This window comes from Podarcis melisellensis (genome assembly GCF_964234715.1).
Source record: "Podarcis melisellensis genome assembly, chromosome: 14".
Classification (NCBI taxonomy): Eukaryota; Metazoa; Chordata; class Lepidosauria; order Squamata; family Lacertidae; genus Podarcis; species Podarcis melisellensis.
This window is the reverse complement of record NC_138546.1, coordinates 18,328,874-18,389,821: the sequence shown is the minus strand read 5'-3', so window position 1 is coordinate 18,389,821 and position 60,948 is coordinate 18,328,874. Positions and strand designations below refer to the sequence as shown.

The window sequence follows — 60,948 nt, the reverse complement described above, 5'->3', positions numbered from 1 at the left end:
TGCAAAATTCAGAGAAGTGCGAAGGAGGGCCGTAGTTTTGGTTTGCGTATCATTACAGAAAGTGTGGATTAGGTAGATTCGTATTCGAACACAAACTGAATCAAATCTCTCCCTCACCCCTACTCCACATTGCCCACTTCGGTTGGCAGGGTTGCGTAAGGAAAGGAAGGAACTGGTATGTAAGGGGGTGGTTTGCGGGAGGTTCAGGGAAGGAGATGCCTCCATCTCCTCTGGGCGGAAGCAGAAGACACAGCTGAAAAATCCCTGTGCATCAGTAAATGGAACGTGGATGGAAATACAAAGCCACGCCAGCTTTACACTGGAACAGACAAGCCGAGCCCGGGGTCAAGGCTGCTGCCCACAGCCCTGCCCAAGACGAAGCAAAATCCAGAGTCTACCTTACCACAAGACGGAAGCAAGCGAGCATGCAAAAGCTGCGGGTTTGTTCCGAAGAGAGGAAGAAGAGAAGAAGGAGAAAAAACCCTTCATCATTAGCAAAATAATAAGAATAATAATATTTTTTTAAAAAACCCAGAGGGAGGCAGATGGCTGTCTGCCAAGCATGGCATGACCTCAGGGTCAGCCAGGATTGTTCAGATGACTGTTTGTTAAATCCATTTCCTGGGAAACATTTGCTCCTTGGTTTGCTCTCTTCATGTGAAGATGACTTACAGTCAACACACCAGCTTTTGCCTGTGGGAGCACCCATCCACCCCCGTCTCCCAAGAGTCACGGGGACAAGGCTTTCTTTCACAGCGTTGATCGGTTTGCTTATTCTATCATTTTCTTCCCTCCCTTGTCTCCTCCTATAAACACTTCATTGCAGCGTCCCATTCTTGGAATCCAGAGGTGGAACCCAACACGCATCCGCAATCGCTCCATTATTCATCCTTAACCGACTTTCCTCTATCTCTTTTCTTCAGCTTTCCACCTCTACCTCGAACGACGCCGACTGTTTCAACTGAAGGCTCGGCCATCCAGAATCCATACCCGGGAAGGCCATCAAGGGGGTCTCTCTCCCCTTATTCTTGCATTACAACCCACCCAAGACCGGGCAGGGGGACACACAGGCGAACCTCTACCCACCAGCACTTGGCCGGAAACCACTTTTGATCCAGCACTGAGCGGCAGCAGCTTTTGCCACCAACTTGCCAATCTGCCACAGCGGTTTCTTGTTTCTTTCCATATACCACTTTGTTTGTTTTTCATTTGTGTTTTTTTTTTTGTTTTTTTGTTTTTTTTTAAGCATCGTTATTTTTTTTCAAAAATTAAGATTTCAGGACAGATCACTACAAGGAAGACGGGAGGTGATGGAGGCATGGGGATTTTACAAACTTGAGGAGGGATTTCTTCCAAGTTGCCACTGCCACGGCTTCATGGGACGTGGACGCACATGCAAAGTGCGCTGGTCATTCATACGCACGATCTAACTCTTGGCTTATGATTTGCCACACGTTGCGTTGATCTCTCTCTCTCAGTGTACATGTGAGTGCATGTGTGGTTTTATAAGTCACAGCATCTCTCCCGGAAAAGAAAATATATATATAGATATATTAAATGAATAAATAAAACCATGACTCTGATTGGTTGGTCAGTGCTGGGTTGGGATTGGAGGACCTGGCTCCAGACGATGGTCAGATTCTTCCAGGGAGCGGCTTACTCGATCACCATGCAACGGGGCAAGTGTTGGGAAAAATATTTGAAAAGCTCTGGAGTGGCCCCTGGACAATTTGTCAACTCGAGTTCTTCTAAGTCTTGAAGCTGGACGAGGCCCGAGAGCCCAGTTGTGGTCAGGAGAGGACAACCTGGAAAGACCAAAATCAGAGAGCACTCCATGAAGAAGAAACAACTCATTCAGATGACCACAACTTACAGCAAGCAAGGCTAACAATGGTCACATTTAAATACCACTTTTAACAGCCCCCTGCAAAGTGGGATTAATTGTGAAACCACTCTGGGAACTGTAGTTCCGGGAGGGGAACAGGGGCCTCCTAACACCCCTCAGCAGCTCCCAAAAATCTTTGGGGGAAGCCAGGCCCGTTCAAAGTAGAGTCATAGTGCTTTACATGTGTGGTGTTAATGTGGCCTCAGAAGTCATCCCCACTGAATTCAGCTGAAGCTATTCTAGGGACACGTGAATTCGTTAGTTTTGGTTTCTCTCAGTTTCTCATTTCTCTAGCCTCAAGTTCAATTCTCCACATTTCCACACTAGTTCAAGATTCTTTTAAAAAGGTTAGCATGAAACTGCATCAGTATTTTAGTGCAATTTTATCCTAATATACACATTTTATGCAATTTGGCCGGTTACACATTTTTGTATGCCATTTCCTTGAACACAGTGCATTTTTATAATATCATTTTCACAAATATAAATGTTTTAATAAACATTTTACCTCAGTTGTATGCATTTTTGTGCACATTATTGTCATTCCCATGAGGAAATGCAGCCCTTAGGCTAGGCTTCCTCAACCTCGCCCCTCCAGATGTTTTTGGCCTACAACTCCCATGATCCCTAGCTAGCAGGACCAGTGGTCAGGGACGCTGGGAATTGTAGTCTCAAAAATATCTGGAGGGCAGAGGTTGAGGAAGCCTGCCTTAGGCAGAAAAGGGTTTCCTGCCTCTGAAGTAAAATGACCAAAGAAACGAGTATTATCAATTCCCTTTTGCCACTTTCAGCTCTCTGGGGAGAGGGTGAGGTAGTGTGTAATCCCTAGCCAAAGTTTCCCTTATTTTCCTTTTGCCCTGCCCCCACCCCACACAAAAGAATGTGGTGACAGTGTTTGTATGAATGAGTTTCTCAGCAAAGTGGTGGGTTCAAATGGATTCATGACATGCATCAGAAAATCTCCCCTTAGTTTGGCTCTCACCAGCAACAGACAAGAGGCGTAAACTTCTCATTCCCAGCAGATGCTTCAGGCCAAAATCTTGAACCTGAAACAGGAGAGAAGGACGGAGGATTTGTGAGCCTGAATTGCTATTACTTGAGAAGCAAGTGGATTAAGTCTGTTAACTATGCTCGTTTTTAAAACCCGAAGTCTTGCTAATATGGGGGTATTCTATTGGCACAGGTGCCAACTGTGAAATAACCATAGCTGTCAACTTTTCCCTTTTCTTGCAAGGAATCCTATTTGGAGTAAGGGAATTTCCCTTAAAAAAAGGGAAATGTTGACAGCTATGGAAATGACCTTTCTAAAGAACTCTGGGGCAACCTTTGGCCTTTCAGATGTTGCTGAACTACAGCTCCTATCAGCCCTGGACACTGGCCATGCATGCTGGGGATTATGGGAGTTGTAGTTCAGTAACAACTGGAGAGCTGAAGGTTCCCTACACCTGGTCTAGGCAGACATAATGGTGGCCTTGAAAGGTCTGAATGGCTGTTAGGCGGAAGATGGAGCAGACCGGTTCTCTGTTACTGCAGATGACAACATTAGGAGAAACTTCCTGATGGCTAGAGCTGTTCAGCAATGGAACACTCTGCTTCAGGAAGCAGGGGGCTCTCGTTGACTTGAGATCTAGCAGCAGAGGCCTACCCAAAGATACCGCAGTTGCATCCTGTATTGTAGATCTTACACTGAGAAAGAAATTGGACCAGATGACCAACTCTATGTCTGTCCGTATTTTCATCAACGAAATATTGGAGCGGTGGAGGCCGGTCCATTTGGGAAAATAGGGCACTGTCCCACCAGCCTCAGTCTGCCCTCAGCCAGCCCCCACCTGTCTGCCTTCATACCTACAGCCCATCCAAGATGTGGCACTAGCTGTCAACTTCCTCCTCCTTAAGTCTCGGTGGTTGCCCTTGTAGAACTCAGCAGGGAAAAGGATGGAGTCAAAACTAGAATGAGTTGGCTGTGCCTGTCATTGGCTCTGGCTAGTCCCAATGGGCACCAGCCATCACTGTTGTCAGTCCTTCAAGTAGAGGATTCACCTCCTCAAAGGTGAGGCTACAGGACAACCTGAAGCTCCAGAATATTGTCATTTGCCCACTGATCTGGCAGCTGCCACCACTTGCCAGCTGTTGGGGGAGAGAGCAGGAAGCAGGGATTGCTTAAAGGGAGACCCCCAGAATCTTTCCCACCTCCCCCACCTCTTTATAGCCTCTGCCAACAGATTGAAAGAACCAGGCTGCTCTTTCCACATTACCAGAGGATTGTTGGGGACTGCCCAAGAGATTTTGCCCCTTGAAGACAAGGTGGCATTCCACCCTGCTTTCCATACACAGAAACTGGCTAGAGCTGCTATTGAATTGTACTTCAAGCCTAACAAAGAAAGTCATGTCAGGGGGAGAGCTGCCCCTGCTGCCCCTCAACATTTGCCGCCAGAGGCACTCGCATCCGTCTATTCGTAGGGCCGGCCCTATCTATTACCTACCTGGCAGCACCAACGGAGGTATAAGTTCCTAAGAGATGACATGGTGGACAAGTAACTGAGCCCGGTATCTGTGATCCGCACACACCTGCAAGAGAGTTAGGAAAATCGCAACTGTGAGGAGGAAAGCATGAGCAATAGGAGGAAGGGGAAAGGGGGAACTTCTCAACTGCCCAGTCCCTTTTTATTATTGATATAAAATAGCAGTATAATTGATGTTTTTAAATGCCTTTTTTATGCCGAGATGAGCAATTTATGGATTCCATATTTTGAGAGCTGGAATATTAGAAAATGTACCATAATACAAATAAAATAAAATAAATAAATAATTCTATATAATCGATATCTATCTTTTGAAGAGTTGTTTCTCTGTTTGCTCCGTGTCTGGACAGCTCTTAATATATCCTAACCCAATTTTGCAGGATGGATTCTTCAATCAAGGAGCAGGTTTCGTCTGTGTTTGGATAAAGTTGGAAGCCATTTGGAATCAAGATGGCGGGCCACACCTTTCAAAACTGTACTGATCTTAACAACTGATTTCAAAACTGAATCAATATTTCCCCCCTTAGAATTCCCTAGCAAAGCCAAATATGAGGCTGCCAGTGTGATATAATTCAATAGCTTTTATTTATATGATATATGATGCTGTTGATGAATATAATACCTATATGTACTAAGTACTGTATGTGCTGAAATACTGTATGCACCATATTTTTTAATATTAGTAATACTAGATACAATTTTTAAAAAGCTGGAGCAGCAGGCATTGGGGGGGGGGGAGAAAGCAGGGGACCTTTTGATGGTACAGTTTCTAAAAGCATCAGGTTGTATCAAATGTTAGTTCTACTCAGAGTTATGTCCATTCATTGCAATGAGTGTACTCTGAGTAAAACTTAGTTGGCTACACTCCAGCCTTTCCAAATGTGTTGCCATGAAAACCTGGGCAATGTGCATTTTAAAACAAATTGACACCACATTTTTAATGAAACACCAATAAAATGAACAGCAGCAGTTGTCAGAGGACCAAACTAGACTAGGCATTAAATGCATGTATGCATTGCTATGCATTTTGTACTGGAAGGAAGGAACCTGGGAGATGGGGCAGGCGAGGGTGTTTCTCGGTGACATCAGAGCGGACAGCCAATCAGTGCTGTGAAGCTTTCAGAACTGTGTCGGCCAATCCTCTTCATAAGAGCTCCATTCTGGAGAGGCACAAGTGCATTTTGAGCTGACTACTTAGAAGGCATCTCCACATTCAGAACAGCTTCCAGATGAGGACTTAAATTTGGAGACAGGTCTTGGAGAAATTGCACATGGGTTATTGGCAAAAGGCTTTTTAAAAATCAGATTTTCTTCTAAAAAGGTAAATCCAGATTAACTTGGTGGCGAGGGCATACAAAAGTTGGCATTTTGATGCCAATGATGCCATGTGGACACTGGAATGATTAAGGAGCACCCATCACCCCAAAACAGGTCTCTTTCAGGTGTCTTTTTTATTGTGCATTCATGATTATTTGTGCTCATGATGTTTGTGGGATGGTCACAAGTGATCCTACATTCAAGACTGTTTGCAGCCGTAGAACCTTTGGGGCAGCCATACTGCTTCATTTCCAGGTAGGACATATCCTGCAACTTCCTTGTTGGCTTTGCTCTGCTTCCATAGTCAAAGGCATTGTGCTCCTGAATACCAGTTTTCGGAAGCTCCAAAAGAGGAGGGTGCTCTTGTCCTGCTCACAAGTTCCCACAGGCATCTGGTAGGCCACTGGGGGAACAGGATGTTGGACTTGGACCACTGGTCTCATCTAGCATTTGTGTGGTGTAGTGGTTAAGAGCAGTAGACTCATAATCTGGTGAACCGGGTTCGCTTCCCCGCTCCTCCACATGCAGCTGCTGGGTGACCTTGGGCCAGTCACACTTCTTTGAAGTCTCTCAGCCTCACTCACCTCACAGGTGTTTGTTGTGGGGGAGTAAGGGAAAGGAGAATGTTAGCCGCTTTGAGACCCCTTAGGGTAGTGATAAAGCGGGATATCAAATCCAAACTCTTCTTCTTCTCTTCTTATGTTCATGGGATCATTGGACTCTGCCTTACTCCAAGTCAGACAACTGGTCCATCTAGCTCAGTGTTGTCTATACTAACTGGCAAAGACTCTCCAGGATTCCAGACAGGGTTGTTTCCTATCTGGAGATGCCACAATGTTCTGGAATGGGTGGGGAGCTGTTGCCTCACTTTTGTTGCACTTCTGTACAGGAATAATGTGGTGGCATTGGAGAAGCACCGCAGAACAGCTAAGCAAGCAGAATAAACTCACCACAAACACCCTATGATTGTGTCAAGCACATGTTGCGGAATACACACGCTACAGTCTGGAGAGACTCACAGATTCTCTGCATGTGCTAGGATAACTCACAAGGGGGCAGCATTGAATTAGAGAAGCTTCATTGACTGTGTAGTCCATAGACTGAAGGGAGGGCCTTTCCAGATGCCCAGAGATCAGAAGCTACACACACAACTGGTACCTGAAGTTATGGGTGGGGAGGCAGCTGAGACAATTAGTGCCTTGGCATTACTGGAGCCAGCCTGGTGCAGTTGTTAGGATGCCAGGCCAGGACACAGAAGAAGAGGGTTCAAATTAGCCCTGAAGCTCATTGGTGGGCTTTGGGCCAGTCAGCATCTCTCAGCCTCACCTACCTCACAGGGTGGTTGTGAGGATAAAACAAGAAGTATATAGTCCACCATGAGCTTATTGGAGGAAAGGTGGGCTAGAAACATAATCTCATATAAAGATGTTGCACCAGCAGGGTCATCTACAGCAGCAAGTGGAAATGAGCCACAGGTGTTTGGAGATCAAGGCGAGAACATTGTTCCTTGAGGCACTGCAGTTCCCTGGAAACCCCTTGGTCTCATGGTGACCAAGCTGCATTGCAGGCAGATAGACAGCTGCCTCATTGTATCGATCAGGCCACTGGTCCACCTAGCTCAGTACTTGTCTACAATGACTGGCAGTGCCTCTCTAGGGTTTCAGGCAAGAGGGCATTCCCAGCCCTACCTGGAGATGTTGGGAATTGAATCTGAGACCTTGTGCATGCTAAGCAGGTGCTCTACCCCTGAGCTATGGGCCACCCCTGGTCCCCACCTTGCCTGCTCTGACTCTGCCCTATCAGCAAGTGTCTCTGCTGCAATCAGCTTCCCCTGAGCCTTGAGTTACGAGGGGAGAAACTGCTGCACAGACGTCTCTCCTTGTTTTGCCCCTCTGGAAATAGGCCCAGCCCATTTTAAACCGCACCATTAGTTTCTAACCCTTTCAGCGGTTCTCAACCTGTGGGTCCCTAGATGTTGTTGGACTACAACTCCCATCATCCCTGAGTTCTGGCCTTGCTAGCTAGGGATGATGGGAGTTGTAGTCCAACAACATCTGGGGACCCACAGGTTGAGAACCGCTGCAGATTGTTGTGTGTCTGTGCTAGAACCAAGCCCTAGGGTTGTAGGGAGCGATTGAGCTCAGTATCGTCTACACCAGGGGTTGTCAACCTGTTACCTACCGCCCACTAGTGGGCGTTTCAGGATTCTAGGTGGGCGGTAGAAGCTGAATCCTCCTTCCATCAAACACTGGTGGGCAGTAAGGAAATTTTACCATCAAGAAAGATGCATTAGTGGGCAGTAGGTATAAAAGGTATAAGAAGGTTGACTACCCCTGGTCTACACTAACCAGCAGCAGATCTCCAGGCTTTTCAGACAGGGGAAATATTCCTACCTGGAGGTGATGAGTATCAAACCTAAGACCTTCTGCATGCCAAGCAGGTGCTCTGCCACTAATCTATATGGCCTGGTTCCTGAGCTCAGCCGAGGCCTGGCAAGATATTTCTCCACTGCTGCGTAGCCATTTCTCGGCATATCACGCTTCAATCCTCCATCCCAACCTCTGTGAAACTTCAAGAGGGCTCAGTTCTCCACCTACCTATCAAGGACCAGCTCCTCCAGCTTGTGCAGGTCACAGGCAATGTACTCCAAGGCCATGTCTGTGATCCGAGGACACCATGACAGGTCCAAGCTTCGGAGTTTGCGGAGGTTCTCTGCCACCAGCTCCACGCCATCGTCCGTCACCTTAGAGCAGCCAGAGAGGCTGAGGACACTCAGGTTAGGGAGGCTGTGCACCATGTTGACCACCCCGTGGTTTGTGATCTCCCAGCAGGAGTTCAGGCGGAGGGTGTGGGTTGTGTAACCCTGCTTGGCAGTGAAGTAGGCTAGGGCCGTGTCCGTCACATGATAGGCTTGGAGATTCAGCTCGGTCAAGTTGGGCAGCAGCTGGGAGATGGCGGCAATGGCGTCGTCGGCCACGTTGATGCAGTCGCTGACGCTCAGGGAAGTGATGCGGGCATTCAGGCTCGACCAGAGGCCAGCTTCGGTGAAATCATTACAGCCGGACAGTTCCAGCCGCAACACCCCTTGCATCTGTTCCAGCATGACCTGAGAAAGGGGAAAACACAGATTTCATTTTGGGGGAGAGAATCATAGAGTGGCAAAGCTGGAAAGGACATTAGAAATCGTCTAAGCCAGGGATCAGCGGGCATCAGGCTTGTGGGTGGAGACAGAGGTGTAGTAGTCTGAGGTCACCTAGAGTTAGGTAAAGGTAAAGGTACCCCTGACCATTTGGTCCAATCATGACCGACTCTGGGGTTGCGGCGCTCATCTCACTTTATTGGCTGAGGGAGCCGGTGTACAGCTTCTGGGTCATGTGGCCAGCATGACTAAGCCACTTCTGGTGAACCAGAGCAGCGCACGGAAATGCCGTTTACCTTCCCGCCGGAGCGGTACCTATTTATCTACTTGCACTTTGACGTCCTTTCGAACTGCTAGGTTGGCAGGAGCAGGGACCGAGCAACGGGAGCTCACCCCGTCGCGGGGATTCGAACCGCCGACCTTCTGATCAGCAAGTCCTAGGCTCTGTGGTTTAACCCACAGCACCACCTGCATCCCCACCTAGGGTTAAAGACCTGTTAATATTTCTCCAGCAGGGTCTCTGTCTCCAGCATCCTAGAGCCAGTCCAATCAATAGGAAGGGGAGTTTTTTAGCCAGTGAGAAGAGGTCTTCCTGTTACTTTGTGCTGATTGGAGCCAATCAGAGTGGGAGAAGGTGAGCGACCCAAAGTAATGGCTGAGTGGGATTGGAACCTTTGTCTCCCAGGTCTGACACTCAACTACTATGCCACACTGGCTAAGCAACATTGGGAGGGCCAAATGTTCCCCACCCTCCTGCTCTTTTGAACCAAGTGGGGCTTACTCTCAAGCAGACACATGTAGGTGCGTACTGCAAATTACCTACAAGGTATGTGTACTTGGAAATAAGTCCCACTGAGTTCAAAGGTGCTTCCTCTGATGCAACTGTACAATAGTATTGCAACTTTCACCCACCCCATGCACTCTCAAAGAGAGAGAAAAAATGAAGAGAATCACACTCTACAGATGCTCAAGAAACTGAATTTCCTTGAATTCCATTGGGGATAGACTTGATCTGCGCATTCCGACCTTATCCATGGATTGGAATGAAATTATTCTCCAGATTTTGCACTTCTCTGAATTTTGCAAGACACTCCTCAGTTCCCAACAGTTATTTAAATTGCCAACAAGCCAACTATTATTTAATTTGCATATTTTAGGGTAAGATAGGTTTAGAAAGGCATACACCTAGAGACAGCTTTTTGGGAGGTGGTGCTCCTAGGAATTAATTTAATAACAAAACAAAATTTGATACCAAGCCCTCCGTAAATATTACTGGGGATATGAGAGGGGCCAAATGAAGATGATTTGGTTAAAGAATTGACTCTGTATCTTTCTCTTAAGAATTGATTCTGTATGTAGTGTTAGCTGCTAGGATGGTTATCACAAGAAAATGGAAATATTTAGAGGAGTTCAATAAGGATTTATAGTGTAGTCAAATCTGGTCCATAGCTGTTGCTGAAAAACTAATTCAAAAATTAAGGTATACTAGAGGACAATCAGAAAAAGATTCAATTTCAACTAAGTGGCAAAAAATATATATAATGATAACAACATTCAAATGCCTCCTGTGAATTATGCTACTGTCTGGAACTCTTAGTAACATTGAGCTTTCCTGATATTTATGAAAAAAGCAAACTTTTTAAAAAAGGTACTACCCTGCAACACCAAGAATACCCACCCCCCAGGAATGTGATTAAAATTAACTGAATTTATACTTTGTGCGTGCATGTGTTTAAATTCATTTTCATTCAATTGAATTGTTTTTCTGCATTTATTTATGCTTGTCTATTATTGAAGTATATGTAATTGTTTAAATAAGCAAAACTGTGCTAGAAGGAAGGAAGGAAGGAAGGAAGGAAGGAAGGAAGGAAGGAAGGAAGGAAGGAAGCATATAGTGGGATAAAATATATTTTTAAGCATGCATTTCATGGGAAGATATGCATTTAGATAGGATTTTCTCTGCATGATTTTTTTTAAAAAGTAAGTAATCAAAGCTAAATGGGGCAGAAGGGCTTACAGAGGTGCACTACCATAAACACTGCTGATCCATCCATCCACCCTAACCTCTCACCCCATCAGCCTGCTCAGTTCTTTCTGTGGGTCGGGGCTCTCTTTTGCCCAGGCTGCTCAGCTCCTGTAGGCCACCTCTGCTCTGCTTGTCTTTAGACCCTCCCCTTTATTAAAATAACAGCAACCATCATCATATGGTGTTTTGGGATTGATTTTGTACTGGATCTGTGTTTCCATCGTTTGCATATGTTGGGTGGTTTTTGTGATGTTCATATTGTGCATACAATATGGTTGTGGCTGAGTCACATTGGAATAACGGTTTGTCCTTAAAGACGGGGTGTAAACAAGCAAACAAATAAGGTCGTATCTGTACTATGCAGCCTTAGACTTCCCCACGGAAGATGTATTGATTAATACAGCACTCTGGGAATTGTAGCTCTGCATGGGGAATCGGTGTCTCGGCTCTCTGTACCCTGAACAAACTGCATCTCCTAGGATTCTTTGGAGGAAGTCATGACAGTTTAAACTGGTATGGTGCTGCTTAAAATGCATAATGCAGATGGGGCCTAAATCAAGACAGCCGATGCTCAGACATGTTGTAGACCAACATATGGAATGCCGCACATTCCCCAGCCCTGCAACAGAGGAAAGCAGACCCTCCAAGTGTCCCTCTTTTCCAGGGACACTCCCAGATTTACAGAAGCTGTCCCAGTTTCTCATTTGATCCCAGAATGTCCCGCTTTTCCTTAGGACGTCCCTATTTTCATCGGAGGAACGTTGGAGGGTATGGGAAAGGCTCTCTCAGCATGAAGGCAGGGGACCAGGGGCAGGGGACATACTGCACCGCGAGGGCCACATTCTCTTCTGGGCAACATTCTGTGGGCCACATGCTGAGTGTTGGGGTCAGGAAGAGAGGCAAAGCTGGATAGAGAAAGGTAAAGGGACCCCTGACCATTAGGTCCAGTCGTGGCCAACTCTGGGGTTGCAGTGCTCATCTCGCTTTATTGGCCGAGGGAGCCGGTGTACAGCTTCCGGGTCATGTGACCAGCATGACTAAGCCGCTTCTGGCGAACCAGAGCAGCACACGGAAACATCATTTACCTTCCCGCCGGAGCAGTACCTATTTATCTACTTGCACTTTGGCGTGCTTTCGAACTGCTAGGTTGGCAGGAGCAGGGACCGAGCAATGGGAGTTCACCCCGTCGCGGGGATTCGAACCGCCAACCTTCCGATCGGCAAGTCCTAGGCTCTGTGGTTTAACCCACAGTGCCACCCACGTCCCTGGATAGAGAAACACATGTAAAAATTACTTTCTAAGTAACACCCACACACCCCTCTCTATCTTCTATCCAGGCAAGCAAAAGGCATTACTGGAGTTCAGGGACACATTCCAGCCAGGCAAAAACACCCAGAGGATAAAGTCCGACTGGCAAGGGGTGTGGCCTGGGGAGAGGGGGTGTGGCTGGGGAAATGAGGGTGTTGCTAGAAGGGGGTGTGGCTACCTGGAGGACTGTCTGTGGCTCCTGGGCCTGAGTTTCCCCCTCTGTGCAGGAGACCTACCTCAAGACCTGCGTCTGTGATGGTCGATCTCTTAAGGCTCATGGATTTCACCCCCTTCTTGGACAGAGGATAGTTATCGATGAACTCACAAATGTCCAGGTCAGAGACGCCGACCAGGCAAAACCCCTCAAAACCCCTGATAGCAAAACCCTGGAGGTTGACAAACTCCTTGTCTCCACTGGGCAGGACGTTGTAAAGCTCTTTGGTGTGTAGCACCGGCGTCAGGCCCACCCAGAACTTGGGCTGGTACAAGACCCTCCTCCATGCCTTGCAGACCTGGGCCAGGACACACTTCTCGCAGGCGGAAAAGTACGTAAACAAGCGGTTGAGGATCTTCTCGTCCACAGCCAGCTGCCGTTCACTGGGGGAACCGGAGAGGCCTTCGAGGGAAGTGACCTCCCCGTTTGTCGGGGAAGCCTCGCTGGAGTTCAGTCCCACCATGGCAGCTCCAGAAGGAGATGGCACCCCGGCCAGAGCCGCCAAGGACAAGGGTGGCGCCAGGCCGGGGATGGGCAGGTCGCTGTGATTTGCTAAGGCTGGACCGATGAGAGCAGGCACAGATGAAGGCTGGCACAAGCGGTTTTTCATCGCTGGCGTCCCTTTGGTGATGCTGGCAGAGCCGAGTCCATTGGCCTGGGCGGGAATCTTCACAAGTCCATTCCGGGGTAAACATGGAGGTTTCGTATCACCGTTACTCTGGTTCGACATCTTCCAAGGTCACTCTGGAAAAACAACAAGGAAGGCTGTTAGGGAATTGGACCCATGGCGCACCAGGGAACATTCGGCTTTTCATTGAATCATCTTGCAGGTGGAATTGCCCCCCTTTTAGATGGTAATGGGCAGAAGTGTAGTGGCCTATGATCACAGTAGGTTGAAGACCCATTACAATTTATGAAGTAGGGTACCAGCAGCGTCCCTGTTTCCAGCATCCTAGGGCCATCCAATCAGCATGGAAGGGGAGCTTTTGAGCCAATGAGAAGAAATCTTCTCACACTTTGTGCTGATTGGAGTCAATCAGAGTGAAAGGAGGTGAATTAGCCACTGAGGATTGACTCCTAGGGTCACTCTGTGCATAGGAAGAACAACATAGGAAGAGTTGCTCCAAAGCTAAGCATTTAGGAACACAGAAAACGGAAGGGGAGCTTTAGTTTAAAAGAGAATGATGTTCAAGTTCTGTTACATATAATGGAACTTCAAGGAAAATACAACTTAAGTCACTTCAAAAGAAGATATCGGAACACTCCAAACCATTTGCCCATGTATGTCTACAGAAAATAGTAAATCTGGGTGAAAGGCAACACATGGAGATCAGCACTAACTGTTGCAATGCATCCCTAATTAATATTGTATAATAGCAGTATTGTACAATCTTAGAAGGTTGCATAATCTTAGAAGTGGGTACGGCTTTGAGGGGGCATGGCTGTGACTGGCAATAGGTATTGCTTTGCTTACTTCATCAGCATTTGGGTGTGAATTTCTCCCATCTTTGCATACAAGTTTTGATGAAATGTACATCTTTTTGCAAAGAACTTTTCCTAACATAATGCATTTAGGAATGTTATTTTCATGAATATATTAATTTTTGTGTGCACTTTCTCCTATAATATATGCATTTTTGTAAACTTTGATTGCTTGGAAAACTGCACTAAAAATTCAGGTATGTGCGAATTTTGAAGAAGAAGAAGTTTGGATTTGATATCCCGCTTTATCACTACCCGAAGAAGTCTCAAAGCAGCTAACATTCTCCTTTCCCTTCCTCCCCCACAACAAATACTCTGCGAGGTGAGTGAGGCTGAGAGACTTCAGAGAAGTGTGACTGGCCCAAGGTCACCCAGCAGCTGCATGTGGAGCAGGGATGCATGTGGAGCAGAGACGCGAACCCAGTTCACCAGATTACGAGACTACCACTCTTAACCACTACACCACATGTTGGTTCTCACAGTGATACGGAAATTGCAAGTTTGATACATTCCCCTTTCAGTATAATACCTTTCAGTGAATTTCTTCCCCATCCCTATCCATGGGGAATGTTTTACACGAAGCAGCATTCCATCAACCAAGCTCCCTCTGACAGCCCAGAGATCCCTCCCCCTCAGCGAGTGCGAGTCCTGAGTCTGCCGCTCTCTCCAGTAAACTAAGCAGAAGGTTGGAAATTGAGCCAATTTTCCTTTAGTGAAATCTTGGTTGCTGAATTCGTCTTGCTCTGCTATTGTCATGTGAATGAAACTTTCCGGCCGTAACCACAGCAACCAAAGGTGGCAGCTTTGATAGCAACTTAATCCTGGGGCTTGCAAGAGTGGGCGGTGGTGGTGCAAGGGAAGCCCACACGTTTAATATTGGTCTTCTAGGAGAGAACAGATTAGGAAGCATAGGAAGTTGCCTTACACAGATCAGACCACTGGTCTATCTAAGCTCAGTATTGTCTTGACTGGCAGCAACTCTCCAGGTTTCCCTACCCAGAAATGCCACAGACTGAATCTGGGTGGAGGATGAAGTCAAAACTAGACTGAGTTGGCTCTGCCTAACATGGGCTCTGACTCCCCCTACTGTTGGGCTCCCTGTCTTCCACCCTACCAGCAACAAGGGCCATCAGCTGCCACTGGATTGAAAGTGCCTTGTTTCCAAAGAGTCTTCATCCTTTTTCTTTCCAGTTACTTCTGGCCATAAGCATTGTCACCATTTATTATTTTTTAAAAAACCCTCATGATTTATCTACTGCCTTTATTTATATGCTGGACCCAACATTACTAGAACTGGAGGATACAAATATTTTACATATTTTTAAATCCCACACTTTTAAGATCACACTTCATTTTGCATATGTGTTATCCATTGAACCTAAATTCAGAATTCACACACGCTCAGGTAGCTTTTCTGGTTTGTTTACAGGGGACCGTTTTACCCAGCTGCCTGGCAGGACTCCTAATGCAGGCCTGCAGCAGGGATTTCCCTGAGCCAAGAGATGGATGGATGGGAAGACAGGTGTGGAGATTGGCTTGTGCTTAGCAGGTCACAGCACAGATAATTCACAGGGCCTGACTTCAATACAGTGTGCAACACAGTGCACTGCTGGACCAGAGCGTTTGCAGACCATAGTTGTGATGCTCTGGCTGCTAGAGGGTGCCATCTTGGTTACAGAGCCTGATCACTTAAAGAGCTGAACAAGATGATGTGGTAAAATATATTTCCAGCCCTGTCCCTCAGTCCAGAGAATAGTGTGGCCCCAGAGAGTCCAGGCACTGGCCAGCTCTGAACTAAAGTGCACACTTGCATATTGAGGTATACACAATCAATAAAGCCTTAGCTAATGTAAGCCATTATCAGTATCTTATGCGCCTCAGTATTGCATTCAACAGAATTTCATGTTTAATAAGAATGGGGAGGGGGGGCGGCGATGAAAAAAACATAGCACAAGCAATAGCTCAAACGTGCAGAAAGAAATCAGAATTTGTAGACTCCAAATGGTTATTTCCAGTACACGAAACTGATTGACAAACAGCCGGCGGTTGTCAGGAGTTAGAATGTGTGTGGGACCAAGATAAACTGTTGCTTGGATTTTCTTATTTCCCTCTGCCCTCTTGCTTCCTCCTCCTCCTCTTATTAAACTTTTGCATCTCCCCTGTTCTCCATTAGTGAACCCATTTGCAGAGGGGTGTGTGGGTGTGGGTGCGTGTTAGTGTTCTTTTTTTAAAAAAAAACCATGTGCTTCTGTAAATCTTGCGGGTCCCTCTGAGCATGCAGACACCTCCCTTCACTGCATCTATAAGGCCAATTGCCATCCATAGTGATCCTCAGGCCCTATCCAAGTTGGCCGCTAGAGGGAGAAATCTGGCTGCCACCATCCCACACGTTAACACTCCTTTGCTGGAAAAGAGCAACACAGTGGAAGCTGGTCCTTTGGAGCCAATGGGGCACCAACCTCAGTCTGCTCCCAGCCAGGTCCCCTCTTACAACCAGCCCCAGGGTGTGGCACGAGCCATCAGCTCCTTCCTCCTTCGTTTCAGTTTTGCTCTTGCAGAACTCAGCAGGGAGGAGGATGGAGTCAAAACGAGAACCAGTTGGCTCTGCCTGCCATTGGCTCTGACTCCATCTGCAGTTGGACTCCCTGCCTTCTGCCCCACCAGCCCCAGTGGGCATCAGCCACCTCTGCAGCCGTGACAACTGCCCACGGCACATAAAGCAATCGCTGCTGTTTTTCTTCATGAAAAGGATGGGAGCCGGGGAGAGAATTGCAATTTTAGATAGAGGAGGCAGGGACACTTCTTTCCTTCTTGTGTTGCCAGCTGACCTGAAAAAATCATTTTGGCCTGCTCTTGTGCATCGAACAGCAGATTAAGGTGCAGAAATAGGCAAGGGAATATTTTGATGACAAAAGCAACCCGTCATTACCTCCTAACACAGGTGCGGGGAACATTTTGCAGCCTGAGGACCACATTCCCTTCTGGGAAACTTTCCAGGGGCCACACGGCAGTGGGGAGCAGGGCCCGGGGCCAAGGGGGCAGAGTAATGAATGTGAATTTAACTTCTGTACCGTAATCTAGTTCCTATGCACATTCACACACCCCATCTCTATCGATAAATTCAGGCAAGCAAAAGGCATGATCAGAGCTCAAGGGCACTTTCTAGCCAAGCAAAAGCACCCAAGGAAGGAATGGAATTGGTCTGCTGAGTGGGTGTGGCCAAGGGCCAGACAGAGAGGCCTGGAGGGCTGCATTTGACCCTTGGGCCCAAGATACACCATGCTCTAACACCTGCACACCAACCTGCCACTAAGGGACAGCTGCGGCAGCTGGTTGAAAAGTTGGCAACGGCACTGCCTTCCCCTTGCCCTCGCAGGATGTATTTCTAAAGTGCTTTTTCAGTCTATAAATAAGCCCATGAATTATTAAGGGTGCCTTCCACTGGCCAGGCCTTGGACTGGGAAGGCCCCAAAATGGCAGCAGCCCCACAGCCTGTCGCATCCCATTTGCCTTGGGAGGTGCACCCCCCAAAAAAAAAACCTTGAAAGGGAGAGGGAGGGAGGAAGCAAAGAGTCTGCATCCCAGGAGACTCGCCAGCACAGACATGTTTGAAGCAAGGCTAGGATCTGCTGTCTGCCGGCCTGGACGCTGCTTGCAATCACGTGCCAATGCAGATGACTGCCTGTTTCTATGCTGAGCCAGCTGGCTTGGAGAAACCCCACAAAGACACACACACAGAGAGAAAGAGAGATGCTCAACAGTCATGCTTTCCTCTCCACTGACAGACAACGGGCCTTCCTTCAGTTAGGGCAGCTGGCTGAGAGAGGAATGGAATACAGATGCTGCGTCGTTTCCCCCCTTCTTCTGAAAAGCCATCGGTAGCCTCTCCATTTGCACCACCCCACATTCTGCCCCACAAGAACTCCGTGGCCAAAAGAACTAGATTCTGCACCCTGTTTAAATGGCACTGAGTAGTAAGGCGTGCCCTCTCTTAGGAGACAGGATTGATTTTGCAATGTTTACTATTTTAACCAGGAGTTCTGGCATGGAGAGGGAACCTTTTTTCAGTCAGAGGGCCGCTTCGGAGCAACTTTCCAGGGGCCACATGCTGGCATTTTGGCATGGGAAAAAGTGGGAGCAGCAATGAAGGTAAAATGTATCTTTGTGCAGCAGGCTAGTTTCTATAAACGCAGAGAGAGAGAGATAAGCAAGAGGCATTATCAGAGTTCAGTGACATATTCTACCCGGACAAAAACACTTGAGGGGGTAGACTGGGAAGAGCCATGAGGGCCGAGAAGAGAGGCCTGGAGGGCCACATTGGATCCTCATGCCTTGGATTCCCCACTAAGTTAGAGGGATCCCAACCACTGAACATATGTTTCCATCACACTTCTAGTTTTGGATACTTCACCAGGCAGCTTCCAGCACTAGTATCACAACACTGGATCTTTGCCTCCCACTACCCTCTGCTCCAAAGGAGACCCCCCAAAGGAGATTGACAAAGCTGACAATGACCTAGGAGGAAAGGTTAAAGGAGTTGGTGTGTCTTGACTAGAGAAGAGACAATTAAGAGGCTGTATGATGCTGTTTTGGATGCTTTAGTTGAGATTCCTCCATTGCAGGGGGTTGGACTAGATGGCCCTTGGGGTCCCATCCAACTCTACAATTCTATGATAGCCACCTTGCCATGGTCAAATATATGATGGTGCAAATGTCTTTCCTATTGTTCCAGAGCAGGGATTGTAGGCATGGCACTCATTAGATGTTGCCGGACTACAGCTTTCATCATCCCTTACCATTGGCTATGGGTCTTAAGGCAGTTCTGCAACATCTAGAGAGACTATTGCTGCCCTGGAGGTGAAGCCTCAAACTTAGCAGTTCAAATCACAATAAAAACGATAGGGTGAGCTTCCTGGCTGTGGAAGCTGTTTGATAGTAGAATAGACTGCCGTAGAAAGTTGGGGACTTCTTCATTAGGGTCATTGCTCAGTGGTAGAGCACCTGCTCTAAATGCACAAGGTCCCATGTCCACTCCCTGGCATCTTCAGGTAGGGTTGGGAGAGACTCATTATCTGAAACCCTGGAGAGCTGCTGCCAATCAGTGAAGACAAGACTGAGTTAGATAGACCAGTTGTTTGACTCAGTCTAAGGCAGCTCCCTGTGTTCCCAGTGAAATGAATTGGTAGAAGCTTGCATCCATCCCAGGCTCACTTAGGTTGAAAACTGGATCATAGCATGTCGAGTGTATGCTTGCTGTGCAAGAGAGCCCAGACTCTATTCCCATCATAACCAGTTCAAAAGCCTCTCAGGTAGCAAGTGATAGGGGGAAAGACCTTTGGATCAAGATCCTGAAGAGTCACTGTCACTGCCATCCCCTGTCACATGCCCTCTATTTCCATTTAAATCAGAGTCACACTTTCTAAACATGCACCTAGGTGCAGGCAACAGCATGGGCACAGTTCCTGCAAAAATTGTGTCCTCTTTTTCTCTTGTGTGCATTTTGTGCATCTGTTTTTGACAATGTGAAACTGGCAAACTCCATGTGTGCACATGTGTGTATGCTCCCCTAAGGGGATTATTTATTTTAGGCACATGGCAGGGGGTGCAAGGGAAGGGAAGACCGCCGTTGGAATTATCCCGACCTCAAGCAGATGGAACATGGCGATAACTCCCAAGCCAGGTGGCGGAAGGGAAGGATGGTTTGTAAATAAATATGAATGAGTCAGATTATGTCTGGCTGGGTGGCAAGCTCAATGGGAAGCTCCCCAATGAGGGGACTGCCCACAAACCCTCTGGGTTCTTCCGGCTTCCCAGTAGCCTCTTCTTCCCATCCCACACCCATTTCTGACTGAAGAGGGAGGGAATCAGAGAGAAGGCCAAGCAAAATCTGTGTTTTTCTTGTTGTTTTCCTGCTTGATGTGGAGGTAGAGACTGGTGAAGGTTGCCACTTTCCATTAGCTGGCTCCTGTGCCTTTTTAACAGAAGCTTGTCTGCAAACATCCTGTTTGTTCAGCATCCACCCTCATTTGCCTGCACAAAGCTCACAAGGTGGTTAGACAGTGACTGGCCTTTATTGAGGATCCACTCTATGCAGGGCTGTTATATCAGACCCTCCAAGTGTCAATAGTTTCCAGGGACGTCCCTGATTTAGAGAAGCCATCCCGGTTTCTGATTTGATCCCGGAATGTCCCACTTTTCCTTAGGATGCCCCTATTTTTGTTGGAGGATATGCAGTTATCTGACCCCGCCCCCAAGCCGCCTGAAGGCAATTCTATATAGGGAAGTTTCTACATGTTTAATGTTTTATTATGTTTTTTTATTTATGTTGGAAGCTGCACAGAGTGGCTGGGGCAACCCAGTAAGATGTGTGGGGTATAAATAGTAAAATTATCATTATGGAATGGGACGTCCCTATTTTCATCAGAGAAATGCTGGAGGGTATGTGTTATATGGCAATGAGTCTCCACCCCAATTTGCTTGCAGGGTGTTTACAAGGGATGCCAAACTACCCAGGGTCTCCAGATTCACCTGCTGCTCCCCCAGGTGAACAAGCTGGCTTCATTACACACTCACACATCCCTTTTTCTCTCTGTCCTCCATCCAGCAATTAAGAGTCACAATCAGAGTTCAAGGACACATTCCAGCCCATCAAAAACACTCAAGGAAGGCATGAAACAGAGCCAGTGAGGGGTGTGGCCTACAAAGAAGGGGTGTGGCCTAGGAAGAGTTTCAAAGGCCAGAGAGAGAGGCCTGGAGAGTCACATTTAGTCACTGGGCTTGAGATTCCCAATCTTTAGTTTATCTAGCTCTGGGTGGTGATTTGAGATGGGGGGGGGATTTAAATCAGTCTGCATTTACAGGTAAGCCTACCTAAATCACATTTTCTGAGATAACTACATAAACTGAAACACACTTATCCTTTGAAATTTGCACTTCTGTGAATTTTGCAATGTCATTACTCCAGTCAAGTAAAGTGTGCATAAAAATGCATATAATAATGAAAATAACACACAAAAATGCATGATATTAGGCAAAATTGCATAGGAAAATGTGTCTATTTGAATAAATTCACACTAAAATGCTGATGAATTTTTATGAGGGCAATTAAGAAAAAATCACATGATGTGGAAATGTGGAGAGCTGAATATAAGACTGGAAAAAATGAGAAATGGGGAGAAACAAAAATGGACAGATCCATCCGTAGTAGTGACAGGCAAATTCCAAACATATATGCTCCCCTTTGAAAAAAAGCTCCCTATGTAGTAAAGAACACATTATGGAGAAAGGTGTCAAGCAGCCTGCTCCTTTAGATGCTAGCTAACTAGACTAAGGGAGTTTTTGAAATGAACATATTGGGATTTGCAAGCAGAAGCAATTGTGCTGCTGGGTTTTCAAATGACCTTCTCTCTCTCTCACTCTCTCTCTCTCTCTCTCTCTCTCTCTCTCTCTCTCTCTCTCTCTCTGTGTGTGTGTGTGTGTGTGTGTGTGTGTGTGTGTAAAAGGTAAAGGAACCCCTGACCATTAGGTTCAGTCGTGACTGATTCTGGTGTTGCGGCATTCATCTCGCTTTATTGGCCGAGGGAGCCGGCGTACAGCTTCCGGGTCATGTGGCCATCATGACTAAGCCACTTCTGGCAAACCAGAGCAGCTCAGGGAAACGCCGTTTACCTTCCCACCGTTTACCTTCCTATTTATCTACTTGCACTTTGACGTGCTTTCAAACTGCTAGGTTGGCAGGAGCAGGGACCGAGCTCGGAGCTCACCCTGTTGCAGGGATTTGAACCACCGACTTTCTGATCGGCAAGCCCTAGACTCTGTGGTGTGTGTGTGTGTGTGTATCCCCCCACATTGGTGGGGGGGGAAGCTGCACAAACTAGCCCTCCCTGCACTGGCAGAGGAAGAGGAGTGGGGGGAGCGCAATCCCCAGGGTGCCATTGTGGCTGCCCCCCCGCTCTGGGCACCCTGCCCCCCCCCAGGCGGTGCGCCACACCCCCAGGACGCGCGCCACACCCCTGCCGGCAGCACACCGTGCTCCCAGGATGCGCGCCAGCCCCCCAGGTGCTGGAGCATGAAGCTTCGCCACTGCTTCCCCGGTGTCCTAGTTTACGACATGCATCCCCCCCCAACCTCTTCCATGGAGGAAGTATTCACAAATATGACACTCACACCCTCGGTTGCATCCTAAAGTGGTGCAGTCCATAATTCCACCCCCCTGCAGCCTGCCTAGTGTGCAAATAGGTTCTCATCTCCAGCCGCCTCCATCTTTAGTGTGGGCGTGAGGCCTGAAGCAACTCTAGGACTCATCGCACTGCAAAGGGGAGGGGGGACCACTGAGGCTGTCTAGGCCCATTTTGATCTCGGAGGCCGTGGGCTCTGCAGATTCCAACCGGTGCCTACAATGCCATCAGGCACAGATCCTCACACTCCCAAGTGGGAAAAGCTTTAGGCTCTCACTTCAAAGGAAAGGTGCCAATTATGGGCTCACATCCTCCCACACCTCTCTGCTGCAGCACTGGCAGCAAGCACATCGTGCGAGCCCAGCATGGGAGCCGAAGATTGGGAGACAGCACTATTACCCACAGTCTTGGATAGAGGCACAGTTCTCCTGCAATTGCTGCGAACAAGCAAAGGGTGGATGGGGCGACCCTTTGCAGAACACCATAGAAGAGGCAACGCACCGCGAAGCGAAGAAAGGAAGGCTCAGATTTGCAGGAAATCTGTGCCTGCTCCTTTATATGCATTTAGAAACAACTGCTATTCCTGAAACAGAACTACACAGTGCATTTCCCCATGGTGAGGAAGATTGTGGTTCATTGCCTTGTGTGTGCATGCTCTGCCTGCTGTCCATGGTGCTGAAACAGTTGACCAGCAACTGTAACCCTCCACCCAGCTCTCCCTTCTTACGGTTCTTTATTTTTAAATCAGACTTGAACTGGGCAGCTTTTGAACTAGATGTATGTTCTCTGTAATGCAGAACACAATTCCTGGCATCTCCAGACAGGGCTGGGAGAAGCCCCTGCCTGAAACCATGGAGAGTCACTGCCAGTCAGTGTAGACAATGCTGATGTGGATGGAGCAACAGTCAGACTCAGTATAAGGCAACTTCCTTTGTTGCCTTTTGTGATAATCTTCTAAGCTGTTGCTTATGAAATGCTAAAGGCGCGGGCATGGCTTAGCTACAGTTGGAGAAAGTCAGGATGTGGGCTTGCAAGATTGCCTTACCCCATGTGTAGGAAACATGGGCCCAGGGGCCGGATGCAGCCCAATTGCCTTCTAAATCCGGCCCACGGACGGTCCAGAAATCAGCATGTTTTTACATGAGTAGATTGTGTGCTTTTATTTAAAATGCATCTTGGTTATTTGTGGGGCATAGGAATCCATTCATATTTTTTTTCAAAATATAGTCCAACCCCCCCACAAGGTCTGAGGGACAGTGGACCAGCCCCCTGCTGAAAAAGTTTGCTGACCTCTGGCTTACCCCACATGGGCCCACTCAGCTGCTTCCATCTGCAGAACTGGTGCTGTTGCCACATAATACTCATTTTGTATTTGTAAGAAATGAAGCTTTTAATGTGGCCACACCTACACTTTGGAACTCCTTGCCTATTGACACCAGGCAGGTGCCTTTGTTGTACTTGTTTCAGCTCCTTCTCAAAACACTTTTGTTTAGGCAAGCCTATCCCAACATATATAATAGCAACATGTGCTTTAATGTGGTTTTCAGCCTCCCGCACTCCTCTGCATCCAGCCAGTCCATGACAATTCATCAAGCTGGAGGGCTTCATATTGAGAGGAGGACCGTAGCTTAGTGGTGGAACATTTCCTTGACATGAAGAAGGATCCAGGTTCAGTCTCTGGCATCTCCAGACAGGGCTGAGTGATACGCCTGCCTTAAACCCTTGACAGCTGCTGCCAGTCAGTGTAGAGAGTACTGAGCCAGGCCATTCCTGGAAGCTTATACTGAATCAGATCATTTGTCCATCTAGCTCAGTATTGTCCATGCTGACTGGCGGCAGCTCTCTGAGGTCTCAGATAGGGAATCTTTCCCAGCTTTCTAGAAACTGAACCTGGAGTCTCCTGGACGCAAGACATGCACTCTTCCATGGAGCTACAGGATGGAGCAGACTTCTAGATGAACACATGCGATAGTTATATGCATAGAAAACAGATTCACCCATTCATCTACCTCTAAGTCCAAGACTGCTTGCACTTCTGTTCTGGGCACCTGATCCACCTTTGATTTTTATTTTTCACCCTAATAGGTGAAGATCACAATGCAACCACAGGACAGTCTAGAACTGCCAACAGTGTAGTTTTCCCTCCTGCAAAGTCACAGGATTCAAGGGGTTGGTTTGATCCATCTGCCTCCTTTTCAGGTATGCTAAATTTACTTGGAATCAGATGAAGTAGGAGGAGAAAGGGAAGGGGGAGGATGTAAATGCAAAAAAGAGAAAGAGAGAGGGAGAAGTCAGCTGAGCGCCTAGCAGCAATTAGAAGAAATGAGCGGCACAACATGCAAGGACGTCTAAATTAGAGGGATGCGACACAAATCAAAACAGATAATTATGGCACAGTCAGCACAAAAGGCAGATGACATGGCGTGGAGAGCCTGCAATTTGTGGTGGCTGCGGATGTCTGGCAGGGAAGGAAGTGGGACATGCTCAGCAGAGGACAGCTAGGCCAGGAGTCAAGCATTTGGTCCTCCAAGAGGATGCTTGTGGCATATCTGCACAGGTTTAACAGTCAGCTGCCTTCCGCAGGTAACCCTGGGAAATGTAGTTCTGTGAAGGAGTGGGCTAGAGTCTCTGAGAATTCTCAGCACCCTTGCGAAATTACACTTCCCGTGACTCTCAAGGGGAAGCCACAACAGCTACACTGGTGGAAAACCCAATATATGTATGTAGTGCAGATTAGGCCTGAAGGACTAGGCAATGGCAGCTGATCCATTAGGGCAAATGGAGCATTGCCCCAGCAACCTCAGCCTGCCCCCCAGACAGCCCCCACCTGCCTGCCTTCCTACTTACAACTCATTGAACATGTGACCCTAGCTGTCAACATCCTCCTCCTTAGTTTCTGCTCTGCCCTTATAGAATTCACCAGGGAAGAGGAGAATGGGGACAAAAATAGGATTAGTTGGCTCTGCCTGTCATTGGCTCTGGCGCCACCTACTGTTGGGCTCCCTTCTGCCCTACCAGTCCCAACGCACACTGGTCACCACTGGGGATTGTCTTTGCTTAAACCCAGAATGGCCAACTCTTTTTGCACCCAGTTGCAGCCATTCTGCATGGTGCAGAATCAGCGTGTGAGATATTGCACTGCCAGCTTCAAACTACACTACTTATTTAAAAAGTTCTCGCGAGCAAATATCCAGAAACTTAGAATGAGCCACCTTTCCCTCCCCCACCTTGAAGCAGCACAAATAGATTGGTATGTCTCCCACAGTTAATTGGCCGGAGAGGAAGAGACTAAGAACCCTTCATGGTGCATGTGAGGTTTCGGCAAGACAAACCTGGACACAAACTGCTGGAGATCATTAGACCCAGCTGGGAAGCACAGCTACAGTGATGTTTGGCAGTAAATAACATTTCCGGAAGATGAGGGAAACATCCAATTACTACATTTCCTAGAAGCCAGAACTTAAAAGTCTCCTCGGATAAGTGCAGAGAAACCTGTTTAGTACGGTCCTTCTGCAGTAACAGAACAGACAGCAAAGAATCTTCCCTTCTACAGTGACTGTGTAGACCCAGGGTAGAACCCCCATGCAACTGAGCACAGAATGGACACGGGAGGTTTCTCATGCAATGGAGCAGGAAGATGGAGATTAAAGGTGATGCTGATGGACAGGCACTGCCTATGGAGGAATCAATTAGGAGCTCAGGAAAACATTCCCCATGGGGATGCTTCCCTTCTAAGAGCCTGGCTATGTGTTAACATTCATCATGTCCAAAGGAGCCACATCTGTGCCAGGACCTGACAGCTGAGAACGGATTGAAGAAACCCAGAAGGCAGACAAAGGCAGCTGGAGGGGATCAAAGGGCCGAGCCCACAAGGAACCAGGAGACCCCCACCACCTTTCTGCCATTCATCTCTGCTTATCTTCACTCTCTTGGAGCAGCTGATTGTCCCCTGCTCTCCCCTTCCCAATCCCCAGAGAAATTAGCTGCTAAAAGAGCAAAAAAGCATAAGGGTGGGGGAGCAAATTGAAGAAGCGGGTGGAGCAACATGGTCAAGGGCTTGTGTTTCTCTGTGTGCATGATCTCTTCCATCTTTCTCTGCTTTTCTGCAAGGAAACTTCAGAATTCTCAGCCATTGGGGTGGGGGGTGGGGAGCACTCCACACAGTGGCAGCCATGTCTTTTGAGAGGCAGTGTGGTGTAGTGGTTAGAGTGTTGGACTAGGACCTGTGAGACCACAGTCCAAATCCCCACTTGACTACGAAGCTCTCACTGGGTGACCTTGGGCCAGTCGCTGCCTCTCCATCTAACCTATATCACAGGGTTATTGCAAAGTTTAAAAGAGGAGAGGGAGAACCATATATGGCACCTTGAGCTCCTTGGAGAAAAAGGTGGGATAAAAATGCAGTAAGTAAACAATAAATTGTTCCTGTGTTTGCGGGAATTTATAAAATAGGGCAAGGTAGCAGCAGCAATTTCATTTGCCAAGCTGTAAGCCATAACAAAGATAGAAGATGTTCAAAGTTGAGCTACAGAATTGGCTCTTAATGATCAGCCAGCACAAATTGGGAGACAGGCTAGGTGATGGAATTTTCCTTGTCCTACAGCCAAAAAGGACACAAAGTCACTTGGCGTAACAAAATTATTCCTGTGGGTAAACCCACCAATCAGAATGGCCTGTTGTGGGATCTAGGATCTGGCACGTGTTTCCCTGCCTCTTCCCTACCACTACTGGTGCACCTGATGTGCAGAATTGACAGAGCCTTCTTGGTGGTGGTACCATCACTATGGAATATCCTTCCATAGGAAGGAGGTCTATCCAGCTCCACCTTTGCTACCCTGATTTATTAGGTTTATATATACAGTACCCCCAAAAAAGTCTCAAAGCAATTTTATATAGATAGATAAATGATAGATAGATGATAGATAGATAGATAGATATAGATAGATATAGATAGATAGACAGATAGACAGACAGACAGACAGACAGATAGCTGATAGATGATAGATAGATAGATAGATAGATAGATAGATGATAGATAGTAGATTAGATAGATAGATAGATAGATAGATAGATAGATAGATAGATAGATAGATAGATAGATAGATAGATGATAGATGATAGATAGATAGATAGATAGATAGATAGATAGATAGATAGATAGAGATAGATAGATGATAGATAGATGATAGATAGATGATAGATAGATAGATAGATAGATAGATAGATAGATAGATGATAGATAGATAGATGATAGATGATAGATAGATAGATAGATAAAACTTCATACGAAACGTATTCAAACAATACATGGTATCAGTACAATAGCAATGAAAAACACACACACTGTGAAGCTTGGATTGAGGAGCTGTAGCAACAATATCATTAAAGCTCCCCACATGCCCAAGAGAATAAAAAGGGTTTTACCTGACGCTGAAATGATAGTAAAGTTGGCGCCAGGCATGCCTCCCTAGGGCACTCATTCCAGAGACAGGGTGGTTGGGAGGGAGCTATTACAAGGAAGGTCCATTTGATGGGCTGAGAAAAACCTTTTTATTCCAACAGGCATTTGAATCTTTTCAGTGGACTAGGCCTTTTAATACGCTAAGATTCCTTCTGTTTTTTAGGGGTGGGGTAGGGACTTTGATTTGCTCTCATTCATTTCTGTTGCACTTATTGATGTGCTGTACATTTTCTCCTAAGCAGAAAAGCAGGGTACACAACGAACGGAAATAAATGAACAATGGTGGTGAAATATCACAAGGCTTTATATCCCTGCCCAATCACTGAGATCGTGGCTGGGAGGTTCTCTGTCAGTGGCCCCATGACTCGCATTCAAAGTTCATTACTACCAGAAGTCATGCATTCCGTGTTGGGAGCCCAAGCCTGTGGACTGCCCTCTTGACTGTGATTAGACAGTCAAGTTGAACTTTAGGTGCATGATAAAATACTTTCTTATTCCAGCAGGCATTTTCAGCTGGTGGTTTCTGCTTGGTTTTATGATTACTTTTTATTATTTTATTTTCCATGTGGTTTATTTTTATGCACACCATTTAGAAATGCTAATGATTAAGCAATATACAAATGTCATATATATATATATATATATATACACACACACACACACACACATATACACACACACACACACACACACACACACGCACACTGGTACCTTGGGTTAAGAACTTAATTCGTTCTGGAGGTCCATTCTTAACCTGAAACTGTTCTTAACCTGAGGTACCACTTTAGCTAATGGGACCTCCTACTGCCGCTATGCCGCTGCTGCATGATTTGTGTTCTCATCCTGAAGCAAAGTTCTTAACCCGAGGTGCTATTTCTGGGTTAGTGGAGTCTATAACCTGAAGCGTCTGTAACCTGAAGTGTCTGTAACCCGAGGTACCACTGCATATGCCTGCATTGGGCAAATTAATTGAGGATAAGGCTATCAATGGCTACTAGCCACAATGGCTCTGTTCCGCTTTCATGGTTGGCGGTAGTGGTGCTTCTGAATAGCAGCTGCTGGAAGCCAGGGGAGGGGAGAAGGCTTTTGTGCTTGTGTTGTGCTTGCTGTTTTCCAACAAATATCTGGTTGGTCACTGTGAGAAGAGGATGCTAGAGTAGATGGGCTATTGGCCTGATCTAGCAGGCTCTTATGTACTTATGTACTGTCTTGTCTTGGAGGGTAAGTTAGGAATATAAGGATGGTGAATGAGGGCAACTCAGAGAGATCCAAATGCCACAGGAGAGTCGGGAGCTCCTGCTGCTGCCCCAGGCCTCCTTGCACTCTGGAGCCACTTACCCCCCTGCATCCTGGAACTAATACCAACCCTGAATGATCCCCTGCTGACCTGGCTGTCTGTTCACCTGTAGCTTTTCTTGAAACTGCACGAACCTGTTTTGCCCCCAATCCAGCCACCTTGCACATGTCCTGGCTTTCCCCTTTCCAACCACAGGATCAATAGATGCAATAGGTGTGCAATTTGGGCCCACTGGCACATGCCACCCTGTGGGCCCTTCTCCTTACTTGCTCCTGCCTTCAAGGATATCATGAGTCAGTTTCCATCCATGTGTCAGGCATGCACATGTTACAATAGTGCCATTTGACTCGCAGCAGAAACATGCATCCATTTGATCTCAAGCTCCAGAGTCTGAGTCTGGATGCAGTTCCCCATGGATGGGGGTGGGACAGGAATCGTGATCCCTTTGTAGTGCTGAGGCTGCCCGGAAATGGAGAGCCTTGGATTGGAGGATCACCTTGCAGTCTGCAAAGTGGCACAATGTGAGGCAAGCATTCTCTCATCCTGAGCTCACAGCTGGCAAGCATCCTCGGAAGAGAGATCAGCTTACAGCCTCTGGTTAACGCGGCCAAGAGATACAAGTCTGGCTTCTTCAGAGGCAATTTCTCAACATAACCGTCATCTTTCATAGGAATATGTACAGAAGGATAACTCTTACATTGCAATGGAGGGAGGGAGGGGGCAACACCACCTGTGCAACTCCACCTGCAGATTTTTCATGCAAAGATCCAGGAGTCATTAGTAAGTTGGTGATCCATATCTATCCATCTATTGCAATCTGCTTTGTGTCTATTTTATAAAGAACAGCAGAGGTCCAATCTGGCCCTCAGAGACTTCCTGCCTGGAATATCCCATGATCTCAAGAACAAAACTTTGCTAGGTACCAGTACTTTCCGAACCGAGATGCTGACCTGCTCTAGAGTTTCCCAACCCTCACCCCACACCCTCAACAGCATCCATCAATAGGACTCACCATGTGAATCAAGGCCACATGGATTTGCCATCTTACCACCAAATGACATTGGAGGTGGGTTATGAGCACAGACACTCCCAATGTTAGGTGAGACCATGGGCCAGATCTAGCCTGCAGTCATATTTCATCCAGCGCTCTGGATCCTCTCCTGCCCATCAGCTGTTCAGGGGGAAGCAGGTGAGAGGGAAAACACCTTTGGTGTTGAACAAAGTGTGTGACTGCAGCCCTTTCCTCAGCAAGAAGATCAAAGTAGGGGGAAATGTGTCAGCAGAGAGGTGGACTCAGGTTCCCTGCAAATATGCAGAAAGTCGTATGTGCATTTGCAGTTGTGCCAATGCAATTTTTGGGATGCAGTTCCACTTTGAAGTTTGAGGCTTGGTGTGAGTTGCTGTAAGTCAGCAGGGTTCACAGTTCAGCTGTATATTGACTTTATCTGAATCCTTCTCCTGGGATGACTGGGATTTGTTTTGCCTTTTGTGCTCTCAGGACACATAAAGGATAAGCGGAGTTTCTGGGCATTCAATATATGCTGGTTTCCATGGGAAATTGTGCTCTCTGTTTGAGAAACAGAGAGAAGGGTGGGGGGAAGGGAAACTAATGGATTGTGCCCCCAATACCTTGTGGTCCTTGGCCTGAAAATATTGCCCCACCCCTGCCCATCATGACAGCCCTGACTCATGTGCTTTCCTTACTCTGCCTTTTTCAAGCAAAAGTCTTGGCATTTACTCCTGTGGTGTTCAAAGCAGCTCTCATACGCTGCAGGCACAAAGATGTTCCCAGGTAGCCTGGTGAGATTCCAAGAAACATGTGAGCATCTTTACAGTGTGAGCATCTTTGTAAAGTGAGCATCTTCCTATCTGGCTGAGGCATACAACACAGATGGGGTAGTACTGATCTTTAAAAACAAACAACCGCCACAGCTATATAACCACAGTAGAGCCAGAATGCTGGGCTTTGAGCTAATGATCATTACTATTATTTATATATGTAAATAGCACCTCTTATTCCATAACTGCACCCACTCAGCCTAAGAGAGGTCATAGAATCATAGAGCTGAAAGGAACCCAAAGGTCATCTAGTCCAACTCCCCCTGCAACGTAGGAATCAAAGCTAAGTGATTCTGGAGAGCCAATAATGATATTACTGGCACTATGTATGATCTTTCCGGGACTTAGCTCTGCAGTCCAAACAACCTATCCATGATGGAAGGTGCAGACATTTGCCCATCCCTTTAAAATAATTGAAGCTCCAGAGGGTTTAAAGTTGGGAGGCACCCCCAGGAATCTAATAACTTTTTGTTTTGAAGGGAACTTTCTGGAGAAGCAAAGGTTGGATGGCCATCTGTCAGGGATGCTTCAATTAAGATTCCTGCATTGCAGTGGTTCAGACTAGATGATCCCCTTCTAACTCTACAATTCTATGATTTTATTTGTTGTAAGCTACTTTGAGCATGGTTTTGTGTGTGTGTGTGTGTGTGTGTGTGTGTGTGTGTGTGTGTGTGTGTGTAAAAGCGCCATATGAAAAAAATGAATGAGTGGATGGGCCCTATAGGAGACCCACCTCTAAGCTATTAAAAGGGACTGGCCAGGTTCCTGCAACTTCAACAGCCCAACAAATGGGTAGCAGCCCATTGAGCAGCACTGCCAAATTGCTCCTCTGCCAATTTTCCATAGCTCAGTGGTAGAGCATCTGCTTTGCATACAGAAAGTCCCAGGTTCAATTTGCAGCATCTCCAGGTAGAGCTGAGGGAGACTCCTGCCTGAAACTTTAAAGAGCTGCTGCCAGTCAGTGTAGACAATACAGGATGAACCAATACTGAGCTAGATGGTCTGACTTGGTATAAGGCAGCTTCCTATGCTCCCTCTTTGATCCACTGCAGTTTCCCCACAGACTTTCAGGCCACAAGAGCATAGTGGCGGTAATTTCAGCACCTTGGACAGCAAGGCAAGTGCTTGGCTGGCATTTAAGCACCCTGGAGAGTAGCAAAAAGTTCAGTAGGCCAAAAACCCATTTTCGTGTCTTCGCTGCATGGCTGCAGGCTGCAGGAATGAACTAAAGAGAAGTCATGAAGAATAAACACAGTCTTCCCTCAAAGCACACAAAAGCTCTCTGGCTTTCAAAGCACCCAGGGGCATTCAGAGCCATTTTACATCCTTGACTTCCTTCTCAGTTTCTACACAATCCTGGCTAAAGAGCCCACATATTTATTTTCTCCAAGAGTATGTGGGGGTGGACTGAGATACTGTATTTTATGTCTGCAAAATGCACCCATTTTCCCTTGCCAATATTTTGAAGCCTGGGCCCCAGTTCCATTTCTCCTTTGGCTCTTTCTTTCTTTCTCTCTCTCCTTCTTGTCCACACATTAGGAAATTCAAGTGCTGAATTTCATTCCCACGTTTATGCACCAAGGAGATATTATATTATTTAATCACAAAAGTTCATACATTTGTAAGACTGCCTCCTTCCCAGCAGTCCCTCTTGGCTGTTATGATAAGCAGAGGGGGGCCCTGAGTAGTGCCACTGCCCTCAGAAGTTGGGAGTGGAGGTAGTGGCCAATGAGAAGGCTCTTCTCTGTAGCAGCTCCCATGTTGTGGAATTCTCTCCCCACATTCTCTCCACACCTTCATTATATAGCTTCTGCTATATGCTAAAGTCATACTTCTTTACCTTCCACTCCCAAGATACGTGTTTTCAGGACCTACCCGACTCCTGTAATTTGTTCTGTTTTCAACATTGAATTTTAAATTGTTATAACCTTAGGACCTCACAGTGAAGGGTGGGTACTGCATTTAAAATGATGATGGTGGTGGTGGTGATGATATGAAGGGTGTAGATGTATTTCAAAGGCAGATTTCCCCTTAAAACACACAGAAGCAGAAGGCTGTTAAGTTCTTCTATGTCTCATGTCCATTTAAAGAGGAAAGCTACATTTGAAACAAACATTTTTTGTGCTTATGTATCAAATGCATTCAGTAAAAAATTGGCATTATAAAGTGGTGGTGACCAGAAGTGGGGGAACTCTTATACAGCACCCCAGTTAGCCATGACTCTCACTTCGTGACCTTCGGCCAGCCACTCTGTCTCAATCTAACTTACTTCACGGGATTGTTGTGAGTCAGAGGCTCTTAAACTGTGGTTTCTGTCCCCTGGTAGCCCACAATCTCTATTCAGGTGATCCGTGGAAAGGTTGTGGAACATTTTGCTTACAAAAACAGGTACATCCATCACACTAGAAGAGCAAGGCTACCATTATTAAAATATGAATTATGGATGCGCTGTGGTTTGTAGAACCAAAAAAAAGTTTATTAAGTGATCCACTGAGACCCCCACAGCAATTTTCAAGTGGTCCATAGGAGAAGAATTATGACTACTGGTATCATGAGAGAAGGGGGGGTTTGAGCTTCTTGAAGGAAGTATAGTATGTATATATATCACCATTCTTCCAAAGAGCTCAGGGAGGGAAGCATACATCTCCCTGCCCCCCATTCTCACAATAACTCTGTGAGCAAGGTTATACTTACTGCACCAAAGTCACTACACAACTCAGCAACAATTTGAACCCAAGCCTTCCCCAACTTAAATCCAACACTACAGTCTCTAGACCAGCCTGGCTCAAAGTGATGTAGCACAGAGGTATTTAGGCAGCTGAGAACCCCTACTGGAGTACAGAACTTCCTATCTTGTGGGAGGCAGTATATGGGCACACAGGAAGATATAGATGTAGGCAGACTGATGGTAAAGATATTTCAAGCTCTCCTTTCTCAGCCATGTTTCCTGAAGACAAGTGCTCTGTTTGCCATCAAATAAGCATGATGGCACCTTGTATCTTTATGTATATAGGAAGATAATGGTAACCTTTGGGTAAAAGCATCTAACAAGTCGTCATCATCATCATCATGACCATCATCATCATCATCCCATATTATAAGTTGCCACTTAGAAAGAGTGGCCATCTCTAATATTTTCTTTTTTCATTCTCTATTACAGAAACACACCGGGACCAAAGTACTTTCCAAGTATGAACACACAGTGGGGCTTCACTCTTTCTAATTCCAAGGTACCCTTTCCTCATTGACTTGCTTTGCCAAGGGATCTGGAATTCAAGCACGTTGCAGAGGATTCTGGAGCATATGCCAGACTGCACACTCTGCTCCCAGGAGAGTTTGCCTAGTCCTGCCAGGCCTCACTATGCCCTCAAGTGAAGTCAGAGCACAGTATGAAACACAATACATCAAAATTGTGTTCTTAAACCTTGGTTCTCCCAGAAGTTGTTGGTCTACGTTTCCCATCATCCTTGACCATTGGGGTAAGCTGGCTGGGGATTAGGGGAGTTGGAGTACAACAACATCCAGGGACCCAAGCACTGTATTCAAGCACACATAGGGAAATGAGTCAGCCGTGACTTTCCCTTCTCATTGAGGAACTATGGAAAGTTGTAAGGGTCTAAGAACACAGCCTGGAAATGGTGGGAGTAAATCTTTAGTTTATTAATCTACCCATTGAAGAACACAGCCCCAATGCAAATACACGAAGGGTTATCATCAACTGGCTTCATGGCTGCAGCTCTCAGCTTTTGCTAATGTTAGCACTTCAGGCTGCTCTCAAGGAGAAAACAAAACAACCACTGAACTAGATAACTCTGTTTTCGAGAAGGGGAATAAGAGAGGGATAAAGACTTATCTGGATCCTTTGACGAGTAGCCTGGGGGGGTGGGTCTAATTAGCTGTGCAGTTAAGCATTCAGCAAGCTTCGGGTGGTGAACCTCACTAGGCATATGGCAAGAATAAAGTCATTCTCTGATAAATAATGCACCTCCCTTGTATCCTTTTCGCAGATGGTGCTGAGCACTCTGCAAGCTGATGTCATCCAGTTGACCTCTGCTCCTGTTGTTTATTTAGGCAGATCAATATATATTATCTGTCTCAATTGTAAGATCCCTGTCAGGTGCTTGGAACTTATGGGGCTGGGAATGTTGCAAATTCCTGGAAAGGCAGCATGTGAGTGTGCTTGTGTGCATCCATGATCTCATTTCCTTCCTTCTACTGTTGTATTAAGCCATTTCCATACTTGTGACCCCATCCCCAAAGTAATAATGGGGCATGTTTAGGAATGATTGTGGTTCTGTACGGATATGGTTGCTGAAATTCTCTTACTGGTCAGAAAAAGACTTCTCTAACTTACAGCTATTGTAGGCACGAACTCCCCACCCCTAAATTTCACTGGGTGTTGTATGTTTCCAATTTTTTTCTACCCCCAGCAATATCAGGAGGGTGCAATGCCCAAATGTGCCTGACTGTGTTAGGCTGCAGGCACAGGGCCAATCAGAAGCTGCAATCATGCCCCTCTACCTAGCCTTCTGCCCTTGCTAAGCCTCAATGTGAGCTAATATTTAGCTTTTCATCAACAATTATGAAAGTTCCACACTAAAAAGAAATAATAACATCCCATTATCTTATTCAATTAAAGAAACCCAAACAAGCCGCCGATGCTCGCCTGCTTAGGGGCTTAGTTCAGGTTGCACTCAGGGCAGATGTTGCTGTTGCTGCAGCTGGGCACAACCAAAGATAAAATGCAATCCAGGCTGTTGTGCAGCAAAATGGCCTTTAATTTCAGGTGTAGGGAGGGCTGCAGTATTTGGGGTTGGGAAATAAATTTGAATTTATGTCAAAGTGCATCAACATGACCCAGGCTTTCAGTTTTGTGTATTGACTGCTTCGGTGATAACAAGCCAATTAAATGCAGGTGCTTATTTTTCTGACCCCATATCAGCTAAATAACTAATGAAGCAATCTGGAGGTACGTGCAAAGGGGAGAGAGCTCTTTTGTGGCAGAGGAGGCGTTGTGGCCTAAGCCGCCTTGGCTCACTCTGGCCAGGACCGAAGGTGGGGGTGGAGATGATTTTTCAGTTCCCTCGTCCCCAATCCCTGTACAGTGGTACCTCAGGTTACAGATGCTTCAGGTTACAGACACCTCAGGTTACAGACTCTGCTAACCCAGAAATAGTACCTCGGGTTAAGAACTTTACTTCAGGATGAGAACAGAAATCGTGCTCTGGCGGCACGGCGGCAGCAGGAGGCTCCATTAGCTAAAGTGCTGCATCAGGTTAAGAACAGTTTCAGGTTAAGAACGGACCTCCAGAACAAATTAAGTTCTTAACCTGAGGTACCACTGTATTGCATTTTAAATTTCTGCACTTCCCATTGATGTCAAAAGCAGAAAAAAAATCAGTGTGCCAGCCTCAGGGCTATTATAATATCCAGCCCTTCTCATAGGCAAGTCAGGGGATAGAGAAGACATTGGATTCTCTAGACCCAAGGCTTTCCATGAGCCCCCTATGGCACACCCTCTTTGAAGCCCCACTGCTGGTGAGGGAAGCACCACTGGCACTAAATCAACCCTTGGGGAGCTTTCCCTTTGCGGGGGTGGCGGCACTGTTAGAGGTTCTCCTCTCCACCAATGGAATGGCCCTTACACCACACCTAAGGCCTCTCAGCTGGCTTTTGATGGGCATTATTTTTTCATAGATCATACGAGTTGGAAATGAATCCAAGGGTCATCTAGCCCAACCCTCTGCAATGCAGAAATCTTTTTGTGCAAAGTGAAGCTCGAACCCATGTCCCTGAGGATAAGAGTCTTGTGCTCTACCAGTTGAGCTATTTGACAGGCTTTTACATATATCCAGACATTCTTGGCAGTTGCTGGTGCTATTTTATATTTAATTGCCCCACAAACTTATCCGTAACCATGTATCATCACGGACTGCGAGTTGTCATCCCCTGCTTCTCTTCACTAGTGATCTTGCTGCGTTATTTGGTGTTCTTTCTTTCTACTGCCTGCAATGTTTGACAATTATTACTGTATTTTAATATTTTGTTGGAAGCTGCCCAGAGTGGCTGGGGAAGCCCAGCCAGATGGGTGGGGTATAAATATATTATTATTATTATTATTATTATTATTATTATTATTATTATTATCTTGAAATGAAACACAGGAAGCTGCCTTATTGGTCCATCACTCACAGCACTGGCTACACAGCCTGGCAGTGGCTATTCAGGATTTCAGACAGAGGTCTCTTTTAGTCTTACCTGGACATGCTGGAAATTGAACCCAGGACCTTCTGCATGCAAACCAGGTGCTCTGCCATTGAGCTATACAGCCTTTCGAGAGCCAAAGCAGAAGTTTGCTCCTTAAGACTCTCAACCTACCCATTCTTCCTCAAAAGTCTCTCATCTCCCAGGCCCCATGTAGTTTCAGCAGCCTGACAATGAAACAACAGCCTCTCACCTCCAGATAACCCATCAAATACACTGGGGGAAACCCAAGGCTGGTTCCTATTTGCCTGCTATTTATAGACTCATCTGAACTCCACAAATCAAAGATCGGAGACAGCAAGGAAATCTATTTCTTTGGATTCGCTGTCTCTGCCTTTAAATTACCAGAATCCACATGTCAGTTTTAAAAGAGAAGGTCCATGTGATACTCACATAATCCTCCCTGAGCTCATAATGGGCGCTGCAAGTATTTTCTCCTCTGCCCCCTCCCCTTCACGTTCCTGCTCATCCATGCAGATTCAGAAAAGAATTCGTAAATTTTTGAGGAGGGGAGGGGCTGTAAGGATACAGTCGTGCCTTCCCCTACTCAAGCCCACCATTTAAGACCAAGAGGCTACTTTGACTCAAACCATGCATCCCTTTTGCTTTGGAAAAGTTATTTCAACTCCGCTGGGTTGCTGTTTGATTTAAAGGGTTCCCTGCTTTGGGCTCCCAAGACCTCAAGCAACCTCCCAGCTGCTGGCATTCCACTGCCAACATATAGATACAGTTATACCTCGGGTTAAGAACTTAATTCGTTCCGGAGGTCCGTTCTTAACCTGAAACTGTTCTTAACCTGAAGCACCACTTTAGCTAATGGGGCCTCCAGCTGCCGCTGCACGATTTCTGTTCTCATCCTGAAGCAAAGTTCTTAACCCGAGGTACTATTTCTGGGTTAGTGGAGTCTGTAACCTGAAGCATCTGTAACCCGAGGTACCACTATATCACTATCTCTGACTTATTTTGCCACAGCCCTGATAGCTTAGCCAAATATGAGAAGTAGTTGGATTAAGCAAACTTTATTACTACGGTAAAAGCTGGCTGTAACAGGTTCTAATGTGATTTGCTTCTAATAACAGTGTTTGGATGCTTTGAATTTCAGCATGTGTTTATAATTCTAGTCCCATTCCTATCCTGCCTGCTCTACCCCTTACTCTTCAGCACCCACCCAGCCACTCTCCAATCATTCCCACAACCAACTATCCTTCCCCCTCACCACAAACCCCTGTTCTGTCACACTCCAATCCCAGCTAATCAGTGCGCAGCACACACCATGATGCTATCCCTCCCTCCCCTGGCACTCACCTTACCTTGTATCTTGCAAATATCTCCCCACACAAAATTTTACCCTCCACCACTTAATAGTCAAACCTCTACAAGTCTACAAGTTTGTGCTCTGAACTACCAACTAGTCATTGGCGCCCCCTAGTGTTGGGCTCCCTGCCTTCTACCCTACCAGTCCCCCTGGGCAGTAGCCTTCATTATCAGCTGTAGGGGCAAAGGGCTGGGCTCCAGCCCTGATATCTTGCCCTGGCTGCACCATGGCTTGGAACAGATGACATATAGAGGCCTTTTGCTTTGGCTATGAGCCAGGTTTGAGTCACTTTCTCCCATTTCCCACTTGATTCCACTGGCATTCTGAACCCAGAGCCTGGGGGAGGGGGCATTTAGACATCCCATCCCCTTGTCCTCCAATGTGGGAGAGGTCTTTGGAGAGCCCTTCCGGCTTTTCGTTACACAAAGAGATCGCAGCTGTGAAGGGGGACAGGGAGAGAGGGAATTTGTTTCCAAGCAAAGTCCATTATTTTATTCTTCCCCTGTATCTCTGGAATAGCTTTTGTCCCTCTCTGAGTCAGCTGGCTATAGAAATCAGATAATGGATCTCAGCATGGGTCATGAATCTAGACCTCCGGGGAAGGAGGAACAGAAGAAGCAGGGGTTGCATGTTAGCTGGTGCAGGGAAGGGGGGAAGGACAGTGCTTGCTCTGGTATAAGCAAACACACACCTCTGGAAAGGTGTGTGGCTGGTTGGTCCTGCACTCTTGGCTGGGTGGGTGGGGTTGCCATCAGTGAGCTGAGTACCGAAGATTCTTGGAACTTACTGTAGTTAAATAGAATTGCCACTAGCACAATGCTTTTTGACAAATCTGCAGGGTGACAGAGGAAGCTGCCCTACACTGAGTCAAACCATTGGTCCATCTAGCCCAGTATTGTCTACCCTGACTGGCAGCAGCTTTCCAGGGTTTTAGGCAGACATCTCCCCCAGCCCTTGTCTGGAGATGCCAGGGATTGAATATGGGACCTCCTGCCTGCAAAGCAATTTTCTGTGGCAAGAGATTATGGCTTTGGGTCACATGACAGCTCAGTGGAGCCTCCAGGTCACATCCTAGAGGAACTGGGAAGACCCCTGTTAAGGCATGAAGGCTGGAGTTCTCCCCTGTGACTGGGTACTGGGTATTCAAAGATCATGTCCGCACCATTCAGGGAAGTTTTTAATGTATGACATATTAGTGTATTTTTGGTCTTTGTGGAAGCTGCCCAGATGGGCAGAGTACAAATAATAAAATATTATTATTAATATTATTATTATTATTATTATTATTATTATTATTCATTTTGAGAGCATCGCTTACCCCAAAGCATCATGGAAACCATAGTTTGCGAAGGGTGCTGTAGTAGCTTTGAGAGGGGCTAAATTACAGTTCACAGGATTATTGGGTGGGGGGAGTTGTACTTTAAATATATGTGGGGTGGCTGTGACTAGAGGCCTTCCTAGAGGGCTGGCTGGGGCTCATGGCAGCTGTAGTCCAAAACAGCTGGAGGGCACCAGGTTGGGGAAGCCTGCTTTTACATTTTCCTTCTACTTTTACTCTAGCCCATCTCCATAAATCTTTAAACCTATCTATCCCAATGGAACCATGCTCATTAAGTCAGTGGATGCAAATCTTTTACTTCTGCATAATATCCATTTCCAAAAATCTAGATGAGTTAAGGCTTTGAAAGGGACAAACACCCACCTCATCAAAAATGCTAGATTCCCTTCCCATTGCGTGAGCTGCATCTGGGTACCAAGCTATGCAAATATCAACTGGAAAGAAAAATGCCCCATGCAAATTTCAGAAAAACGGGGGTATTTATTTATTTTTTGTCTCTCCCTGTAGGAACAGTGTGGCAGTAACAAAACAAAGAGAGGGCCCTGAAGAGACGTGATAAGGAGTGCTGTGTTCACGAAGCTGGAGGACTGACCCCCCCAGCCGAATAGCTGCCTCGCTCTAGCAGGAAGATGGGCATCAGGCAACGGTAATCATTTCTCTTTTCAAATATGAATGAAGATGTAATTTGAAGTGTCATGCATGAAGCGTATGACGCCATTAGACTAATCAGCCACACACAATAGACTACTTGATTGGCCTGTAAGTATCTGTCTGGGATGCACAGTTGAATTCTGTTTGGAAGAACAAAGCAAAGGCTTGTTTCTCTCCAATTTGGATAGCGGTGTGAGCCAACACCTGGATTTAATCCTTCGTTCAGAACATCTGTACATCACTTTTCACTTCTGCGACAAACTATAAAAGCAGCTTGCATACGAAACACAATACCATCTACTACAATCAATAAAATCAGATTAATAAAACCAAGTGAAAACAACAGGGGGAAATTATACACACACAAACACGCAAAGCCAAGCCAGTAAAGCAAAAATGATCAGGAAAATGCTGGGGTAAGTGATGACTTTTTAGACCACCTAGCATTGAAGCAAACCTGATCTCTGCTGGAAAATCATTCCGCAGGGCTGGTGCCACCACTGAGAAGGCCCTCCCCCACACTGCAGTCAGGTGAACAGCTCAGTCAGCCTCCGTAGATCACAGTGGTGGTCTATATAGGAGAAGGCAGTCTTTCTGATAACCAGGTCTTTTAATACCTTGAAGCTCTCTCCATAGTGGACTGGCAACACAGTTATCTCCCCAAAATATTTGTAAGGGAGATTCAAGGCTGCCCCATTAGGGCAAATAAGGCACTGCCCCACCAACCTCAGTCTGCTGTCAACCTTTCCTTTTTACAAGTGGTCCAGAGGGTGGGCCCTGCCTGTCAGCTTTCTCCTCTTTAGTCTCAGTCTTGCTTGTGTAGAATTCAGCAAGGAGGAGGAATAGGATAGAACTAGAATCAGTTGGCTCTGCTTGCCACTGATTCTGCCTATGAGCATCCTTGGCTCTGGCTCCACCCATGGCTGGCTTCCCTGGCTTCCCTAGTCCTGATGTGAATCAACTGCCACTGAGAGCTGTTTGCTTCTGACAGCTTTGGGCACAGAGAAACACATATGAAAATAAGTCTGTGCAATAAGTCTGTTCTGTCCCATTTTCTACATTAATCTACCATTTTTGCTTATTTAAAAATTCATATTTAAATGCAGTTTTCTCACAAAATTCACATTTGTAAATGTATTTCATCCTAAAATACACATGGGGATATTATGAGTCGAGAATTGCACCATAAAATCTGGAGAAGTGTGAAATCTGAAGGGCAGCTGCAGAAGGGTGCCTAGGGTCTCTTGCACCCCTGGCAAGGAGCCATATCGGTGCCTGCCAAAAGAGTGAAAAAATTTGAACACCTTTGTGCCACAGTGCAAGAAGGATGGGAAACTTCTCCCGCATTTGATCTCACCATGACAGCTGCAGTGCAGAGCCACAGACATATACGTCATACACTACATAGCCTGATAGGTTATTTTTTTGGGGGGGTGGTGGCAGCCTACCCCTCCCCCCAGGGGGCACTTTTGCCAACCCCTAGGTACACCCCTGGGCAATTGGAAGCTGCAAATAATCAGGTCAGACTGCAAATAATGATTTCCTCAAGAATGTTTTCCTATATCAGAGGCTTTCAACCTTTTTGAACGGCTCCCTTGACCAACTACATTCTTTACGCAGCTCCCCTGTGGGATATCTGGTAAAAACTTGTGTAGTTTCATCATTTACTGGTTTTGCCCATCATTCCTTTAAGGCTTCAAATTTAAGCAGTACAGCTTTGAAAAGGCTTTTAAAAAATTATGAGCCATTCATTGCTTTGCTAAATGTTGCTTTTGAAAGTTGGGAGGAAAATGAAAACAAATTTATATAGCAATCAGAAAAAGATACAAAGTGCACTTTGAAGCACTGGTATACTGATATACCGCAATGGCCATTTAGTCTTCATAAAAAACACACACAGATCTCCCCGGTGTGTGTGTGTTGTGTGTTTGTGTGCATGGTATGTGTGTGGAGATAAGGAATTTCATTCCCTGCAATCCTAACTGTGCCTACTTGCAAGCAAGACCTACTAAATTCCCACCCCAGGGTCAGGGGTGAGAGAGAGAGAGAGAGAGAGAGTACATGCCTTGGAACTTCACCCCATCTGAAGAAGAAACAGGGCTCAGGAACTACATTTGCCATCAGGCCTTGCAGGCCATGCCTTGCAGGTGATGCAGCCCTCACTTCTGCCACACACAGCCTCTTCTATTAATCTAATCTATCTATTAAGAGGAAGGAAGGAAAGAGGGATGGAGGCTGGTGCTGTCCGCGACTCTCTCCACCCACAACCATCATACAAGGCACCCAAGGGCATGGCGGCACATCCATTGAAAACCACTGTCCTATATGAGCACATGCAAAGCAGTTGTTGGTACCCGACATTGTCGGGCAGTTGTCAAAGGCCCAAGCTCCCCAACATGGCCCATGTCTGATGCCAGCCTTTGTGTTTTTGTGGTGAGCAGCTACATCTGGAATAGGATTCCTAACTCTTCCTTGTTTCAGTGAATGTTTCCTTATTTATCAAACCTCATTTATATGTGAGATGACGGTGACAATAAAAAGCAACATAAGCTGGATACCTTGTGCAAGTTGCAAACTAGTTTTAACTAAACATTTCTTCAAGCAGCACATAGTTAAATTCTGGAATTTGCTCTCCAAAGGTTTACTTTTTTATTTAACATAATCTATACACCGCTTGATTGCTTAGAGGGTCTATTTGCAGTTTGCCCAAAAACAAAACAAAAAAAACCACACACCACAGATTAAAATTGTCAACGCAAGACAAAGTTAAAAACACGCATTCAAAAACTCCAAAATATAAATAAAATAAACAATTCATTTGAAAACTGATTAAAATACATGCCAACTTCTACACGCCTGGATAAACTTGCCTGAACAAAAATGTTATTAACAGGCACCAAAAGGAATAGAGATGTGGGCTTGTCTACACACCTAGAAAGAAAGGGTCCAAGCAGTTTCCCATTTGCCCTGCTGCATTCCCTGGGAAAACACATTCTTCACTGCTGAATCAGAACAAATGTCAGTCTATGGAAAAGCCAATTGCTCCAATTCAGTGATAAGGAGCAGGTTTTCCCAGAGGAAAGTGCGAGACAAGTGGCAGTGTGGACATAGTCACTAACATGGATGGCTTTCAAAGGGGATTAGACAACTTCACGGAGATAGAGGTTGTCAGTGACTGCTACTCATTATGGCTGTGTGCAGTTCCTCAATACAGCCTCTGAATACCAGTTCTTAGGGAATGTTAGTGGAGAGCGTGCTGTTGGGCTCACGTCCTGCTTGTGTGGCACCAGGTTGGCCCCTGTGAGAACAGGATGCTGGATGGGCTGGTCCAGATGAACTCTCATTATGTTCTCATTTTCCTTATTCTGAAGCTCTTCGGGTAGCATAATTCCCTCCATACACTATTACACACATTTAACAGTATGCAGAAGGTCCTGAATTCAATCTGAAGCATCTCCAGGTAGGACTGGGATTGTTCCTAGTCTGAAACCCTGGAGGTCCATCAATACTGAGCTAGATGGACCAAAGGTCTGGTACAGCGTAAGGCAGTTTCCTACTTTCCTAAGTTCTGATTTGCATGTTAGCCTAGAAAAGACAGATCAGGTCAGTTTCACAGTGGACTTTGCCAAAAACCTAATCCCTCAAGCATTCCTAGTATGAAGCAACTCTGGTTGTGTGAACAGCCCTAGGATTGCTACCCTAGAGGGTATTATAGTGACTTGTAATCATGGTGGGTAGACACAGCTGAAACACTCTGGAATACCTTGATCACGGAGGCCTTGGCTGTTTGCTCTTAGGATAATGGAACAAATTATCCTTAACTGTATGCAAACAAATCCTCTGCGTGGTAGACATTCCCCGCCATCCTGTTTTTACAGCAGGGTTTCCCCAGTGTGCAAATGTCTTCATGATCTATATCGTCTAACCAGCCTCGTGAGCAGGGTTTATTCTGAGTTCAGCATTCACCAGCACTCGGTTCCAAAACCCAAAGAAACCCTCCATTAAACCCAAACCCTTTGGAGGTTAATGGGAGTCGCTGTCTATCGCAAGAGTGAACACACCATCGCCCTGCAGGGCTATTTACCCAGAGAGGCCTGGCTTTCACCCTCTCTGACATCCCACTGCGAGTGAGTGGCGGAGGCAGCAAGCACAGCCCCTCCCCTCTCCCCATCCCCCTCTGCCTGCAAATTGCTGCAGCTTTTGAAAAAGCGAACATATGGCTCTCCTTCAGTGGCTATCTGAGAACTTAAAGGCAATGCTGTTGTGCTCAGCAAAGGCAGGCTGCAACCTGAACACCCACACACCCCACATCAGTTTCCCTTTTGGGATCTCCTGCACAGTGCGCTTTCCAACGATGTTTGCATCTACCCAGCAGGGGTGCTACCCTATTCCTCTTAAAACGTATGCTCCAAATGGCTCCATTTTTTGGTTCGTGTCCCTAGTAAATTCATGTCCCCTGCCTTTTGGGGATGCCTTGTTATATTCCCCCCTCCCTTGAGTGTGAGTTGCTAAAGTCCTTCTTCTTCAGAATTCAGCTGCGTCCCCAGACTCCCTGGAAGTGAAACCTCTGAGCGGGGAGCAGATGCCTCCTCTCTAGTGTCGAGGCAGACATGAGGACACTGAAGCACTGTGCAGTTCACAGCCTGCCATTTCACACTCAGCAGCTGCTGAGCCGCATCTGAACTGCTGGTCACCTATTTTGGGACAGCTCTGTTTTGTTTATTTTGAGCAGAAAGGAACAAAACCCTCTTCTGGCTTTGGAATCGCTAGAGGAGAGAGGCGATTGCAAAGCAAGCAAAGAGAGCACAAGGAAGGGATAGAGTCAAGCCCTTAGCAATGGAAAATAAGGACGGTGGAAGGTCTCAGGACCACTCATTCTTGGGTCCTTCAAATGAGAATTGGCGTGTTGTGAGCATGTCCCTATTTATTATTATTATTACATATTAATGACTCAGTGCTGAGCAGAGAAGCACCAAGCCAGACAGATTCAGCAGATACCATCATCCTTCTCCCACAGTACTTCTGGGTTTCCCCACACTATTCCCACTTTGACCTGGAGATGCCAGGTTTTGAACCTGAGACCTTCTGCATGCAAAGCAGGTGCTCTACCACCAAGTTATGGCCTGTTTGCTAAAAAATAGAATAACGGAAGCTTCCAGTCCTCATGGCTATGATTAAAGGGCTGACACATCAATAGAAGCCTGGGAATCTGGCTTATACCAAGTCAGACTATTAGTCCATCTAACCCAATATCAGGACTCTGGTCCTGGCGTGCTCTGGTCCATGGGGCCACAAAGAGTTGGACACGACTAAACGGCTAAACAACAACAAACCCAATATTGTCAACACCAGCTGGCAGAAGCTCTCCAGGGTTTCAAGAGACCCCTGGAAGAAGCGTGCAAGGACCTGACTACCACAGCACTCTCTCATCAGAAGCTGCCTTAAACAGAGTCAGACCAACCATCCCATCTAGCTCAGTATGGCCAGAGCTGACTGGCAGCAGCCCCCTGGAATTTCAGGTAGGAGCATTCCCCAGTCCTATTTGGAGATTTCAGGGTTTGAACCTGGGACTGTCTGCATGCAAAGCAGCTGCTCTGCCACTGAGCTATTGCCCACTTGCCCAGCCCATCCCCGTGCCATCACAAGCGACCAGGAAGGTGAGGGCCTTCTCAGTAAGTTGGTGGTATTGGTGAAAGTGACTGTTTCTACATCACACACAAAAATAGGATAAGAGAGGGTGCAGAATTGCATGAAATATGTGTTTATATGCAATTTGTAAAGAATTACTATGATTTTAAAAGAAACACAATACTTTTCACCACAGTGGAGAAGACTCTGAGCAGATGACCTCTGCTGCAATATCTGGAGGGTCGAGGAGCCCCCACCTCCTTGAAAATCAACCACAAAACAGACAGGTGTCCCTGGAAGGAATAAAATGGTTGGGGGGTGGGTGGGTTCAGGGTTTGTTTGTTTTTGTTTCTGCATCTGATCACCTGCCATTAGCCACACTCAAGACTGCAAACTCTAGATTTATGAGGAAGAGAACAAGGGGCTCCAGGATGAAATTCTGATGCAGAGTTGTTTGAAAAGAAAAGCCATTCAAAAAACTGAAGCCGTTAGTGACTCAGCTGAGGGCACACGAGGATAAAACCAAGGTTTCCTGAAGATGAACCACAAGACCGGACAGCTTCCTTTTGGTTTAGACAATTGAAACCAATAGTGGCCTGTTCCCCCACAATCACGTTTAAAAACAAATATATATACAAATCCAGTGAGATTCGAGAACCCTATAGCAGCAGCAGATGAAGAACTTCTGGGTGTGGCAAACAAGGGACAGGACGACATGATCACCAGTTTCTTTTTTGAATATCAAGATGCAGTTAAAAGGTCAGGAGGAGAACCCACAAAAGTGATGTTGGCTGAACAAGTTTGATGCTCTCTAATACAGATGGCACAAGAGTGAAAGAGGTGGGCAAATGCGCCCATTTCATTTTTTCCTCATTTTTCCAAGCTTAAGTTCAGTTCTCCACATTTTCACATCAGTTTGCAAGAAAGAAAGAAAGAACAAGTCCCTATTAAAATTCACCAGCATTTTTGTCCGAGTTTCTCATACATATTTTTGGTATGCAATTTTGCCCAAAGCATAATTTTTTGCAAAGCCATTTTCCCTAATATAATGCATTTTTGTGTTTGTGTTCATGAATATATGTATTTCTATGCATGCTTGACCCCAGCATATGCATCTCCTTGCTTATGGAAGGATTGTTATCTTTAAAACCAGACTTGGAATGGATAGATCGGCATTTGAACAGAGCTGGGGTGGCAAACTGGTGGCCTTCCCGATGTGGTTGATCTCCACAGCAACCGGCATGGCCAGTGATCAGGGATGATGGGTGTTGTGGTCCAAAAGCATCTGGAGAATCACAGCTTACCCAGCTCTGAAACAGAGGATGTCTTCAAATAGAGGACTTTCCTCTGTAAAGTGGGACATAGGGACAAAGACTGCCATGTTCTCTGGTCTACGGTAGACATGTAAAATAGTAAAAGACTTCTGGGAAATAATATACAATGAATTGAAAAAAATGTTCAAGATAACTTTTATTAAAACAACAACCCAGAAGCCTTTTTACTAGGGTTAACAGGAGACGAAATACCAGAAGATTTAAAAAGACTATTTATGTACGTGACAACAGCCACAAGAATGCTACTTGCCCAGAAGTGGAAGGAAAAGAAAGTCCTAACTAAAGAACCATGGATAACCAAGATGATGGACTATGCTGAAATGGCAAAGATGACCGTGAGGATCAGGCACCAAGATGACAAGAAATTCAGTCAAGAGTAGAAAAAGTTTATGGAATACCTTAAAGACCACTGTATATACTTAAAAACATAAACAGCATTGTTGTAACACTTATAATGTAATATGAGTTAAAGAGTTAAAAAAGGAGATAATGTGGATTAGAAAAATGTAATATATCTATATCTATATCTATATCTATATCTATATCTATCTATATCTAAATAGATATAGGGGGTGGGGGGAGTCCAAGGGATCTGAGTAATCCCAGAAATGTAGAAATTGAAAAAGATGTGAGTGTATAACAATATCGTCTTGAAAAATGAAAAATGAAATATTAAAAAAAAGACTGCCGTGTTCTCAGGCCTCTGTCCCCACCTCTGGTTCAAAGGAAGACTCAGAGGGGAGAAGGCATCAGGCAGGGAGGCATCACCTCCCGCTCCAGGACCTTCCTGGTCAGATGACATGGCTTCACCTGATTCATTGCACTAAAAGCCCCCTGCCCCATGCAATCTTCACTGCCCCTGGGCCCCAGGAACCTGCAATGGCCCTTTGAGAAACAAACAGGCCTTCAGAGGCAGGCAGGGCCCACAGCCAGTCAGACCAGTGACAATTCATAAGGAATCAGCCAGGCTGCTGAGACAACAGCTCTTCTTGGGAGAGTTGCAGCCAGCATTTGCCACAGTGATCTGTCCAGGGTCCTGACAGACCTGCCCTTCTTGTGCTCCTGCAGAGCCTACCTTGACTCTGCTCTACCAGACTGGACTTTGCATTGTTATTGGTTGTGACTCTTCCTCTTCCTCGCATAATCCTGCCTTGCCAGGAAGTGCCAAATCCTCAACACAGCCTTCCCCAGAAGCCTTGAGCCAAGCTAGAAGAGGACATCAACAGGATAGGTTAGATAGTGCACCCTCTCTACGGTTTAGCCAGCACCTGCTGAAGACCTTCCTCTTCCAACAAGCCTTTCATATAGATATTTACATTAGAATGCTATATATATATATATAGAGAGAGAGAGAGAGAGAGAGAGAGAGAGAGAGTTGTACCTTGTTTGTCAAATGGAATCCTTTCCAGAAGTCCGTTCGACTTCCGAAAAGTTTGCAAACTAAAGTGTGGCTTCTGATTGGCTGATTGGCTCCGGAAACAATGCCAACAGCCAAAAAAGACGTTCGGCTTCCAAAAAACATTCGCAAATCAGAACACTTATTTCCGGGTTTGCAGTGTTTGGGAGCCAAAACGTCCAAGTACCAAGGCATTTGACAACCAAGGTATGACTGTATATGGAATTGTTTTTCGCACTTTTCATCGTTGATTGTTTTATCAGTAATGTATCTGCTGCCCTGGGCTCCTCTGGATGGACAGATGGGATGATACAATAAACAACAACAACAAGGCATATCATCATTAAGGAAACTCTACTGGTCAGTTCACCTATGCATCACTTACTGGTGGCAGCATCAAGCAACAGGTTGAATGTGTGAATGAGCCACCTATTGCCCACTTAGAGTGTTCCTGTCACCAGATGCTGACTCAAAGGCACACCTTTTGCCACAGAGGCAGTTCCTGTATGCAGCTATGAGAGTCCAAAGTCTTGAGTGCCCCATCCCTAGCTGAGGCGGTTCTGTGTGGGTAATCTTACCATCTCTTCCCTTGGGAACTGGCTCAAACAACTTTCTTGTGAATACTGTATTAAACTTTGGAGGGTGGTGGTGGGGAACAGGTCTGATATTTTTGGAAGTGAGATACTGTGAAAATTTAAAGGTACTAATTTGTGACATTTAAGTGCAAAAGCTTTTCTGGCCTGAAGGGAAAGCTGTTTTGAATATCTCATTTTTTTCAATATATATTCAGCAGAGTGAGCTACCGGGTTCAATTAATGTGACATCTAAACTGCTCACTGCAGCAATTGCCTCACTCCCCCCAAATATTTTGTGCAATCGTTTAGAGGTTTGCAAACTTCAGGCAAGTAATGATACCTTTCCCCCACCTCCTGAATTATATATATATTTTCTAAATTAAAGTTGGAGTGTAAGAACAGCCCTGTAGTCCCACACCCTGTTCTCATGGAAGCCAGGCAGGTGCCTAAGGGAGGCCTGCAAGCAAGACCTGAATGCAATAGCACTGTCCCTATAGGAACGGAGGAAGCTGCCTAATACCACCCCAGGCTAGCTCAGCATCATAGCTGCTCTGGCAGGTCTTCTCCAGGGTTTCAGGCAGAGAAGGGTCTTTTGACTCACCTGCTATTTTGTACAGTGGCAGAGTATCTGCTTGGCATGCAGAAGGTCCCACATTCAACCCCTGGAATATCCAGGTAGGGCTGAGAGAGACTTGCCACCTGAAACCCTGAGGAGGTGCTGCTGGTCATTGTAGACAATACTAGGCCCAATGGACCAATGGTCTGAGTATGAGGCAGCTTCCTATGTTCCTATCTAACTAAAAATGCCAGGAATTGAACCTAAGGCCTTCTGCTTGCAAACCACATGTTTTACCGCTAAGGAGTACAATATTGCCCATTGGTCTAGTCAAAAGTTTTGTTTTCACTCTATTAATGTGCTGCATTTCCTCACAGGAACACCCTTTCCTCCACGTGCTTTGAGAGGCAGAAACAGTAACCAGCTTTTAAAACACCTCTTAAACATACAGTATAGGATTGCATTCCTCTAACGCCCCACCTGCACTATTTGAAGCATCATCGTACCACTTTAAACAGTTGTGGCTTCCCCTAAATTTCCTGGGAACTGTAGTTTGTTCAGGGTGTTGAGAGCTGTTAGGAGAAACCCCCTTCCCCTCACCCAGCTACAACTCCAAGTGTGGTTTAATAGTCAATCCCTCTTCCCAAGGAATTATGGGAACTGTAACATTGGACATGACCCCTCTGTGTTCACCCAAGCTGTCCTAGATTCTTGATTCCCAATTCTTAAACTTTTTCATTCATGCACTGCTCCATTTTATCTATGGTATATAGTTTCAATTCTGGTTTCATTTACCTTTTAAAAGGCATTTTATTCAATTGTGTATATATATGAAATTTATTTTTATATTAAGCAGATTTAAATATAGAGAGAAAAATAAGTAAATACATTTCTGCCTGAAGGGCTGCAAGAATAAGGACTCCCAGTCCAGTGCTTCTGGGTGAATCACTGTGCTGGACCCACGTCTGCACTGGAAACAGGAAGAACTGGGGCACTGACTCATGCCTGATCTCCTCTGAGTGTGGCTAATCTTGCTACCTCTCTGCAGCAGCTGTGATTGGGTCATCCAATCACACCTGATGCAGAAAACCAAGAATATAAATATAAACATAAGAATATTAAAGGAGCCCCACTGGATCAGGGCAATGGCCCATTTGGTCCAGCATCCTGGACCCAAGCACAAGAGCAGTTCTCTCCTCACTTGCAATTCCCAGTAACTGGTATTTAGTGGCATACGGCCTCTGACAGCAGAAGTGGTACCCAGGTATCATGATGGTTTAGGAACGTAAGAAGAGCCATGCTGGGTCAGGCCAAAGGCTCATCTTTGAACCTTTTCGCACAGCCTCCCACTTCCCACATCTAACTTAGCCTGCAGCCAAACCTCAGCACATGCAATTGAAACAAGCCGATATTCCTCCTCTATTTTTTCTGGCTGCACTTCCCTCCTTTTCCTTGGTTTAGACCAGGTGTGGTGAACATTAGGCCTTCCAGATGTTGCTGAACTACAGCTCCCATCAGCCCTAGCAAGCATGGTCAATGGCCAGGGATGATGGGAGTTGTAGTTCAGCGACATCTGGAGGGCCAAATGTTCCCCCAACCCTGATTTAAATTGGAAGGTCCTCAGAGCAGGGATCTGTCATCTGCTACTCTGGCAATACAAATGGGTGAAAATCCTTGGTATGATAAGGAGGCTGCCCTTTTATAGACACAAGAGCATTCCTAAATTCATTTGTGAAATATTTCAGGATACGCAGTCACACAGTACCAGCATTGCTACCTTTTAACAACCCCCCCTTTTTTTCAAGTGAGGAAACAGCTGTGTGCGAAGCAGGAATTTTGCAGATGATTTCGCCACTAACAACCCAATACAACTACAGGAGGCAGTGATGGCCATCAACTTGGATGTTTTAAAAGAAGACTGGACGAATTCACAGAGGAGAAGGTCACTGATGGCTACTAGCCAGGATGACTCTGTTCTGCCTCTGTGGTCAGAGGCACCAGTGCTTCTGAGTACCAGTTGCTGGGAACCACAGGAGGGGAGAATGTTATTATGCTCAGGTCCTGCTTGAGAATTTCCCCACAGGCATCTGGCTGGCCATTGCGAGAACAGGATGCTGGACTAGATGGCCATTGGCCTGATCCATCAGGGATCTTCTCCAGATGCCCTCCAGATGTTTTGGGCTATTGTTTCATCAGTCCCAGACAGGAGCTGCCACCCTAAACCTCTGGAGGGAACCAGATTATGAAAGCCTGGCTGAGGGCTTCTCCATACCTCCCTTTGCCCCGCCATTTTCTTCCTGGGGAAACCCAGTTGTTTGCACTGCATTGGAACAAATGGCCATTAGGTTTTCAATGGATTTTCATTTGTTCTGATTTAATGCGAAGGAGAGGGTTATCCCGGGGAAAGTGTCACGTCAAAGGCAAAACCACTTGGACCAGTGTCTAGAAAGTGTGGGTCAAGTGTGAAACCGCTTGGACCTAATCCTTTTAGGCACAGGACAAGCAGAAATGTGGACGAGCTCTTACACAGAGTGAAGCAAACATCAACCAACCCAGCATGCTGAAACTGAACCTTGGGTGACCCCTCGCCCATCTTTCTAATGCCAGGCATGGATCCCACAGAAAATCGTTTCTTTGAGCATATGCAAAATGTTTTGTTTGCCACTACTGAGAATAGCCACAGCCAGCTCCCACATGTCTGGGCTTAGCGATTATGGATTTCCAACGCAGCAGGCACAATTTAACCAGGGAATGGCCATTTTTAGAACAGAAACAGTGAAGAACACAGCCCACCATAATCTGCTCATTGTTTCTGTTATTATGGGGAATCAGCACAGCTAAACTTGCACGACTACCAGCCCTGTTTAGTTAACAACTGCGGCGTCTTTCGGTGCTAAATTAAGACTGAATTATTATCAGCTCTCACACCTTCACAATGTTTACACCACAACCCTCTTTTCATATCAGAATTCAGTTCTCAAACAGAGAGGGCAGCACATCTGGCATATGCCAGGATATTTTTCACCAACCATTGGAATTTCCAACTGACCAGAAAATAAAAATGGCCTAGGCTGTTCTTCTGCCTTTCACAGCTGCTTCATGGACACATATCAGCAGGTGAAGCTTTTGGAGTGCAAGGACACACACCTGTTCATCTGACAACATCTGTGGCTCAGCTCCAGGTATTGGGAAAGGTGCAGGAGCAGAGGCTAGAAAAAGAGTTGACAACTCTACTGCTTGTTAACAGGGGTAGGGAGAGAACCACATCTCACCAGCTGCCACACTCGTGGAACAAGGGATCAAGATTTTCAGGACAGAGCACACAAGTTGGAGCCTCCAAAATAGTCATTTTAGAAAGAAACCGAGCCCCAAATTCAACGAGAAAACAGAAGCTCTCCAGCTAGCCACAGACCACTCTCTTAAGCATGGGAAGAAAGCTGCAGAGATATCTTCCAAACAACACAGCCCTCGCATCACCAACCCAAAAATAAATCCACTGCATTTCGAAACAATAACAGACAAGCCAAACAGCATCCTGCTGAAATCTGCCATTGGTGTCTCCTCTATGGCTGCTGATCACTACAGTGCCATTCCAAATCTTGGCTCTTGGCAGTCTCTGGGCAGACCATTTGCTCTTTTTATGTGTGTGTGTGTGTGTGTGTGTGTGTGTGTGTGTATATATGGGAAAGGAAGCTTTTGATAGTGCTGCCACTTTTTAAATTAAAAAAACCCCAACCCTTATGGTGTGCCTTTAACTACAGAACCCTGAAAAAATGTAACAGGTGACACCAGTCTTGTTCTGCGCCAGTCAACCTGTTTTTTATTTTTATTTTTGTACCAGAGGTTCTTAGGGGGAAAGCATAGGTATGGGGGGGGGGGAGGTCCAGAAAATTAAATTTGTGCAGACCAAATCTGTGCATGGAAATAAGACGAGTTCAGTGGAGCTTACTCCCAGGCAAGTGTTCCTAGCAGTGGACTCTTAAGACCCACACAGAAGTGGATATACGACATCAAACAAAAATTCCTGCGTTGTTATTATTATTTCTTTCTTTAAAAAACCCAAACCATTTTTTCAACCAGGATGGAAGGCAAGAGACCAAACAGCAGGGCCCTCTTCTCTTTCCACTGGGCAGAGAAGCAAAATCCAAAACAGTCAGGTCAGGCTCGCCCTGTTTTCTTTCACCCAGTCTACCTTCTTTCCAAACTAAGAGATCCACGTGGGGCCCAAAAATCAACCATCTCACCGCCACATCCTCTCGGCCAGCCCAGATGGGGATCAGGAAATGGCGCCATCAAGACACCCCCCCAAATCCATGAATCACAACAGCAGCAACACCACCCCGCTCCCCGAAAAAGAATGACAACAACAACAACAACAACAGTGTGTCCCACACAACACCCAGCTTCTCGATGAGATCGCCTTGGTAGCAATCCACTAAAATTTCCATTCAATGCAGCAAACCAAAACTGGGGGAGGGGGGTGTTTGAGCAGGAAGGGTCAAATCCCCCCCCCCAATCTAAAAACAACCACCACCTAGGCTGCCAGTCTATATTAGAGTATCTGCTGGAGACAGATAGAAACACAGAGTCGGATCCCTGTTAAGCAAAGCAAGGAGGTTTGTCCTTATGTAACACTGGCTTTGAGATGCTCTGATCTTCATTGAGGAGGGATGTAATTACAGCCCCTGGATGGTCTCTCCCTTGGTGGTGCAAATGCAAGAAAAACCCTCTGGGTGGGATGCCGTCCTACAGACATCAATACCTGGTGGGAAGGTATTCAGGGGAGAGGGAGGGAGGGAGGGAGGGAGGGTGTGTGTGCAAGCGTGAGAGAGAGAGAGGGAGATATTTGTGCTGTAAAGGATTAAATACACAGATGCAGCATGCTTACCTCCAGGAGAGTCGTTTTAGCTCATGCCATGCCTTCCGCACACCGACGGCCTTTTCATGTAAGGAAGAGAAGCATCAGGGACCGGATGGAGGGATGCCAGAGGTGGTGGGGGGGGGGGACAGCAAAGAGCAGGGACCGGATGGAGGGATGCCAGAGGTGGTGGGGGGGGGGGACAGCAAAGAGGAGTCGAAATCTCCCTTGTTTTCCAATCCAGCCTGATGGAGAACCTCGGCCAGGGAACCTTCTTCCTTCTCCTCCAGCGCACAAACCTCCTGCTTCCAGCCTGCTGAATCCACGGCTTCTGTTGTTTAAAATGGAGATGGGAGACAGAGGGCGGGGGGGGGGGAATACTCGGGGAGATGCATCCCACCAGATCAAGATGAATGGAGCTGCAGAAGAGGTGGCAGCGATGGGAAAATAGGCGTCCCCTTTTTTTTCTCTCCTCCTCTCCACCCCCCCCCAGCAAAAATCAAGAGATGGTTATCCAGAATGCAGGGAATGAAAGATGCTGGCGTTGGTTCTCTCTCTTTCTCTCTGCCTGTTTCCCTCCCTCAACACACACTCACATGCACACACACCCGCTTGCAGGCATGTTCCTGCACGCACCCTCAAGTGTCGTAGAGCAAAGCCAGTTAAAGAGGCACGGCTGTTATTATCAATAATGCATGACTGCAGGCCGGTGAGTCCCATCTCTCTCTCTCTCTCTCTCTCTCTCCCCCCCCCCCCCCCTGCACACTCACTCACACAGAGAGATATACACACCCCTCCTGGCTTGGATCCTAAAGAGATTACAACAACCACTCGCTGTGAATAAATACAAGGGCTCCCCACTCTCCTCCTTTACGGCCTTACCTTGTTTTGATTTGGATTATTTTTACAGTTTAGGTCGATCAAGTGGGGTTGGGTTTGCAAGAGATCTATTGCAAACCGTATATATCTATATCTGCAAGCTCGGGAGGGAGGGAGGGATGAAATGATGGATAGGGGATTAGTGTGTATGGTTTATAATAGGGCTGTCAAGAGGCTTTTTATAGCCCCATCAACAACCCAGTTGAGCCTGGACTTAAACCAATTTACATTCCGATCCTAAGACTTGCAGTGCCAAGGTATGGCCAGCAGCTCTGAAGGCCAGGCCCAGGGTGTTTCAAGACAGTTTCTAACTTCCAAGATTCAAATCAAACCTCTCCTCCCCATGGCCCCATTCATCGCCGCTAGGGATGGGCAAATATGTCCATTTCAGTTTCTTTCAGTTTCTCATTTTAGTTCTCCTCATTTCCACATTTGTTTGCAATTAAAAAAACAAACAAAAGTCCTCATGAAAATTCAGCAGTAGTGTGAATTTCCGCTAATATACATATATTTGTATTCTATTTTGTCCAATATACACAATTTCTACAATCTGAGAAAAGGCAAAGCAAATCCCTCCTTATATAATGCATTTTGGTATGCTGCTTTCCCAAACAGATGCATTTCTAGATACACTTTACCCAAAGCTCAGTTGGTTAGAGCGAGGTGCTGATGACCCCAAGGTTGAAGGTTCGGTCCCCGTATTGGGACAGCTGCTCATTCCTGCATTGCAAGGGGTTGGAGTAAATGACCCTCAGGGTCCCTTCCAACTCGATTACAACTCTATGATTCTAAGTGCATGCATTTTTGTCAACATTTCTTGACTAGAGAACCATGGTGCAAAATACAGCAAGGTGCAAATTTCAAAGCATGGGTTTGTGTACTGATCCAGAAAGTGCAGATTAGGTAGGTTTACCTAAAATGTGAACTGAATCCAATTTCTCCCTCATCCCCAATCACCACGTTTTAATAATTTTTTTTTGAGGGGGAATTAGGAACGAAATTAATATCCATGTTCCCCCATCCACATTTTCCCTGAGCAGATTAGTAGCATGGACAGAGCAGCATGTTTCTGAATGGTTATTGATGTTCCACAAAGCAGCAGCAACTACCACCAGCACAGAAAGTAAAGGGGGGGTGGAGAAGGTGACATATTAGCAAACTATTTTACTGAATCCTACCACACAAGAGCCTACGGTACAAAACAAGAGAAGCCACACAATGGTCTGGTGGGCTGGGGAACCTGTCGCCCTCCAGAAGTTATTCAAACGCAATGTCCAGCATCCCTGATCATTGGCTATGCTGGCATTGCCCAAGGGGAATTGGGGTCATCTGGGGCTGAGCCGAGTCGGAGTCCAACCACATGTGGTTTTGTATTGTGTTTTAATTTGTTGGAAGCCACCCGGAGCGGCTGGGGGAACTCAGTCAGATGGGCAGCATATAAATAATAAATTGTTGTTATTATTATGTGGAGGGCACTATGTTGGCCACCTCTGGTAGGACAGAAGGCAGGCAGCCCAACTGCAGGTGGAGCCGGAGCCAATAACAGGCAGAGCCTGAGCCAATGACACAACTCCTTCTTGTTTTGTCCCCCTCCTCCCCTCCCTGCTGAGTTCAACAAGGACAACATGGAGACAGAGGAGGAGAAAGCTGGCCAGCAGAGCCCCATTCACCCTAATGGAAGCAGCCTCTATTGCTTAACAGTATTTGGGTTTATTATTACAGTGGTACCTTGGGTTACATACGCTTCAGGTTACATACGCTTCAGGTTACAGACTCCGCTAACCCAGAAATAGTGCTACAGCTTAAGAACTTTGCTTCAGGATAAGAACAGAAATCGTGCTCCGGCGGCGCAGCAGCAGCAGGAGGCCCCATTAGCTAAAGTGGTGCTTCAGGTTAAGAACAGTTTCAGGTTAAGTATGGACCTCCAGAACGAATTAAGTACTTAGCCCGAGGTACCACTGTATTAAATGCAAGGGTATCATCACAGACACTAATATCAGTATTCTGCGTCTCATTATATAGCCAAAATCCACACAAAAAGAATATGTATCAGAGTGGTTGGGGGAAACCTCTGAGGTCTACATAAATTGCAAAAATTATGGAGGGGGCAACTCAGGGGGAACGGGACCCAGGCCAGTGAATGTTGAGCATGCTCACTGGGTATGAACTACTTGGGGTGGTGTGTCTGGAACTCAGAGCTGTGCACTGTGTTGCAAGACCCACGTCATCCCTCTAGTTCAAGGTGTGAGTGCCATTCCTTATGTAGCCAAAACAGCTCCACTTAAGCACCAGAGAGAGGTGTTAGCAGGATTGAGGAAGCCCTAAGGTTTTCAGAAGTACAAAAAATATTTAGGGGAGGGTGAATCCAAAATGGGTAGCAGTTAAAAAAGAAAAAAGTTCAGTGCAGACTAAGCATACCCAATGAGCACACAATGCTAATTTACTAAGGGGGGAATGGAAAACTCAAAAGGTGGGGCGAGGAGGGGTAGAAGAAATCAAACAGTATTGTAAGGGAGGCCATGGTTGTCTGACTGGAACAGTGAACGGGAACACTCCACACACTGCAACCTTTTGCTTTAGTTCCCTTTAGTTCCCTTTATTGTCATTTATTACTTTTGTAAACTGCCCTTCGTCCAGAGATCTCAGGGTGGTTCACAACATAAAAATACAAAATACATGATTAAAACAAAAAGAAAAAAAAACACAAACCAATCATACCCCCTCCCTGCTACCCCCTCCTACAAACACATTTAAAAGGGGTATAAGATGTCAATCAGTCAAAGGCCTGGTTGAATAGGAACGTTTTTGCTTGGCACCTAAAGGTGTATAATGAAGGCATCAGGTGAGCCTCCCTGGGGAGAGCATTCCACAAATGGGGAGCCACTGCAGAAAAGGCCTGTTCTCATGTTGTCAGACCTCTTACAAAGGAGGTACATGAGGAAGGGCCTCAGAGGATGATCTCAGGGTCAAGGTAGGTGCATATGGAGAGAGGCAGTCCTTGAGGTACTGTATTGCATATTCCGCCAAGGAGCTCAAGGTGGTATATTCCCTTTGCTCTCTGTTTTATCCCAGCAGCCCTATTAGATAGGCTAGGCTGAAACAGGGACAGGGGCTGCCCCAAGGTCACCAAGTACGCTTCTTGGGGATTTGAACCCTGGCCTCTCAGGTTGTAGTCAGATTGTCCAGCCATGGCCACACACTGACTCCCACTTGTTTAACAGAATGCTTTACCTCAGAATGGACCTGAGTAAGGTTGCGCTTTTTTGGAAAAGCTTGGCACATCCAGTGTGGGGATAGGCACTGATAGAGGGTGGCGGTGGAGGAGGGGCAATGTGGACCTTGCTTCAGATGCCTGTGTGCTAGAGTCAGAGTGCAGAGATTCATCACCTGCCATAGAGATGGGCACTATAGATGGTCCCTCCAGATGCTGCTGGACTTGCATCTCCCATCAGCCCCAGCCAGCTTAGCCAGTGGTCCAGCGTGATGCCCAGTGACACCTGGAAGGCCACAGGTTCCCCATCCCTGATCTAAAAGATTGGGGGGGGGAGAGAGAGAATGAAGCCTAAAGAATTCTGGTTGACGTATGTATCTGCTTGCATTTTTGTGCAGGACCCCCAAGATCATGCAGACACACACACGCACAGGAGCAGGTACCAGAAAACTCGACCTGTCCCCTAGTAAACAAGGGCAGACAGTTGGAATGCCTGTAATCAGATCCTGGCAGGGACCCTAATTAGGTGGGAGCCCTGCTCTGTAGGTTACTTAGCATAATGATTAATCCAGCCCAGTCGCTGAGTGATAAAAGGACAGTGAGGAAGAAGAACCATCTTGAACCTAAGGCGGGCAAGGAGGGGGGAGGTAGGTGAAAAAAGTGGAAGGGAAAATCTGTCTAGAGAAAGGGTCGGCTAATATGCAGGGAATGTGTGTGTGTGTGTTAGAGAGAGAAAGGAGGGAGGAAATGTTTCTATTTTAAGAGCTGCAGTCTCCCTCTTCCTCTCCGCCAGCCTCCCCCCCCCTTAGCATTTTGCACGCCTGCCAGATTGAGAAACCTGACCTGCCTTTTAAATAACCAAGGAGGAGGGGGAGGCAGAGGCGGCCGCCATCCCTGCAGGCCCTATCCTGGGTTTCATCAGCCATTCACAGGCCCCGGGGACAGGCCGGTCCCAGTGGCAGCTGGGGAAAGAACCTTTTACTGACTCTCGCATTCGGTGGCAAGGAGGATATGGCGTCCCTTGGCAGATAAACACGACTTCTGCCTCCTCCTCCCATCCCCTGCTGCGTCCTTAATTTATGAGCAGTGCGACTCCTTCTCTCCCCCCCCCCAGCTCCACCCCGGTGGGGTATTTTAGCTGAAGGGAGAAGGTGTCATGGCAACAGCAGCGGAGGGACATGGGTGAAACCCTAAAAATTATACAGGGAGCTTCCCAGGAAGGGTTGCTTTCTGCCCTCTTGCACCCTCCTCTCAATGAAGGGTACAAACTGTTCCTGGGCCTGGCTTGCTCCCTCAGCTTGCTGTAGCCCATTAAACTTTGTCCCACAGAACTTAACGGAAGCCACTAAGAGCTATGCATGAGGGGTAGTCCAGAGAAATCCAGCCTTGAAAGGTGAATCTGTCTGATGTGAAATTCAGCCTTCGTTTTGAAATTTGCATTTCTCTGAATTTTGCCACCAAGGTTTCCATCCAGGTGTACAATAAAAGAAAAAGAGTGAATGCACAGTGTGTGAGAACATGTATGTATTAGTGAAGATGGTATACAATATGTGTTATATCAAAAGAAATTGCATACAAATATCTAGACTTCTTAGCTGCCATTACTTCACCATATCCAAATCCATCCTTTTGTTTCATCTCATATAAGGAGAAATAGTCTCCCAACTATGCCCCAAACCTAGTTCCCAATGAGGTGGTTTTAAAACATGGGTTTGGGGAGCATTCCCCAAGCAGAACACTAATATGCACATCCTTGCAAAGCAATTTCCCCTAAAATAGTCCCTGGGTAGTCCGGCCCCAAGCAGACCAGTGAGCAACTCAAATGTGAAATAATCAGAAATAAACCCTCTGCAATAGGAAATCAAAATTGCATGTTTGCATGATCATCCTTTGATGATTTCATCCTGACCTCATGCAGATGACTCTGCCAGGCAAGCATTTGGTATATGATGAGGCAGATATCCAAATGCAGCTGCTAGGCTGGTAAGTGGGGCAGCCCAATGTCACCAGTCTTGACATTGCTGCACTGACTGCCAGGGAATGACTCTACTCATAACTTTATGTGCTCATAACTAACACCCTAATGGCTTGGGAGACAATTACCCAAAAGAATGCCTTATCCAATGACAAACTGAGAGGAAACTGGAATTGACAAATTCACCCATTCTATGGGAGCACCAGGTGCCTTACCAGGTAGCCAGCTGACCTACAAAAGACATCATGTGATTTGTCTTGGATGGTGCCAATTGGCCAAGGCAGGACAGAGATAGAAAAT

The 60,948-nt window shown here is 46.3% G+C and overlaps 1 protein-coding gene across 1 annotated transcript; it reads right to left on the bottom strand.

Annotated features, from left to right (window-relative positions):
* Nucleotides 1–1,537: 1,537 nt before the first annotated feature.
* On the bottom strand, nucleotides 1,538–54,733 carry FBXL16 (F-box and leucine rich repeat protein 16). The gene is made up of 6 exons (XM_081888024.1): nucleotides 54,614–54,733; nucleotides 12,434–13,155; nucleotides 8,322–8,830; nucleotides 4,369–4,453; nucleotides 2,868–2,931; nucleotides 1,538–1,805 (listed from the first exon to the last, which is right to left on the bottom strand). The coding sequence occupies exons 2-6, from the start codon at nucleotides 13,139–13,141 to the stop codon at nucleotides 1,657–1,659; spliced, it is 1,515 nt and encodes a 504-aa protein (XP_081744150.1). The 5' UTR covers nucleotides 13,142–13,155; nucleotides 54,614–54,733; the 3' UTR covers nucleotides 1,538–1,656.
* Between the last annotated feature and the right edge of the window lie 6,215 nt (nucleotides 54,734–60,948).

Coding starts and splice junctions, on each gene's coding strand:
- FBXL16 (XM_081888024.1), bottom strand. CDS start 13,141: ATGTCGAACCAGAGTAACGGTGATACGAAACCTCCATGTTTACCCCGG. Junction 8,831..12,433: donor TCACAGACGCAGGTCTTGAG/GTAGGTCTCCTG, acceptor CCCCTTTCTCAG/GTCATGCTGGAACAGATGCA. Junction 4,454..8,321: donor GAGGAGCTGGTCCTTGATAG/GTAGGTGGAGAA, acceptor ACTCTCTTGCAG/GTGTGTGCGGATCACAGATA.